The sequence below is a fragment of the Panthera uncia genome, chromosome F1 (genome assembly GCF_023721935.1).
Source record: "Panthera uncia isolate 11264 chromosome F1, Puncia_PCG_1.0, whole genome shotgun sequence".
In the NCBI taxonomy this organism is placed as follows: Eukaryota; Metazoa; Chordata; class Mammalia; order Carnivora; family Felidae; genus Panthera; species Panthera uncia.
The window spans coordinates 25,340,114-25,412,202 of record NC_064813.1 but is presented as its reverse complement, the minus strand read 5'-3'; the positions used below and the strand labels follow the sequence as shown (position 1 = coordinate 25,412,202).

General features: G+C 39.1%; 1 long non-coding RNA gene across 2 annotated transcripts; it reads right to left on the bottom strand.

The window, feature by feature from the left end:
- Window positions 1-22,574: 22,574 nt before the first annotated feature.
- On the bottom strand, window positions 22,575-34,325 carry LOC125925254 (uncharacterized). Of its 2 annotated transcripts, none has more exons than XR_007458748.1 (3): window positions 34,029-34,325; window positions 33,367-33,501; window positions 22,575-22,785 (listed from the first exon to the last, which is right to left on the bottom strand). It is a non-coding gene; the product is annotated as an uncharacterized LOC125925254 (long non-coding RNA). The 2 variants fall into 2 exon arrangements; XR_007458749.1 differs by lacking the exon at window positions 34,029-34,325 and adding an exon at window positions 33,768-33,845.
- Between the last annotated feature and the right edge of the window lie 37,764 nt (window positions 34,326-72,089).

Genomic DNA, 72,089 nt, shown 5'->3' with positions numbered 1-72,089 from the left:
AGTAATCAATTGGACTAACATGAATAAAATATAAAGCCAGGCATGACATCTCTCTACACAGATCGGAAATTAGGGAACTGCATGGTACATGAGGGAAAAATGTGTTCCTCCTCCCAGGAACTGGGGGAGGTTTGGGGTCTTGACTGTCACAGAGCATCCATCTTCGAAATGTCAAGCTGAAAACAAGCACTTGACATCAGATTCATGCTATTGTCTCATTTATTTGGGTTTTTTTTCCCCTACTGCCTAGACACAGGGGGCTATGTGGTGACCCCCCCACACACACACACACTCTGTGAAAAACCCAGAATAAAAAGAGGTCTATGTCCTAATCCCATGTGACAAATGATAAAGCAAATGTTTCCAAGCATGTCATTTCCTCCTTCGGCCTCGTCTTTCTCATCTACACAATTAATGGGTTGGGATGGCTCAGCCTTTCCCAAACTGATAACACAGCACCCTAGTGGGAATACACAACCTCGCTTATATTCCTTCTTTTTGTCTTTCACAAGGCTCAGAAGCACTTTAAAGACTTAGCATGTCCTGTAATAAAAAAACAACTTTACTAGGGCACCTGGGTGGCTCAATTGGTTAAATGTCCAACTCTTGATTTCAGGTCATGATCTCCCAGTTCATGAGATCGGGCTCTGCACTGACAGCGTGGAGCCTGCTTGGAATTCTCTCTCTCCCTGTCCCTCCCCCACTCATGCTCATGCGTGTGCATGCGCGCTCTCTCTCTCTCTAATAAGTAAACTAAAAACAGAACTGTATTGATCACATTATTTTCCAAACTACTTTGACCCTGGAACAGCCCTAGTACCTCCCTCTTCTCATGTTCCTTCTCCCCCTCCCTCAACCCTTTTAACCTCTCTCTCACTGAGCCCTAAGGAACCCATCTGGGGACGTCCTGAACTATAGGACTCTGTGGGTGACCTTGTAGGCTCCTTCCAGTTCCAGATGCAGTTCATTTCTGCCATGAGGGCCTACTTCTTGCCAAACATATGCTAGGTGCAATAGGAGATCTGAGTCCTGTCTACAATCTGCTTATAGTCATGGTTTATTTTAATCCATATGATACAGAAACAGGCTGCCTAATTAGCTGATGACATCACTTTGGAGGCTGAGCAGGATGTCCCACAAACAAAGGATTATTTATAGTTTATTGGCTGATAAACAACAAAGGAGTTAAGGCAAGCTCTAACTTGTGAGTTCAGAAAGATGTAGTTCACAATGAAATATCGACGGGAACCTACCACTGTTTTTCCAACTAATCCCCTAAACACTGGGCTAAGGGAGCTCTCTCCTGGTTCTGGGGAGAACCATGGTCAAGTGTTGTCAAATGTCATGCAGGTCTTGTTAGGAACTGCTGCATATCACAGTCATGCCTGAAATCATCTGAGAGAAATAAACTTGAATTGAGAACAGGAAGACTCTTGTTTAATGGTAGAACAGCTTAAAATCTGTTTCAGTATATTTTATCAAAACATTTCTCCGATTTGGGATTCTCTCTTCTGGGCAAGGCAACTTTAAATCTGCCTCAAGCTTTACAGCTAATGGTACCACCCACCTAGTCTCCATATGGCCCCGTGACTAAGGACATTTATTGTAACTTTAAGGTGGCCCCTGACCGTGCACTATAGGCACAATAGTGCTGGAAATCACGTTATTAGTGATACAGGTTAGAGCAGAAGCTACAAAGGGAAAAAGAGCTGGCAGAAAAGATGCTGCTTCAGGACACATGGATGACAGATGGCTCACCTATGCTTGTGGAACATTTCTTGAACAACAAACAGCTCCCCTTTAATGAGCACTAAGACAGACCATTTCTGCTTCTTCTGATACAGCGTTAACCCAGATGACATCTGGTTGGAAGAGCAGTAAATGAAAATGCAAACAAGGACACAAAGATGTGGGGAAACTGTGGGAGGGGAGGAAGGTGAGGAGGATCACTTATGAGCGATAGGCTCAGATGATAAAACTGAGCAAATGTAAACTGGAGAGAATCTCAGGAGTATCGATGTGTCAGTTTCAAGGCAAGGGAGGGAAACAAAATGCCCACACCCCTTCCCCCATATGTGTAGCAGCAGGCAAGAGAACATTGTTCTCTACAAAAGTGGGTGGGTAGAGAAGGAGAGAGAGAGAAATAGCAGTGACTGTGCCACTGGGTATCTTTTTTCATCCAAGACTGGACAATCACCTGAAGTCAAGGGTGGCAGGGAGCCCTGCTAAATCCACCTGCCCAGGGGATTCCATTTTCTACTGAGTCTTTCTCATCCATTTCTGTGAGGCAGGTGGGGTGGGCTGCTCTATGTCATGGGGAACTGGACAGGCGCTGCCCAGAGGTAGCACCAACACACTGGGTGTGTAAGTCCTAGGTCCCAGAGTGCCAGGAAGGACAACCAGCTGCTAAGTTGTAACTCCAAAGCCCCCTTTCTAACTCCCTCCCCCAGACCCACAGCCCCTCTCATCTGGGACTGTCTGTCAGCACTTTACACAACTTTGTCTTTGACTTTATGCTGTGATCGCTCTGCAAACTTCCTACCCCAAGGACCTCCAGCCATTTGTCACCTTTTTTCTGCTCGGATGGTCAATTACTAGAGAAAAAGCCAAGGATCTCTGCTTGGGCTGAGTCCTTGGGTATCCCTGGCATTCTTTTCCTGCAGAGGCTGCCTGACATTGTCACCCCCTTCCTAATCCTTTCTTACTCACACTCTCCCCCACCCAACTCCCCCTTCTGGGAGATGGCCTTACTTCCATCTGCAAAGAGGGCATATAAAAATTAAAACCAGGCAGCTGGATTTTGTCACATGTAATCAGAATGCATACCTTGTTGAACCTGGATTTACAAAGGAAGGCTTAGACCAGCACAGGGGAGTAGGGGCTGGGAACAGTTGCTTGGCAGAACAGAATGAGAAAAAACAATCAGCATTCCCAAGGGTAACACAGGAGAGTGGGAATGAAGAGGAAAGGTAAAAGAGGAAGAAAAAGGAAGGAGGCAACAAGGTAGCTAAAGTGGGCTGACATCCTTGGGTGAAGAAGCCAGTGAAAAATCCCTGTGTGCAAAACTAAAAGGCTTTTAAGAAGAGTGAGCTGTGTTCAACTGGAAGTTGTTTGTGTTGCCAGGATAAATACCCCTCCCCCTTTGCTCCCCATCAAAAGCCTCTATAAAGTCTACCACAAATACAAGTGTTTTGTAGAATTTGAGGCATAGACAGCAGAGTGCCCACAGGACACAAGAGGATCTCAATTGAACCAATTCAGTGAAAGCCAGGATAGAGGCTCAGAGGAGCCTGTGAAAATTCCAGTCCCTGAGAATCTGTAGAAATCAGTGACAGACTTTAAGACCTTCACAAAGCTTAGAATGATATTAAGCCAATCTTATCTCAGTTTAGAGGGGCAGAGAGGATCTCAGTGAATGGATGTCAAGATTAAACAGGGGGGGAAGGGGGGAGGGGGTGGTGCTTCAAGTGTAAATTTCTTCAGGTTTGCCTCCAGTCTACAAACATATCTGTGGCTCTACCTGTTTTACCTCAATCTCATTCATCTCAAAGATGTAGAGATGGTGTGATGTGGTAGAAAAATGAGGAATTTAGGTGACAGATTGGTTTTTGAATTTTGACTCTAATTTCATTGGTTGTGTGGCTTTGAACAAGTTGCTTAACCTCTCTGAGCCAAGGTCAACTTCCTCATCTGTAAACCGAGGAATAAAGACAACTCTTGTAAGGTTGCTGGGTTTACATGACCCAGTGCATATAAAAATAATGCCACATTTCCTTATTTTCTCTGAGGCTGTTTCATCAATCCTCATTTTTGGTTCTTCTTATTCTCTCCTTATCATTGAATAAATATGTTTAAAACTTACTTTCATAGGACTTGTGTTTCCTACTGCTCTATTTTTTCTTTTCCAAGGTAAACGTCTTGATATAATTATCTGAATTTTGTCCACTGCCTCAATGCCCAACCAGTCCCCAGGTCCCTTCCCACTGGCTCTGCCGCAGACCTCCATGAAAGTTCCCTTGCTTGGATCACCAAGGAGCTTCAGAATGGTCAGATCCAGAGAACTCTGTTCAGCCTCTTTTTACTCTCTCAGTGACATTTGCCACTAAGATCACTCCCTCTTCTCTTTGAGACAGGGATCACTTCCAACTCCAGCTGCTACACTACTATTCTAGAGTCTTTATTTTATGGCCTTTTAAAAAAGGTTGTGTACCCCTCTCCCACCCAGAGTTCCATTGCACCCTTTAAAAATTCATATTCCATATTATCATCCTGAGATATATTAATCACCACCCAAATGCTGATGACTTTAAAATAATTATTTTTCTGAGCAAGCACTTTCCTAAGCACTACATCCATTTTTTTCTGGCCACCTACCTCCTCAGGTCTGCAAGCATTTCTTAGAGTACTTACTATAAGCCAGGATCTTCACCAGGCATATAAAATGGAATGGAACACACCTCCCTGGGACGTCAAGGGGATATTGCATGCTTGAATTCATTCCCAGTTTCCCCAGATATTCCCCCCTCCATTAATAGGGTAAGAGAGGAAACCTCACACTTTTGAAGCAGGGCCATCTCTCCTTAAGAAGGATAAGATTTATCTCTACACTAGTACTAGGACTTTGGACGTCCTAATGGCCACAGACGAGGACCAAGATAGAACCCCAGATATTCATGCCTCCATATACCCAAATGCTCACAGACTGACATTCACAACCTCTCACCAACATCTGTCTTCAGAGATTCATACCCAAAATATATAGGGAACTCACACAACTCATAGCAGAAAACCAAATAACCCGATTTTTAAAAATAGGCAAAGGATCTGAATAGACATTTCTCAAAAGAAGACCAATGGCCAACAGTACATGAAAAGGTGCTCAACATCACCAATGGTCAGAGAAATGCAAATCAAAACCACAATGAGATATCACCTCACACACGTCAGGAGGTCTATTACCAAAAATACAAGGGTTGGTGAGAATGTGAAGAAAGGGAAACTTGTGTACTACTGGTGGGAAAATAAATTGATATGGCCATGATGGAAAAACAGTATAGAGGCTCTTCAAAATTAAAAATAGAAGTACCACATGATCCAGCAATCCCATTTCTCAGCACATATCCAAAGGAAATGAAATCCAGATCTCAAAGAGATATATGTACCCCTGTGTTCATTGCAGTATTATTCACAATAGCCAGATATGGAAACAACCTAAATGTCTACCAACAGATGAATAAAGATGTAGTACGGATGTACAATGGAATATTATTCAGCCACGAGAAAAAAAGGAGACCCCGTCATTTGTGACAACATGGACGGAATGCGCAGGCATTATACTAAATGAAATAATCAAGGCCCAGAAATACTGCATGATCTCACTTATATACGGAATCTAAAATAATTAAAATTATAGCAGCAGAGAGTAGAATACTGGTTGGCAGAGAGTGGGGGTGGGAGGAGGAGAGAAAATGAGGAGACAGTCAAAGAGTACAAAGTTTCAGTTATGCAAGTTGAATGAGTTCTGGAGAGCTACTGCACAGCGTGGGGCAGATAGTCAACAAAACTGAATTGTGTGCTTGAAATCTATTGAGAGATCTTAGATTAAGTCTTTGGACTACACACGCACACACAAAATGATAACTATGAAGAAGTGATGGGTAAGTTACTTACCTTGATCGTGGTGATCTTTTCACACGGTTTATATATGTCAAAACATTATGGGTGAGGGAAATGAGGAGACCTTGGACAAACGGTACAAACCTCCAATAATAAAACAAGTTCTGGGGATTGAATGTACAGCATGGTGACTATAGTTAATTTGAAAGTTGCTAAGAGAATAGATCTTAAATGTCCTCACTGTCAAAATGAAATGGCAATTATGGGAGGTGATGGAGGTGTTAGCTAACACGATGGTGGAAATCATTTTGCAATATATAAGTGCATCAAATCAACACATTGCTCCCCTTACACTTACAAAACTATAGGTCAATCCTATCTGAATAAAACTGGGGTAAATGTACATTTTAAATATATGGTTTTTAATATGTCAAAGATCTCACTGAAGTTTTTAAAAAAATTAAACAACTGCTTTTGGTCCACCCAAAACAGTCTCCTTATGGCTTCAATCCCCCTGGTGTCAGTCATCACAAGAAGCCTCAGACTCCCAGGTCACCTCTCATTTCCCATCTTTCATCCCTATATGATTCTGTAACTCCAGTTCTTTTCCCAGATCCCACTTTTTCCAAATTCCCCAAACTATCTGCTGTGCACTCTTAAACTCATGGCCTATCATCAGCGAAAAACCCCTATGTCCCCATCCTCTTCTCTAAGCAGTCCTATCACATGCTTCCTCTAAAGAAAGCTTGGCTCCCCCCCCCCCCACCCCGCCCAACAAGGACAAACAAGTCCAGGAAAGGAGGGGCTGTGTTTCCTCCCACAGCCCTCAGACATCTGGACTTGAATGCAGGATAAGGTCCTCCTTGTTCTTCACTGCTACTTTCAGACCATTTTCCCCCTCTCCTCCCAAAATATTCCAGCTTGGAATCACATGTCATCAGACTAGATCACCCACTACCCCTCACGATAGCTATAACTTAATGACGTTGGGCTCCTTGTCATTTTCTACAGCATTACTTTGGTCTTAATTTTTGCTGAGTTTAACACGCAAGAAAATGAAACTTCATGCATCCTGGCCACTCAGTTCACTAAATGCTTCTATTTTGATCATCTTGTCCTCCACCCTCCCTCAAGATCTCACTCCCATGTTATGTGTCAGTCACATAGCCTTGTCATAACAAATCATTGCAACAATTCCACCATACCAACCCCATGCCACCCTCTCTTTCAGCTAGCTCCCTCTAGAGCCCCAGATGCAAAAGCTCCTGTGATCCCACCTGGATCTGTAATCCGTGATTCTGCTATCTTTTAACTGCCCTCGTCCCTTCATGTCCCCACCCCCTTTCCTCCTTAGCCAGCTAGCATTCTATAGTCAATCCTTAGTAATTTCTGTGTGTGTGTGTGTGTGTGTGTGTGTGTGACTTCCTATACCCCTCATCTCATTGCACTTACTTGGCTAAACTCAAATTTGATTATTTTGAAATGCCACACTGGCCTATGAACTCAGTGCAGCTGGAAGTGGCTAGAAACACACACACAAGGGTGTTGACTTATCTACATTAGATTTGTGCCCCTAACCTCAAGGGGGTCCTTCAGGCTTCCCAGCAGCCATCCTGGACTCCCCCAGTATGTTCCCCCTCCCACCCTATGAGAGGATTCAGTTCATACCTTCCCCTTTCTCCTCACATGTCCAACACCTCTGCCCCCATACTCACTCTCAAGAGAGGACCTTGCTTCTTACTTTCCTGACAAAATTTGGAGCAAATTAGAAGAGTTTCCACAAACTCACACTACCTCATCTACCCACCTTCAACCATCTGTACCCATACATGCTGCCTTCTTCCTGTTATGAAAGATGAACTCTCTGTGCTCTTCTCTACAGCTGGCCTCTTCCTTGTGTCTTGAAGAGTATCTGACTGGGGAAGGTGTGCGGGGAGGAGCTGTGCATGGGTGGGTGTGGGTGTATTGTGGGTGGAGGCAGGGGCTATTTTCACTTTCTTGTTGTTACAAATAAGACTGTCATGCAGCTCTTAATGATTCTTAAATTTTGGATTTTTCCTGAGGATGGATTCTCAAGAAGTGTAAGATGGAGACAGACTTTATATTTTTACAGTGATATTCTATAGGGGGAAGGGAGGGAGGATGAATCAGGGAAATAAGCAGCTGATAGCTCACTGTTGGAAATGAGGAGGAAAACTAACCTGATGAAACAGGAACTTTAAAAGAACCAACAAAACATACAATAAAAACATGAGCAACACTTATGAAATATGTCTGAGGTTATACAGTCAATCCAAATAACTTTTATATCCATTTCTTTCTCCAAAAAAAAGTCCATTTTTTCATGTTTGCAGTTTCGCTTAGAGAAATAAGCAAAGAATAAAGCAATAAAAAGCTAAAATATTAATTTCTGCTTGTACTATTTGTGCCAATTTCCAGGAAACACTTCTGGAAAAAGGTTTCAGTGTAGTTTTTTTCATCAATAAATTTTTGTGAAATTGAATTACGAAACCTTAACATTCCAAGAACTGTACAAGCACCTACATAACCCTGAGATCTTGGAAGATATTGGAGGGAGAGAGGGAGTGTTGGCATTTCCCTTTCATTATTTCAGATTCTTCTGTTATAAAAGCAATATATCTCCATCTACTTAAACAAAAACTCTTCTGTCCCTTAACACAATAAAGTCATAGTGAAGGAATAAAAATATATAAATCCACAAGGAACAAGAGAACTTAGAAGGAAACTATAGATAATATGATTTGGCAGTTTTGGAAGAGAGCATTTCTCCTGAGTCCAAATACCAGATGGAGTTGCAGCGACAGACTTTGCAGAGTGGAGTAAGTGCCAGCCCACATGCCTGCAGAGCAAAAGGTAACCTGCCTAGTAGGTTCCTAGAAAGGCTTAGCATTTGGAGACCCAGGCGTTACTAAAGATGAAGGTGAGGCAGAGGACTGAAAATAAGGGGCTGGGTTGGAAGCTATAGAAGGAGCAGTTGGATCCTCCCAGGTCCCCTTTCCAAAACTAGATAGCCAGATAACCAACCTCTGAGAGAGATCAGAAGTTGATGCTCTAGCAAAACTGAATAGGAGGGATTCCAAACATGGAAACCCCAGTCACTGAAAACAGGAAAATTTGGAGAAAGTTTGCATTTGAACAACGGGAGTCTCAATTTCCTTTCCTGGTCTTGCTTATAGAACACACACATGTGTACCATCCCACTTTCCAGACAAAATACTGGAAGATACTTCTATTGGGATATTGAATAGCCCCAAAGACTTTCATATATGGACACATGTGGTTCTCTCAATGCAGAGTTAGCTCCTAATTCTATCATGGTGAAATCCAACAGCCTATAAGACCTATACATGCATATAAAACTTCTTACCAAATTTTTAGTACCTTGTTTTAATTTGTTTTTAAAATTTACATCCAAGTTAGTTAGCATATAGGGCAACAATGATTTCAGGAGTAGATTCCTTAATGCCTCTTACCCATTTAGCCCATTGCCCCTCCAGTAACCCCTCCAGCAACCCTCTGTTTGAATGGTCAAAAAATGATAAGGCATTTAAGAGAACTTCTAACATCAAAAAGAGGAACAACAAATGAGAAAAATGAGTCAGAAAAGGAAAAAACACTACAAAGAACAGAAGAATTATTTACAGTATCCTGAGAGAGGAGAAAAAAAGAGCACCCCTGCATTCATGAAACAAGACAGAGTACTGTGGGAAGGGAACTGTACTCGTTAAAATGCAGTAAGCTCTACTGTAGCAACACATGCTCAGTTTTCAAGGACTTAGGACAACCAAGTTTATCACTCACTTATTATACCAAGTCCAAAGCACTTAGAAGTTGTTGTTCTTTACCTGCAACTCAGAGATCCAGTGTCTCCCTTCATTTTATGGCACCACCATCATCGCATGTAGCTTATAAGAACACCACATCAGGAGGAGAGGGATAGACTGAGGCACAGTAGCTTTTAACTGCCTCAGTCTGGGAATGACCTATGATACCCTGCTCACACACCATTAGCCAGAACACTAGTTCAAGTCTAAGTGAAGCTGGGAAAGAGAAGCACGTGGAATATTTGTTGAGCCTAATATCCCTGCAACAGGAACTATCAAGAAAGAGCTTTTCAGAATAGGGTAGCTGAAATGAAAAATTCTAGATAATTTAGAGGATAAAGTTGAGGAACCCTATCATGAAATTATTTTTTTAAAGACCTAGATAAGCAGCACTTTCAACAATAGCCAAATTATGGAAAGAGCCTAAATGTCTATCAACGGACAAATGGATTCCATTATATATACAATGGAATACAACTTGGCAATGAGAAAGAATGAAATCTGGCCATTTGTAGCAACATGGATGGAACTGGAGAGTACTATGCTAAGTGAAATAAGTCAGGCAGAGAAAGACAGATACCATATGTTTTCACTCATATGTGGATCCTGAGAAACTTAGCAGAAGACCATGGGGGAGGGGAAGGGGGAAAAATTACAGACAGGGAAGGAGGCAAACCATAAGAGACTCTTAAATACTGAGAACAAACAGGGTTGATGGGGGTTGGGGAGAGGGGAAAGTGGGTGATGGGCATTGAGGAGGGCACCTGTTGGGATGAATTTAGAGAAAGTTGGGTGTTGTATGGAAACCAATTTGACAATAAATTATATATAATAAATTATGTACATACATAAATAAATAATAAAAGACATAGATAAAAAGTTTAAAATGTCCAAAACACTTATCCAATTATTATCCAACATACATCCAATTATTAGGAATGCCTTAAAAAGTACAAAGAAAAGCAATGGAATTTTTCTGTGAAGTAATAACAGAAATCATCCACAAACTAAAACCTGCTACTCTCCAGATTAAAAGAGCCCACTGACATGGGCATTTATCCTTTGAGAAAAAAGTTGTGGTCAGGAGTGCTGTAATATTCAACAATTTGCGGGCAAAATAAAAGCCCAAGGAGGCATGGCTGGCATTTGGTTTGACAGAAAGGAACAATATGACTGGCAAGCACCTCAAAGAGCCTGCTTGGTTCATTATGCAATAACTCTATTTCCATGACACTGGATTATCTTCACAGCTACTACACTGAATGGTTACAAATATTCTACAGAACAGATACCATATCTTACTTAACTCTTTTACTATTGACTTTAATGTTGTTTCCAATCTTGTTATAAGACTCTTGTGAATATCTTAATGTCTAAATTTTAATTTAAATTTTGGATTATTTTCATAGGATGGATGTTTCCTTAAAATTATTTCCAAAACTGTAAAAATGGGACCAAACCTTAATTTATATGTTCAGGACTCTTAGTAGATTTTACAAAAACCGACTTCCACAATTACACCAATTTATATAATGCATCCAGATGTACATGCCCATACTTGTCTAGCCATAGTTCACTAGCATTACAGATTCCCATGGGTATTTTATTTTGCTAACTTAGAGGAAGTAAATGCCTTTGTATATATCTTTCCATATATTTGTTTACAATGATTTCATTTTAGTGAATTATCACTCCAAAAACCACTTATTTATCTAATGCTTAGTTCTTAATACTTTGCAGGACTTCTCTATATTAACCCTTTGATACTTGCCTTTTAGTTTATTTTTTAATATATCAAAGTTTAAAAAATCTTTATGCAATCAAATCTATTGACCTTTTCCTTATTAATCATAAGCACATCTTGATACAGAAAGTTGATAACCACCTAACTTCATGTTATTTTACTATGATTAATTTTTAGTAAGTCCATAATAAAATATGTTCAGTATTTATTTAACTAGTGCCTGTGTTGCAGCACTGGAGGGTCAAGATGTATAGAAGAGATCCCTGCCCTCCAACAGTTTAGTTGCTAATTCATCTCAGCACCCCTACCAATTGTTAGCCCATCTCAACACCACCACTATACAGAATGTGGTCTGCATATGGTCCACCAATGTCTCATAGTTCACAAATTCTTATATGTAAATCTACCCTATCAAAATTCCAATGGAATTAGAACAATCCTAAAATTAGTATTGAACCCCAAAAGACCCCAAATAGATAAAGAAATCTTGAGAAAATAAAACAAAGCTGCAAGCATCATACTTTCTGATTTCAAGCTATATTACAAAACTACAGTAATCAAAACACTATGGTATTGTTAGCATAAAAACAGACACAGATCAATGGAATAAGGAACCCAGAAATAAACCCACACTTTCATGGTCAGTTAATTTACAACAAAGGAGCCAAGGATATACAAAGGGGTAATTAAAGACTCTTCAATAAAAGGTGATGAGAAAACTGGACAGCCACATGCACCACCATCTTACACTATACACAAAAATTAATTCAAAACAAAGACTTGAATGTAAGATCTAGAACCATAAAACTCCCAGAAGAAAACATAGGCAGTAAGTTCCTTGACCTCAGTCTTGCTGATGATTTTTTGGATTTGACACCCAAAGCAAAGGCAACAAAAGCAAAAATAGACAAGTGGGACTACGAAGTCAAAAGCTTCTGTACTGCAAAGGAAGCCATCAGCAAAATGAAAAGGCAACCTACAGAACTGGGGAAAATATTTTCAAATCACATAAACTATAAGAGGTTAATATAAAAACATGTATAAATAGTTTATATAATTCATAGCACAAGCAAAAAACAAAACTGAACAATTCAATTTTAAAAAATGGACAGAGAATATGTTTTTACTCATATGTGGATCCTGAAAAACTTAACAGAAGACCATGGGGGAGGGGAAGGGGGGAAAAGAAGTTACACAGAGGGAGGGAGGCAAACCATAAGAGACTCTTAAATACTGAGAATAAACGGAGGGTTGATGGGGGTGGGGGAGAGGGGAAAGTAGGTGATGGGCACTGAGGAGGGCACCTGTTGGGATGAGCATGGGTGTTGTATGGAAACCAATTTGACAATACATTATATTTAATTAAAAAATGGGCAGAGGATCTCAATAGACATTTTTCTCATAAGGACATATAAATGGCCAACAGGTACATAGAAAGGTGCTCAACATCACTATTCATCAGGGAAATGCAAATCAAAATCACAATGAGATACCACCTCCCATCTGTTAGAATGGCTATCATCAAAAAGACAGAAGATAACAAGTGATGTTGAGGATGTAGAGAAAAAAGAATCCTTGTATACAGCAGATAAGAATGTATACTGGTGTGGCCACTATGATAAACAACAAAAGTTTCCTCAAAAATTAAAAATAAAACACCATCTTGATTCACCAATCCCTCTTCTGGATATATATTCAAAAGAAATGAAAGCAGGATATGAAAGATATTTGTACCCATGTTCATTTCAGCATTATTCACAATAGTCAAGGTATGGAAACAACCCAAGCATCCATTGGTAGATAAATTAATAAAGAAGATTCAGTGTGTGTATATACACACAACATACATACACAATGGAATATTATTCAGCCATGAGAAAGAAGGAAATCCTGCCACTTGAAACAATTATGTTTCCAACATAAATAGAACTTGAGGGTATTATGCTAAGTGAAATAAGGCAGAGAAAATATGTCCAGTGGTATCAGTTAGGTATGGAGAAAAAAAAAAAAAAGCAAACTCACTAAAACAGAGTAGAAAAGTTGTTGCTAGAAACTGGGGGGAAATAGGGAAAGGTTGGTAAAAGGGCACAAAATTTTAGCTATAAGACAAAGTCTAAGGATCTAATGTAAAACATGGTGACTATAGTTAATACCACTCTATTGCACAATTGGAAGGTGCAATTGTTTTATCTTCTTGATGAGTTGACCCCTTTATCATTATATAATGACCTTCTTTGCTTATTAGCATTTTTTACTTAAATTCTATTTTTTCTGAAATAAGTACAGCCACCCCTTCTTTCTCTTAGTTTATACCTGCATGGAATATATTTTTCCATCACTTCACTTTGAGCCTGCCTGTGTCCTTAAATCTGAAGTGAGTCTCTTATAGTCTCTGGCTACCATTCTGACCTTATGCTTATTATAGTCACCCTGGCTTCCAACAGTTAAGGGCTGCCATCTGGCCTCTGCTTTTTCCAGAATCTGATCCCATTGCTATGAGGGAGTCCAGATATGTGACCATCAGTTCTAACCTACAAAAGACAGCTACTACTGAGATTCTCAAATTTATTGACGTCCCCCTCACCAGTATATTCCTTATTGCCTCACTAAATGGAGTGACCTCTGGTCCCTCCTGAGAATTTGGGCAGCTAGTGGGTTTTCTGATCTTATATAGCAGATCCAAATCAACATACCCACCTTCTCTGAGCTTTCCAATTTTTCCTCCATCATTTGCTACAGCAGTTCTTACATTTTTACTACCCTTTGTGGAGGTCATTGCTTTTTCCAATCTTCTGAAAGATAACGCAACAATTTGGAGTCAACTTCTAGGCTCTTGATAGGGTATTGATTTATGGCTGTGATGAAGTGCTCCCATATCCACAAACTTTCCCTTAAGCAATTTTATATTCTGTTCCCCCTCGATCAAGCATCCTCAGGGTCCTCTCTTAGACACACTCTCCCAGCTTCTGCCAATAAATTTTCATTAGGTCCTGAGGCCCTTTCAATATATAATATCATCTCTCCCTTGGCTAGCCCAGCACTTTTCTGACCAAGCTATGCTGAGATTTGATGTTTGTTAGGAGTCTGATGTCCAGGAGGGTAATTGGGAGCATATCCTGAAAAGGACCCTGCACCATTTTATAAGGCCTTATTTGAAGTCTCTTTGTAGTCTTCAAGCAAAGTGGGGGTAGGAGGCTCTATCTTTGATAATGAGAAGTAGGCCGCTTCTGCAGAATCAAAGTGTTTAGAAGAATCAAAGTTCAAAATGCATCTACGAGGACATCTCCCTCCCAAGTCTCAGGATTTCACTGTCTCCCCATTAAGTCCCCATTGTTGGCTTAAAAAACTTGCCAAGGCTGAAAACTCAGTCTTTTCAAAGTTTGCATTATTGCACTTAGGTCCTGTGCCCAATCTTCAGCTGTTTTTGCCCCAACTCCATCCCAACTACAGGAATTAAGGCCTTCTAACTCATGTTTTACTTTAAATTTTTGACCAATAAATCTGAGTCTGTAATTTCCTTTCTTCAACTACCCATCCAGTTCCAGAGACCTTATGGTCATTTTTTTCTCATGCCTCTCGAGGAGAGACATTGCACCAATTAGCACATCTCCTTCCACCTGAATCCCATCCCAGCTCATTACAGATGAAAATCTTAGCAATCACACTGTGTAGCATAACAGGGAAGATCAATTCTTCACCTACCTTCAGCTGTGGGGTGCTCATTGCCTTCCAGCCAGCAAGGGAGCCAACCCCAGAGTTCCATTCCTGGGGTTGGCTTCCTAAAACCATTTCTGATGTCAGTTGTCTTCAGTTGGGTTCCCAAGTAGCCAGGACTGAGATGAAGTTTCTTTTAAGTGACTGGGAAAGTGCTCTCAGGATAAGAGGTGTAAAAGCATAGTAGGACAGAGGTAGAAAGCTTAAACAAGAGACTGGTACCTCTTGTTTGCTGAAGACTAGTTTCAGTTTAATTCTACAGAGGGACTGAAATTGCACCACAAAGTAATCCCACCTTGAGGCAAAGAGGCCAGCCTTTTCAAGGGAATTAAAAGCAAAAGTGAATTACTGGGACCTTATGAAGATAAAAAGCTTCTGCACAGCAAAGGAAACAACCAACAAAACTAAAAGGCAACCAACGGAATGGGAAAAGATATTTGCAAATGACACATCGGACAAAGGGCTAGTATCCAAAATCTATAAAGAGCTCATCAAACTCCACACCCGAAAAACAAATAACCCAGTGAAGAAATGGGCAGAAAACATGAATAGACACTTCTCTAAAGAAGACATCCGGATGGCCAACAGGCACATGAAAAGATGTTCAACGTCGCTCCTTATCAGGGAAATACAAATCAAAACCACACTCAGATACCACCTCACGCCAGTCAGAGTGGCCAAAATGAAGAAATCAGGGGACTATAGATGCTGGAGAGGATGTGGAGAAACAGGAACCCTCTTGCACTGTTGGTGGGAATGCAAATTGGTGCAGCCGCTCTGGAAAGCGGTGTGGAGGTTCCTCAGAAAATTAAAAATAGACCTACCCTATGACCCAGCAATAGCACTGCTAGGAATTTATCCAAGGGATACAGGAGTACTGATGCATAGGGGCACTTGTACCCCAATGTTTATAGCAGCACTCTCAACAATAGCCAAATTATGGAAAGAGCCTAAATGTCCATCAACTGATGAATGGATAAAGAAATTGTGGTTTATATACACAATGGAATACTACGTGGCAATGAGAAAAAAATGAAATATGGCCTTTTGTAGCAACATGGATGGAACTGGAGAGTGTTATGCTAAGTGAAATAAGCCATACAGAGAAAGACAGATACCATATGGTTTCACTCTTATGTGGATCCTGAGAAACGTAACAGAAATCCATGGGGGAGGGGAAGGAAAAAAAAAAAAAAAGAGGTTAGAGTGGGAGAGAGCCAAAGCATAAGAGACTCTTAAAAACTGAGAACAAACTGAGGGTTGATGGGGGGTGGGAGGGAGGGCAGGGTGGGTGATGGGTATTGAGGAGGGCACCTTTTGGGATGAGCACTGGGTGTTGTATGGAAACCAATTTGACAGTAAATTTCATATATTAAAAAATAAAAAATAAAAAATAAATAAATAAATAAAAAATAAATAAATAAAATAAAATAAAAAAAATAAAAAGAAAAAGAGGCCAGCCTTTTATGCCATGAAGCCTGTTGCCATTGGCTGAGACCTGCCCTGGGCAGTAGGGGGTGTTGCCTCCTGGGCAAGAAGACTGCTGTTTGGCTGAGGAGGGCTATTTTCAGGAGTGGGGGAAGCTGTGAATTATTATCAGTCAACACAGGTGGCAGCTAGGGGGTGGGCACATTGCCTGTAAAGAGGATCCAGGTGGGGCACTAAAAGAATACATTACGCTGACATTTAATGAGTGTATATGGTATGCTAAGTCCTTTTTCATTTACAGTCTCATTTAAACTTCAGAATAACTGTAGAAAGGAGGTATTAAGATTGTCTCCATTTTACAGTTCGGAGAAATTCATCTTGAAAGGTTAAATGATTTTCTCATGGCCACAAAATGAGGGTCTGTGTTTTCAGGTGTAATAAACTTGTAGATAAAAAGGAATGCCACGGCTTACGTATTTCTAAAATGGATGCACACAGAACCCATTTATGTCCATATCTTTGGAAGTTTAAAGTAGGGTCTCTGGAGTTAGCCGATTGAATTCAAATTCTGCATTTTAAGTGCTTTGCAATACTGTTGCCTCTTGCATACAATTGTGAATCTTATTCCCTAAATATTCTAGGTCTTGTATGTTGAGTGTGTGTGTGTGTGTGTGTGTGCGCATCAACTCAGGTACTCATAATATTCAATCGCTTGAAACACCCCATTTTCCAACTCATTTGAATAATAGGTGTTAAAAATTACGAAGAAATTCTCTGTTAAGTAATGGAAAAGCCAGAAAACAGTCTAGATATGTGATTGATAATCACATATTTAGCTTTTGGCTGTATGTTAAGCACTTTATAACCAATTTCTCATTATGAAGCAAGTACTGGTATCATATCCCATAATAAAGAAAGATAAGAAAACTGAGAATCTGGGAGATTTATTAACTTGCTTCAAATTATAGAAGTAGGAAGGGGTGGGTCTAGAACTGAACCAAAACCATCATCTGACTTCAAAACCACTATTGGATGTTAATGAGAAAATGGCACATCATAGATTCACATATAGAAAGACAATCAGTGATACAGACCTCAGTATGAGTAAAGGTAATTTTCCACCTTCTCAACTCTTTCACAAGAGCCAAATCTGAAAGCTATGAAGGAGACGGAAAATTTCAAAAAGCACTCATTCACCCAGCATATCACTGAGAAGAACACTTCTGAGACAAGAAAGAATAATCATTAATAATGACCTGCTAAAATAAAAAGTATTTTTCTAGAGGCAGTGCCCCGAGCTGACACAGGATTGAGTGGCTGACTCCACAGCTTGAGTGAAATCATCAAATCAGTTTCTCTGGCCAAGAGGAGATTGAGGTTTTGTGGCAGGGTTGGTACCTGTTACCATGGAAACCATGCCAGCCACTTGCCCTGCAAAGTGGCCTCTGCAGAATGCTTCTGAAACTTTCTTTGTTTCCTCTCCCTATTCACACCTCCCACTTCCAATGAATAAATCACTTGCTGAGTCCCTCTATGCTCTGTTCCCTGGGATCACTCTAAAAACAAACAAACAAACAAACAAAAACAAAACAAAACAAAAAAAACAAGAAAAACAAAGTTGTCCCACTGTGGGCAGAAGGCCATTTCTGTGGTCCTCTCACAAGTTACTTAGCTTTTCTAAGCATCAATTTCCTCATTTGTGAGATAAGAATGACCCCCTTCCTTGGATTGTTGTGTGGGGAAATATTCATTTTATAAATAAATACATTGTATGTGCACGTGTGTGGGGATGGGGTGGGGATGTGTACCCATCAGCCTAGGATAAAAACATTTCTGAATAAGTTCAGGTACCTTCCCCACACCTCACCCTATTAAAATGATAAAGAACTGGGGTAAGTGAATATTACTTCCCTGTTCAAAACTCACACTGGCTTTCTAGGACCTGTGAGATGAAGAACAAACCCTGCCTTTTATTCAAAACCTTCCACAGTATGGCCCCAAAGTCCCTCTCAGCCACCTTTCCCATGATACTTCACCTCTCACTTGTCACTGAACATGATGTGTATTTGCTCACTTTTATGCTTTTCTCATGCTTCTGTCTCTATTCCTCCTGCTCCCTCTCAATTTTGCCAAAATCTCATCCATCACTTTAGTCTCAGAGAGCGTGCAAATTCTATGCAAAACAAATCTCAGGAAGTTACAGAAATTGTGTGTATTCCATTCCTTCAGTGTATCTTATCATTTGTTGTGGGTGGAACTCCAACTTAAAAATGTTCCTTAATGTTACAAACTATCTATTTTAAGTATACAACTTGATGGATTTTCATGAAGTACATACACCCAAGTAACTACTTCCCCAATCAAGAATTAGAGTATTCTAGGAGTACCTGGGTGCCTCAGTTGGTTAAGTGTCACTTTGTTTCAGTTCATGTCATGAGCTCATGGTTTGTGGGTTCAAGCCCCACATCAGCTTCTGCACTGAAAGTGCAGAGCCTGGTTGGGATTCTCTCTCTCTCTCTCTCTCTCTCCGCACCCCCCTCGGTCCCTCCCCTGCTCATGTGCATTCTCTCCTCTCTCTCTCAAATAAACAACAAAAAAGATCCTTAAAAAGAAAGAAATATAATATTATAAATACTTAAGTAGACTCCCTCACTCCCCCTCCTAATCTCTACCCTCTTCTTCAAAAGTAACTACTATCCTAATATCTAATATCATAAATGAACATTTTCCTTTTTCAAAACTTTATGAATGGAATCATACAGTATATATTCTTTTATATATATTCTTTTTGTATATGACTTCTGATCAATACCATGTTTGTAATGTTTATTCATATTGTCACATGCACAGTAGTTCATTCTTTGTCGTTAATAGAATTTAATCATGTATAGTTCACTATTTGTTTATCTACTCTATCCTTGATAGGTATTTGGGTAGTTTCTAGTGGGCTACACAGGATACATGCTGGAAAGGTATTCATCTGAGTCACATTCATCTCATCAATCTTTGGCCCAGACACCATGCAAGTGACTGCAGAGTTGGGTACAGCGTACTGAGATGTGGGCATATACTCGTTTTTCTCCTTCACCCCCACTTTTCAGTGTTAACACAGCACAGTATGAGAACTTTCTTGAACTTGGAGCTGCAGAATTATGAGAGTCAGTAACAAAATGTCTTATGAAGTTATGTTAATGGGCCCTTAAAATAGCCAGATGGGCCCGTTAGGTTTTTTCCCCTCTAATCTTTAATAAGATGTTCAGAAATTATGAGTGCGTCCCACAAGGAGGAGAGACCTATTTCCTTATGTTTTTCCTAAACTATTGTGATTCACAAATTACATAATTCTAGAATGTTAGACCTGAAAAGGACTTTGAGCTTATCTATTTTAATGCCCAATTTTCAAATGATTAAAAAAAAAAAGAAAAGGCAGCGAGTTATCAGTGTGTTTTCTAAGGAAAAGTATGTTAGGGTCAGAATGAGGTCTAACACCCAACTAGAAGAGTCCTGTTCTCCACAAGATACCATCCCGAGCCACTCAGAAGATTTTATAACAATAACATGCCAACCTCACTTCTCTAGAAACATGCAAATCTCCCCACTGATCAGTGGACGAGTATCTACTTTCCTTCTAGGCTGAGGCGGGAGTTCCACTTTGGGTTCACTTCACATATCCCTTCACCAAACACCAGTGCCTCTTTACAGAAAAGCCACCAATAGAAAATCTGAATGTACTATGCTCTGAAACCTCAGTAGAGGATATCTCATGGGGATGTGGGAGCAGACACCATCCACCACTTTCTTGAGAAGTGTTGACAGGAAAAGGGCCTGTGCAGTTTACCCTGAAGGAGCAGGGCAACAACAGCTAACCTAGACTGAGTGCTCATTATGTGCCAGCTACATCCTAATCTTTGTACGTCCATTAGGTCACTTAATTCTCACAGTTCTCAAGTAGGTACTCTTATCTCCCTTATACTGATGAAGAATCTATGGCTTAGGGAGGCTAAGTCACTTAGGTATGTTCCCACTAACTCTTATGAGGAAGACAACTTAATTTTCCCAGGGGAAAGTTGAGGGCACAAGAAACCTTCTGGAAGCTCACATGCTGTAGTTGTGAAGGGCAACAGCCACAGCTTCAGAAAGTATGTCCTCTCGTAGGGACAAAGGCTCTTGGCATAAACTCTGTATGTAGCTTTGCTATGTGTATATATATATAATGTATGTGTAGGTATATAATATACATATGTATATATGTATATAATATATGTAAGTGTATAATACATATAATAAATTTTATAAATATATGTATTTTCTGCATGTCAAGTAGCTTTTCCATATATATACATATATATATATATATATATATATTTTTTTTTTAGAAATATACTTTTTTTTCTTTTTTGTCTGTGTGGCAAGTCTTCCATTGCCCAGACCAACTTCCTAAGAAGTGGCACACTTATTTGGTACACCCAGAGAGAAAGTGGCATGGTGAGTAAAAGTCCATGAAGCTTATAGGTAATGTTAACATTCCTTCATATCTTTTGGTAATTGAACCAATGGTGTGGGGTGTTGCTTCTGAAATACTCTGTTTTTTCATAGTATCCTATTTTCTGTAAACTGAAAGTAGGACATATGAATGACTAAGTTCATCTTGCTATAGAACCAGGGAGAGTCCCTCATAGGTATAGATTTTAGACAAAATGTTGGCTTTCTCACCCCAGCTCCTGAATGTCAGTATAGCCAACTGAATGGCTGTGGCCAGATGAGATTCCTCAAGACTGAGCCTAGAGTGGGCATTTCCTGTGGGAGGCAAAGGGGGAAGCTGGGAGCCAAAGGGATGAACTAGAAATTCAGAGTCAAGCTAGGACCAAATTATAAGATAGGATATATATACAGACAGGCCTACAGAGATAAAATAGAGGTCAAGGTGATTAAGTTGGGGTTGGACCTGGTGAAGAGTGCCAGAGGTCAGGAAATGCAAGGGCTGAGAATTCTCAGGCAATTCTCTTGAATTCAGGCTGGAATCTGCGGCTGACCCATATAAACTGACATGTGCATACTTAGGGTATGTACTGCAGCCTTCTAAGTGTTGACAATTACTACCCCACACTGCACCTGAGCATACTTCACACATTCCTCAAGCCTTGAAAGAGCCACAGAGATCCACCCTAATTCTTTACTTTCTGTCAGTGAAGAAGAACCAGTTAGGGGAAGGAGCCTACTCCTGGGAAGTCTCTTCTGTTCCCTGTGCTTCCTTGAGTAATGTAATGGGCGATCACATAAGACATTCCAGCTCTGGTCCCCCTTCCATCAAGCAGAATAATAATAATAATAAGAGCTTGAATAGATAAAATTGTTATATGCCAGGCTCATTCTGGGTGAACAAAAACATCTTCCTAGAAGCCTTCTGGACTCAGATCTTCAAACGTACTATAACTTCTGTGCTTGGGCATTGATTGAATTGATCATTCTACATCTTAGCTTCTAAGCCCTAACTTCCTGTTCATTTATTTCAGCAGTGACTGACCCTTGGGCTTTGTATTTACCTTGCTCTGTTGGGATCTCTCTCCTAGTGGTATTTGGTATTTATGACAGCTCTCCACCCCATTGCTTGCTTCATGAAATACAGTTTCAGCCATTTCTTTCTTAAGATCTCCTTTGTCCCCCACTCTCTCTTCTCTTTTTCCTCAGAATTCTTCCTGATATTTTACCTTTGTATTTCTATCTTGGTGCCAACAGAAGTAATCAGTGCAGAAAGAGCACAATTATAGTACCTGTAAGTATTTGGCACTGTGGTGAACTCAGAAGCAAATAAAGATGCCTCAAAGAACTGGCACCTAATGGAAGACGTAAGAAATGTGAAGTATATTATATCCCTGTGGTTGAAAAAATACAATCTAAGATGAGTGGTCATTGCTGGTAATGTTCTAAAACTCCACAAGATGAGGGGCACTGGGAGGCTTAGTCAGTTGAGTATCTAATTCTTGATTTCAGCTCAGGTCATGATCCCAGGGTCATGGGATCAAGCCTGGTGTTGGGCTCCACACTGAGCATGGAGCCTGCTTAAGATTCTCTCTACTCCCTCTGCCCCTCTCCCCTGCTCATGCTCTCCTCTCTCTCTCTCTCTCTAAAATAAAAAAATAATAAATATTAACATCCACAAGATGAAAGTAGCTTCTCAGAAAGTAGTGTCTCATTCCAAATTAAATTAAATTTAGCAAGCACATTTATTGATTATTTACTACATGAAAAGTATTCTTTCATGTAATACCTTTACATCAAAGTAATGTACAGGAAGCAAATGATCAGCAATCTGTGGATTCCATCCTCCAAGAGCTGGCCAATCATGGAAGGGACAGTCATCCATTCACACGCTTCACATTCTAGACCAGTGCTTCCAGTAGGAGTTTAATGCAATCCACATATGAAACTTTAAATTTTCTAGTAGTCAGATCAAAAAAAGTAAAAAGAGGTATAAATTAATTTCAATAATGCTTTATTTATCTAATATATTTCTAATATTATCATTTCAATATGCAATCAATATGAAATTATTGAGTATTTTCCATTCCTTTTGTCATACTAAGTTTTTGAAATCTGATGTGTATTCTGCAGGTATACCACATCTCAATGCAGATGCAAAATTTTCCTCAGAAATAACTTGATCTGTGGTTGAGTTTCATAAAATTTACAATGGAAAAAGCAGATTTATATACCCAAGTTGTTCTATCCAGACATGTTGAAGAGTTTTGCAATAACTGAGTCAACTGTCAAAACATCAAATCCCTTTAATATCTCCATTCACATTTCTAAAACTGGTTCATCTTTTATAGAAGAATTTCTTTGACTTTAAAACAAATATATTTCAGGTTCAGAATCATGTTTGTCCAAGTTAAATAAACTCACTAACTCTTGTACGATTAGTATCAAATTCCAAAGGATTTTATATAAATTGAAAGTAACTCTAAATTTATAAATATTAAACTGTTATTCAAAATTTTCTTGCAGTTTATCCAGCTAATTTATGTAATACTGCCAATCATGAATAAAACCTTATACATTTTGGTCCATATTAGAGAAAGTATACAAGTTTTAGGATTGATTTATATCACAAAAATGTTCAATTTCAACATAAATGCTTGCAGATTTATAGGTCTCATATAACTTCTCTCCCCCCCTTAGAGCTTCAAATTTAGGTGTTCCTTGAGAAACATGATAGTGAGAAATCATAAGTCAGTAACACACTGACATTTTCATCTTTGATCACTAAATATTTAGCAAGCATTACTTCTGTTTCCAAAAAATTTAGTTAATCGCACAATAAATCTTTATAAAACTCTTCTACTATTCAACCAAAATGAAAAGAACACAAAGTTATTAAATTTATTGTCTCCTACTTCTTTCACCATTTCATAAACCAACAATGATTCATGTTCATTTGCACATATATACTGAAAAATTTTAACTGTATCCATGATACTTCATACTGTGCTTCTGAAAACTAGGCACAAGTATTTTCAATATATATTAAAAAGGAACAAAAAAATGAGTTTCTCATTAGGAATTTTTAAAATTTGAATCAGTTGATCTTTGATGTTGTTAGAAAGTTCTCGTATGCTATGAAAAATTATTTGGTGGCTTTAACTAGAGATATTTCGCTTTTTGTAAAATACATGTTTTAGTCTTTTCTTCATAATTTTCTAACAAGATTTCTAAAACACATAACTTTTTATACCATCTCTCCATCTAAAAGTGTTCATGTGTGCAGGTGCACACAAGAATTCAAGTTGTTTTATAGCTGAACAATGTTACAAACTCAGATCTTGCTAAAAATCATTTAAGAATGTTTTGTTGGTCATTTAATCATGGTTTTCAGGCAATTAACTTCATTGATCTTCTTTTGACTATTGATCAAATTTACTATTTATTTGTTGACCATGTCCATTTTCTTATCTTTAAAATGCTTTTTATGTGACAAATAGTTTTTTGGTTTTTTTGGGTTTTGTAACAGCAAATTGCAATTCAGTGTGAAATTTGCAGCTTTCCTTCTTTCGATCTATCTTTTTTCTTTACTTTTCTGGGCATAGCACTAGCGTTTGCATTTTCATTTGACTCTACATCAGTATTACGCCCTTGTTTTAAATTTAAAAATCCATCCATCCTTATTTTTTTAATCTGGAAAAATAATTGAATTGTATTATAATTACAATAATGTGTTTCAATTTAGTTACCAGTTATAATTTACATAGGTACCACTATAACCCAAACTGCCTGCATAAAATATTCAGATAAATGCATTACATTACATTGGTGCTTAGAAAAAATATCATTCAGGGGCGCCTGGGTGGCTCCGTCGGTTAATCATCTGACTTCGGCTCAGGTCACGATCTCGCGGTTCGTGGGTTCCAGCCTCGTGTCGGGCTCTGTGCTGACAGCTAGCTCAGAGCCTGGAACCTATCTTTGGATTCTGTGTCTCCCTCTCTCTCTCTCTCTCTGTCCCTCCTGTGCTTTCTCTCTCTCTTTCTCTCTCTCTCTCTCAAAAATAAATAAAACGTTAAAAAAAATTAGAAAAAATATCATTCAAATGGAATCAGGAGGTTGACACTGATTAGATCAGTGATGTGTTTATGTGTAATACTAGAAATGACACACAGGCCTAACACACACACTATACTATGGTAATAAAATCTGAGACAACACAGTGGTTAAAGTGAAATATGATCCTACCAAAACAATAAATCTGTGCTTAATGGAGAAATATTTTACACTACTGCAGTTTAAAATTAAAATTAAGCAAGTTTAAAAATTCAATTCCTCAGTTGTATTAGCCACATCTCAAGTGCTTAACAGCCACATAACTAGGTGGAAGGCAACCTCCATCAGATTCTCTACCTTTGTCTCCTCTCTTCTATCACTTTTTTTTTTTCCTTTCTCCCTTTCCCAGAGGAGAAAGAATTGTTAATCCAGTTGGGTTCCAAGTCATTGACTGAACCATATTTCCTAGTTGTTGTTTCTTCCATTTATTAGTGCCATGTAGATGGTTGGGTAAATTAAACCACAGTCAGCCTTCTGGTATCTCTAGTTCCTTCTTCTTTATAGCTAAGAATCTGCCTCTTCACAGCTGACTGGTCTTAACCTCTCTCTCTGTCTCTCTCTCTCCCCCTCCCTCCCTCCCACTCCTTCTATTCAACTAAGTGGACACATTGACTGAGGGCTTCCCTATTGGAAATATGTCCTGTCATGTTGCATTATCTTCTGTCTTTGTCATTCATACTGATATAGACTGAATGTTCATGCTCCCTCCCCAAATACATATGTTGAAATCTAATCCCCAATGTAAGGGTATTTGGAAGTGAGGCCATTGGAAAGATCATGAGGGTGGACCCCTCATGAATGGGATTAGTGCTCTTAGAGACAACAGATAGCTCCCTTGTGACATGGGAGGACACAGTGAAAAAAGGCCATCTATAATCCAGGAAGCAGGTCTTCACCAGACATCAGATCTGCTGGCACCTTGATATTAGAACTTCCAACCTTCCCAAACTGTGAGAAATAAGTTTCTGCTGTCATTCAGTCTAGAGTATTCTGTTATAGCAGCCCCAAAACACTAAGACAGACATATTCCTAAGTGCATATCCTTGGCTTGGTGGCTTTGTCTCCAGCAACATGCCATTGACTAGAAGTTGGCAAGTCCCAAGATTTGGATTTAGGGAAAGGACAGATCTACAGTGGCCTTTAGGCTTGGCCACAGGACCCTACCTAGGTCATTAGGGCATGGCACTGGAGATAATTTTAGTCAGGACTCTCTGATGCAAATGAGCAAATCCAGTGGAAAGTAGCTTAGGGGAAGAAAAAGAATTTATTGCCTTATACAATCAAACTATGGAAGGGCAGGAATGTAGCTATTTTATTCTTGGGGGTGACTATAACTGGATAAATATGCCTTCTGGACTGTCTTTTGCCCCTGCTTTCCTCAGCAAATTGGCTTCTTTCTCTCAGACCAGCATCTTCTGTAAGCTAGAATCTGAACACCTGCATCTTTCAGCTTTCCCTCTGGAGAAAAAAAAAGAATCTCTTTCCTTAATTTGTATTAAAAAAAATCCCAAAAGGGCCCCAATGGCCTAATTTAGATAATCTGATCCCCTGGGAGAGTTGGAAGGGGAAGTAGATCCCAAAAAAACAGTAGGAGATGCTGTTAGGAGGAGAAGTGTGCCAGAGAGACAAAGAGATGTCTATTGCCAGGAATTACAAACACTAGCCCAATTTCTAATAAGTCCATTTGTATTTCTTCCCTCTGTTTAAATACTTTAGTAACTTTAGGAGGGCAATGTGATTGGGCAAAGTCAAGATCTTTTTTCTGGAATCTTGAAATTAATATCAATATTTCATCCATGCTTCTAGTACAGCTCAATAAATGAATTCAAACTTCAGAATGCTTATTTAGAATGCTTCAGGAATGTGTATTGATGCATATGATTTTTTAAAAAACACATTTTTTAAACACAATTAAAAAAGGGGGGGGGCGCCTGGGTGGCTCAGTTGGTTAGGTGACCAACTTTGGCTCAGGTCATGATCTCGTGGTCTGTGAGTTCGAGACCCGTGTTGGACTCTGCTGACAGCTCAGAGCCTGGAGCCTGCTTTGGATTCTGTGTCTCCCCCTCTCTCTACCCCTCCCCTGCTCACACTCTGTGTCTTTCTGTCAATAATAAATAAACATTAAAAAAAATAATAAAAAAACATAAAATGAATATGATCTGATTATTAGTGATTGAAGTGATTGAAGCTCTTTGTGTTGTAAACTAAAAGACAAAAAAATAAATCTGGCTTACAAAAAAAAAAAAATTGTGAGCTCGTGTAATTGAAAAGTCCAGGAGTAGTTTTACATTAGACATGACTACCTCCAGAGGCTCAAACAATGTTCCCAGGCTTCAGTCTCCTTCTTCCATCTCATCTCTGCTTTGCTCTGTCTTGGCTCTTTTCACAGATGGATTCTACCCCCATGATGACAATAGTGCTGCCTGAAGCTCCAGACTTATATCCTATCTTCTTAGCAAGTCACAGTGGAAAGAACCTGCATCATTTCCAAAAGTTCCAATAAACTTCCTAGAATTGGCTCTAATTGCCTCTAATGACCTAATTGCCTCTAATGAGCCTGGCAGGGGTGGCATCAACCTCACTAAAACCACCTGAACTCAGAGAAGGAACTATCAATTCCCTAGGGAAAGTCAGGGCACTTTTACCAGAAAAGGGGCCAGTGGTTTCTGGGAAAACAAAAATGATCAATCTCTGATACATAGATAATTTGAAAACTAAAAATAGTAATCCTTAATTTCCCCATTCAAATATAACTATTGTTGCTATTTTGGCAAATTTACTCCCATTATTTTTCATACATACATATATATATATATATATAATTGTAATTATAATCTACTTAAAAATTTTTCTGCTTTTTCTCTCTTATTCTATAATACACATTTTCCATATCTTTCTATAATTTTCCTAACCATAATTTTAATGAATACATATAGATGAACTTGGATGTCAAGATTGCTTCCTTTGCTTCAAAAAATAAAAATAAACTTGCGATAAACATCATCATGCATATAGCTTTTTTCATGGTTGGATTATTTAGAACAGTTGAATTTCCAGAAGTTGGATTATTGGATCAAAAAGTATACATATATTTAAGTTCTTTGTAAATTTTGCCCGTTTCCCAAAAAGGAATGTAAGTATTCATAAAGCTATCAACAATGAATAAGTATTATACATATATAAAATGTTGTAAATTCAAAGTACACTCCTAAAGATGCTGAAGGTAGCAGTTCCTTCAGGGGTAATAAAAATGCTTATGAAGAGGATTTTTTAACCTTTTATTCTATGTCAGTTTTTCATAAACCAGTCATATACTACTCAATTATGCAGTTGCACATTTGTTCTTTTTGGAAAAAAAATTATGCTAATTGTACAAGAACACAAATTTAAAGGATATTATTTAAGAAAGTAATATCAGCAACATGGTATTGGATTATTAGACATTTGAACTAATTCTCATTTCACTAATACCTTCTGCACAATATAGTTAATTGAACATCTGGGCAAAAATTTGCCCACAAGAACATATATCACAATGTTGTTAATAACACCAACACAATGCAGAGTTTTAGGTGTCTTTTACGTGCCTCTTCTGAGTTTTAGGTGCCTTTCTCTACGAGTTTGCTAAACATCTCAAACCTGAATATTTTAAGGCATCTCAAACTTGTGCCCAAAATGGAAATCATTCAGGAAATATCTGTTTGGTGAGTGAATGAATGAATGTTGACCAGTAAATCTACTTCACTTCCTATCATCCATTATGCTGAATAGCTTTTCATCTACCCAGTTACCCAAACTAGAAACCCCGTCATCCTAGAGTCCATCTTCTTATGTACACTTTTACTTGATTAATCACGAAATTCTCTTGATTCTCTTCATCCTGTTGTCCCCACTCTCCAAGCCATTTCTATTGTCCTAGTTCACTCCATCATCATCTGTCACCTGGATTATTGATACAACCTCATTGGTCTCCTACCTCTAGTCTCAGCCTTTCTTCACCCTCCTAACGTAGTGAACTTTCTAGAATTCAGAGCCATCATGGTAGCCACTTTCCATGTCAAATTCCACAGTGGTGCACCATGCATACACAGGCTAAAACCTAATATCATCTGACCCTTGACTATCTGCCTTTGGCCCACCACTTGCACTTCACACTGTAGCTCAACTAAACTGATTGCATCCCTCTCAATCTGCACTAATCTTTCATATCTTTTTATTTTTGCATATGATTTGCATCTGCCTGCTCAGAATACTCTCTCTCTCTACTTTGTGAGTCTGATAGCAAATTTTTCCTTTTTCTTCAAAACTCATGTTAAGAAAAAGTCCTTTGAAAATATTGAAGGGGAGGTCGGGTGAGGACAGGATCAGCTATATAATTCTGATGAACAGCTCTGAGTAAAGGTGTTGGTTGAAGCTATCGGAGTGGAAGAATTCTCAGGAAAGCATGAAATGAGAGACAAACAGTGCGGGCCGTGTTAGAAGGCAGAGGAAGAAGAAAATCAAGAGGAGCATAGGTGGATGCAATCTTCCATAAACCAAAAGAGGGAAGAGTTTTAAGCAGAATGAGATAGTAAAAACTTTAAATGCAGCAGAAAAATGGAGTAGGATAATGGCCTCAAAGCATGCATTGGCTTTGATATTTAAGAGGCTTTCATGTAGTCTTAGAGCACCTTCAGTGGAAGATGGGGGCAAAATATGACCAATGTGGGCTAGTTGAAGAAGAAATGGAGTCGAAACTGTAGACTACACATTCCTTTTAAGGGCTGGAAGAAATAGATTGAAAGAGAGCCATTTGGTGGTGACTTGAGGAGTGGACAGAATAAAGGAAGGACTTTTTTTTTTTTAAGAATGACTATTAGTAAGCAGAGAGAAAGCAGCAGGGGAGGAGGGGGTGATTAAGATACAGATCTGAGACCCAGGAATATCCCTAAAGAGACTAAATGGGATGGGACCAATGGACCAGAGGGTGGGCCTCTCATACAGGAGAAAAGCACCTTAGTCTCTAAGAATGTAAGAGAAGAGAAAATGCTGGGTGTGTTTGTCAACTTCCAAGATACTGAACAAGGCCTTGCTAATGTTTGCCAAACAATCAAAAGATAAGGAGATCCCTGAGAGGATTTCTACATACTTCACAATATTAGTCCTGGCCAATTTAAGCAAGGAGCGACAAGGGTTTAGTGATATAAGTGAATATGGAAAATGAATCTTTGTGAAGGAAATGGGGAAAGGTAGTGTTAGTTTGGAAATAATGTCATGAAGATGGCGAGGGAAAGAGGGGAGAATAATACATGTGGCTAACATAAACTGAGGACAGTGTGGTCTTTGCAGCCTGCCAGACAGACCTGGGAGGAATGTTGACTCTGCCACATACTAGCTTTGATCTGAAACTAGTTTCTTAACCTTCTCTGAGCCTGAATTTCTTCTTCCAAAAATAGAGTTAAAAATGCTTGCCTCTTGGGATTGGAATGGGGATTGGAGATAATATATTTTAAAAGGTGCAAAATATTTACTTTTTCTCACCTTCCATTTCCTCATTTCCCGGAAATATCACCTAGAGATATTTATTAACTATATAATAAAAATCTTCATTAAGGTATGTGCTGGAGAAGCTTTTTTAAAAGACATATGCATAGATAAATTTCTTAAATGCACAAATAGATTAAGATGGTTTACTTAAACATAGTACAAAAAATTAATAGGGTGAGGCAAGAAGGGAGTGAAAAGTAGAACTTATAGCTTGTGATTATAAAAGTATTAGAAACATTCTTTTTAAAGATAGTGTTGGTAGAGAAATCAATCAGTAGATAGATGATGATGATAGATAGATAGATAGATAGATAATGACAGACAGACAGATATCATCCATAGGAAATAGTGTAGAGTGAGAAGAGAGAGCCACTTTTCTGGTGTATATCAACATTTTATGTTATATCATTTTATCATCATAAAGTAGGATCAAAAATTGATTCATCTCAGTATAAGCAAAAGAACATGGATTTGGGAAAAAGGCAACCATGGGTTTGAATATTCACTCTGTCTCAGACTATCTGGGTGATCTTGGACAAGTGAAAACTTCCTTAAAAGTCTCAGTATATTAGTTTCCTAGGCCATAAGAACATACCAAAAATTGGGTGGCATAAAAAGAACAGAAATTTATTGTCTCATAATTCTGGAGGCTAGAAGTTCAAAACTAAGATTTCAGCAGGGTCAAGCTTTCCTGAAGGCCCCAAGGAAAGATCTGTTCCAAGCCTTCTTCTAACTTCTAGTAGCCCCAGGTGTCCCTTGGCTTGTAGAAGCATCATTCCAATTGTCTGTCTTCATGTGGCATTATCCTTGTCTCTGTGTCTTCACATAGTTGTCTTCTTATAAAGACATCAGTCATGTTGCATTAGGAGCCCACTCTACTCCAGTATGGCTTCAGCTTAACTTAAATCATTACAGCTGCAATAACCCTATTCCCAAATATAAAATTATATTCTAAGGTAACAAGGGTTAAGACTTCAACATATCATTGGGGGGGGGGGAGCATAATGCAAAGCATAGCATTTATTATCTTCATTCTTTAGGTGGGAATAAAAGTACCCTCCTTTCAAGGTTGTTATGATAATCCTGTGTGAATATATATATTAAAAAAACCTAGCACAATATCTGACACACAGTATATGAGAAAAATAAAGAAGAATAAAAGCCAGATATCAAAATGATAACTTTGGTTGTTACCATTTGATTCCTTGTTATTTGCCAAGAGCTTTTGGTGGAGAGGTCTTACCAGGTTCTGTGATTCTTTAATATTGCATTCGCAGGTGACCTTGATTCAATATTTACTAGACACTTACTATATATTTGGCATTGTACCAGGCACAAAGATACTTAGGGGGAGGGGACTTGAGGCCACTTCTGTGATTTTCTAAGGTTGTTTGTACTACAAAGCCAACTCCTTATCCCAAAGCAGCACTCAAATCTACAAATTATGATGTAGAAAAGGGGTCAGCAAACTATGAGCCATGGGCCCCAAATTTGAGCCCATGTGTTTGTAAATAAAGTTTTATTGAAAGACAGCCATGTCTATTTGTTTATGTATGGTCAATGGCTACTTTTGTGTTACTTTAGAGAGTTGAGTAGCTGTGACAGAGTTAGGCCCACAAAGCCTAAAATATTTAGTAATCTAATCCTTTATGTAAATGGTATATTTCTCAAAGTTCAGGCCTTGGCTGATACTCTTCTTGGTCCACAAGCCTATTAATTTTCAGAGCTTCAAGTTCATCTATAGTTTGGGCCCTGGCAACTTTGATTTTTCTGGTTTTGAGGCTCAAAACATTGAGTTCATTCATTCATTTGATCATTCAAATGGATCCTTTGTGATGCAGTCTAAGCAAAAGAAAACCTGAAAAAGATGGTGTCCATATCCTCAAGGAATTTATAATCTGGGAAGGCAATCAAGTCTCTACACAAATGAGAATCACTAAAGGGAGTAGATAATAGCTATAGATAATGGCTTTAAAAGTGGTGAAGGCATGGAGAAGAGAGAAAGAGATAACTTTTATGATCACTATCCATCTAGTTGCTGATGCCAGAAATCAGTCATCCTGGACTCTTCATCTTCAATTACCTGCCACTCCATCCAAGTTTTGTTAATTCTATGTCCAAAGTATCTCTCAAATCCATCTGTATCTCTTCATCCCCACTGCTACCATCCTAGTTCACATTACTGGATCAACACCAACCTACCAACTGATTTCCTTCCTTTAGTCTTGCCTTTCAATACATTCTCCACACCATCATCAGAGTGATCTTGGTAAATTTTAGATCTAATCATGACACTTTGCTACTTCAAAAACCTCTGATAGCTTTTTGTTAGGATAAAGTGTAGTCCGTGTCTTATAGAGTTCTCCAGAAACTGATTTCTGGTTTCCTGTCCACCTCCATTTTTTTCTTGCTGGACTATCCCATGTTCCACCCAAACTGGTGTTTGAGTGTTTGGAACTTATTGTGATCTCTCTCAACAGAAGCATTCCCTCATACTGTTTCTCTTACTGGAGCTCTGTCCCCTCTTCTCTCTCCTCAGTTCCTTACCTCCTTTTGCCCAGCCAGCTTCTTCATTCTTCAGGTCTCACATCAAATGATGGTTCCTACAGGAACCTTCCCTAACTTACTAGTCTAGCAAGATTGTAGTAGTCCCTCCTTATCTCTGCAGGATACGTTCCAAAACTCCTGGTGGATTCCTGAAGCCATAGGTAGTACTGGACCCTGTATATACTGTTTCCCACCCCCCCATACATGCATACCTATTGTAAAGTTCAATTTATAAATTAGTCACAGTAAGAATTTAACAACTCATAATAAATTAGAATAATTATAATAATACACCGTAATAAAATATATGAATATTATTCTCACTCTCAAAATATTTTTTTGCGCTCTACTCACCCTTCTTCCTGTGGTGATGCACAAAGTGAGGTGAATGAGGTAGGCATTGTGACCTAGCATTAAGCTACTATGCCCTTCTGATGATAGGTCAGAAAATGGATCATCTGCCTCTGGACTGTGGTTGAGAGCAGGTAACTGAAACCAAAAGTAAGGGGGGGACTATTGTACTTGATATTTACTGAGAGCCTCCAGCACTTTCCTTATGTAACAGCTACTCCCTTGTTTACTTCTCTCCTCTTGTGCTAAGTACTGAAGTTGGGAAAAACATGTTCCCTCTACTCCTCACCCCATCTCCCCACACCCAACTCACACCCAACCCCCTCCCCTCTCAGACTTGGCATCAACAGGCGCTCAATAAATGTTCCTTGGATGAAAGGGCAGGTAACTTTCCACTAGCTCACTTTTCTCTGTTGCAGACTGTAGGTGGGTCTCAGTGCTGGGGCAAGAAGGGGAACGAGAGAGTGGGCGTGCCTTAGAGGAAGAAGATTCGAAGCCTGGTTGGCTGGGAGGCTTATCTGTCAGGACCAGGGGCGGGGCCAAGAACACTGTCTATTGGCTCCGTGGGGATGGGTGGAGTAGAAATGGCTGTCCTTGCTGGGCAGAGAGAGCCAGTGAGCTGGAATGAGAGAGGCACGGCCTGCAGGGGTGGGCAGGGGCTGCACCTGGAGCGTAGCTAAGTGACATCCTCCTTGGGTGGCTCAGGTGTCAGGTGCAGAATAAGTTGTTAATTGGGAAGCCGAATTCGTGGAGTCAATGCAGGGACAGGAGGGAAGATAATTCTTCATGAGCAGGGAGAAAGAAACCTTTCAGAAGCCAGGACTCCATTATTACACTTAACTTTTCTTTCTCTGTTCCCTCATCCCACCCTGCCACATCATCTAGTCCTTGATTTATTCAGGAAACCTCCTAAACAACTTAGAAGCAGTCCACTGATGCCAAAGAATGATACACCACAGCTTGGATGGTAATGCTACCAGTTAGAGATGTATAGTTGATTATAATTTCTTCAAGTATTAGTTCGAACTAGGGTGATTTTTTTCACCCTTGCAGATGCACGAATACTGTTATTAATAAATACAAAGTATATAGAAGCAAACGTTGTGGAAGAGGAAGAATTAGATGAGTATCTAACAATTACCCAGCATTTTATTTTCTTTGAAAGAACTAATGATACCTGCCTCCTCTTGCATTAGTTAGGTTGCTGTTTAAGATGCTTTTAAAATTGTCAAAATACATCTGAGATGAGGTCTCCACATCCTCAGTTGAAAATTGGGGAAACTAGAATAGTGTACCTTTGAAAAAAAGCACACCTAAGCAAGATAATAAAATATGTAGGTGGATAGAAAGCCAGCAGCTTTCTTCATAAGATTCTAAACCAGAACTGAAGAAAGACCATCTGCCATCTCATCTGTGTCCACCTTTTTAGAGTCATCTCTGATTTATTCATTCTGCATTCTAGCCAGGCCAAACTATACAGTTTCTCCAGACTCATCTCATTTTCTTCTATTTCCTATACTGCTTCTTCACTATTTTTGCCTCAAAATTCAGCAAATATATCACCTCACCTAGAAAATTCCAGTATCTCTTTTCTCCAAGTACAGGAGTTTCCTCTACCACCATAATGCTCTGTGATACTTATCTCTGATGGTGCTTGTCACATTGTGATGTAATTTTTCTTACCAGTTTCTGTACCGGATTGCTAGGGCAGTATCTTTATCTTGGTATTCCTATGTCTGGCTCAGTATCAGTGGATATTGTGTAGATATTGGATGGACGAATGGATGGACAGATGATGGATGGACGTACAGGTGAAGGGATAGCTAGAAGGATGGACATACATGTGGGAGTGAAGGGATAGATAAACAAATGAATAGATTGATGTTTGTACTAAGAGATATATAGGTGAGTAGATAGAAATAAAACTGGTTTAGAGACTGAATCTTGATGGATGCTCTGGTTGGGAAAGACTGAAAGGATCTTGATACCAGCTCAAGTAGATTGATGAAAAGGAAAGGGGAGGTAGTTGAGAATGGTTCAGTGAAATCATTCTTTCTATTGGAAAAAATATTGATAAAACATGTACTAAAGTTAATAAATGCCACATTGTAAGGAGCAGATAATACCAGTTTGATATCCTTAGTGTTTAAAATGCAAAATTCTAACATTTCCCTTCCCCTTTCATCTCCATTTCTTTTTTAATCTCTAGTGTAAATATTATTAAACAGTCAATTGGAATATCCAGTAAGGAAACCCACATTAGTGTGATTATTTTTGAAAGATATCTAAAGTCTTTTTTTTGTTGTTGCTGTTGTTAACTAAACCAATTGACTTCTGTGCCTCTAATCCCTGAAAGCAATCATTTTAATAGCAACAACCCTTTTTCTCTAATAATGCCTGACATGCATAGAGCTTTATAAAATTTAGAAATATTTGTATGTACAATGTCATATCAATAACTCTGTGTGGTTACTTGAAATTGTTCATATTTTATAGATGAAGAAACTGAGACTCAAAGAAATTAGGTCTTATAGCCACATGGGCTAGTGTAATAGATGGAACTAATGTTCACAATTCTTTACTCCCTTCTGATTTTCCACTACAAAGTAACTTTGCAGTGTCTCCCAGAAAAATCAGTACAGTATTCATCTCTGACATACTGGCTTTGGTCTTGGCCATGTATTTGTTAGCCAATGGATTGTTAATGATCATGACATGAGCAGAGACCTTAAGTCTGTGTGGCTTACCTTGACCTCTTATGTTTCCGCTGTTGCCATAATAACATATTCTGGATAGCTGTTAATCCCAGAAAAAGATATCTGGAGGGGACCAATCCTATCCTAGCTTGGACCCAAACCTAACTGGACCCAGGTGAGTCCAGCTTGGCCCAACCACATACATGTAAGATCAACTAACCCCAAGCCAACCTGCAGATTTATGAGAAAAGAAAATAAATACTTAAACACAATCTTACCATATGATCCAGCGATCATTCTCATAGGTATTTACCCAAATGAGTTGAAAACTCATGTCTACAGAAATGTTTATAGCAGATTTATTCATAATTACCCCCAAACCAGCATCAAGCAAAATGTTCTTCAGTAAGTTAATTGATTAACAAACTCTGGTAATCAATACAATGGAATATTATTCAGTGATAAAAGGAAATGAGCTATCAAGCCAAGAAAAGACATGGAGGAGCCTTAAAGACATACTGCTAGGGGCGCCTGGGTGGCTAGGTCGGTTAAGTGTCCGACTTCAGCTCAGGTCATGATGTCGAGGCTTCTGAGTTCCAGCCCCGCCTTGGGCTCTGTGCTGACAGCTCAGAGCCTGGAGCCGGATTCGGATTCTGTGTCTCCGTCTCTCTCTCTGTCCCTCCCCAGTTCGTGCTCTGTCTCTTTCTCTCTCTCAAAAATAAACAAACATTTAAAAAAATAAAAAAATGCATATTAATAAGTGGAATAAGCCAATTTGAAAAAGCTACATACATACTGTATGATTCCAACTGTATGATGTCTAGAAAAGGCAAAACTATAGAGACAGTAAAAATATTAGTGGTTGCCAGAGATTCAGGGGGAGGCGTCAGGGATGAATATATTGAGCCTGAGATTTTCAAGTCAATGAAACTATTCTGTATGATACTAAAGCCCTGGATATACTATGACATTATGCATTTGTTAAAACCCATGAGACTGTACAACACAAAAAAATGAATGCTAATGTAACTATGGACCTCAGTTAATAATAATGTATCAATATTAGCTCAACACTTGTAACCAATGTGCCATGCTAGAATGCAAGATGATAATAATAATAAAGCATGTACTCCAGGCCCTGCTATCTTAGTCATTTACATTTTTTTCCTGGACCCTATAGAATAATTTGTGATTCTTTCATAAATTTTGAAAGACACAATACAGAAAAATTCATTCCTCAGCAAACATTTTTTGAACATGTTTCCTTAATTATAGAAGTGCTAGCACACAGAAGTTCAATAAATTTCTGATGAAACTTTAAACTTACATTACTTTGCAATAGACTGTATTTTTGCTCAAAATATTCATTGCCTCTTCCATGGGCCCCTGCCTATGGGAGGATGAAATGTCTGTGCTCATTGTAGCAGGTATGGCCATGTGACTTTCTTTGATCATTGAAATATAACTGGAAATGATAGTCCTGCTTCTGAATGGAAACTTTAATAGCCATTCCATAGTCAGTCACCACCAGTTTCTTTTTCCTTCTGACATGAGACTATTATGTTTCAAATGAGGGCTGCTTTTTCATCATGGGTTCTACATTGAAGAAGATATTGAATCAATCCTGACCCCACTATAGATGAAAAACAAACCTTTGTTATAAGCCACTAAGATTTTGAGATCATTATTGCCACATAGTCCGAACCAAGGGAAGAACCACTAATTATAGTTTCTTCACATTTTTTAGATTAAAAAACACTTAAAAGTTATTTTTCCTTTTTTTAATGTTTTTTATTTTTGAGACAGAGAGATAGAGTGTGAGCAGGGGAGGGGAAGAGGGAGAGGGAGACAATCTGAAGCAGGCTCCAGGCTCTGAGCTGTCAGCACAGAGCCCGATGTGGGGCTCGAACCCGCGAACCGCGAGATCATGACCTGAGCCAAAGTTGGACGCTCAACCAACTGAGCCACCCAGGCACCTCTTAAAAGTTATTTTTCTAACTTTAATATTATGGGCAGCATTTTACAAGTTAAAAGATAATCAAAATAGGGTCTATAAATAAACGTCATTTGTGCACTAAACAGTAAAGAAGTGTCCAAACTTCTAGTTGACAACTTAATATGTATTGTGTGGTTAATAAAATACTATTTGATTTAAACTGATGTGTACTATATGTTTTAACATTTTACAATACTTGCTTTTTAAAATTTTTTTAAATGTTTATTTTTGAGAAAGAGAGAGAGAGACAGAGCATGAGCAAGGGGAAGGAGAGGCAGAAAGAGAGGAATACACAGAATCTGAAGTAGCTACAGGCTCTGAACTGTCAGCACAGAGCTTGACACAGGGCTCAAACCTACAGACTGTGAGATCATGACCTGAGCCGAAGTCGGACACTCAACCTATGAGCCACCCAGACACCCCTACAATACTTGCTTTATTCATATATCTTAACCATGTATTCACCCAACAATCCACATGACTTTTTAAAGTATTTTAAAGTAAGCGGCAGGCATCAGTGCACTTCACCCCTAAACACTGCAGCATGTATATCACTAACTGGGGTTATATCTTCTTAAGATTTTTTTCTTTTGAAGTAAAATTTATATGTAATGTATAAATTGAAGTGTATCACTCAGTGATTTTTGTGAAACACATATTCCTATGCAATCCAAATATCAATCAAGACATAGAGCATGGCCATCACCCAACAAAGGTTTCACTGTTTATTTTCAGCCCACAGATTTGGTGTGTGTATGTGCTTTTGAATGTTGCATATATTTTTATTCTCAAGTATATGAACTTTATATATTTCAGGAGAGATTTAAACATATTCCTAGAACTCAAACCGATACGTCATGTTTACATAGCTCTTTAGGTCTTAGGAATGATATACTTTAAAAGGAACTGGGTTCTGAAACATAAAACTTTAAGCATCTGATAACTTGAGGATTTTTTTCTGGGCCCTTATTATTCTTTCTCTGCCTTTGCTTTCTGGATAATTTTGTTTCTGTAATGATCATCCGTCAGAGGGAATGTCCCTATCACATCAAGTAGTATCATCATCATTTGTACACAATTGAAACTTTGGCAATCTATGTTCTACAAAAGACATTGGTGGTGCTGGGATATATTTTTCTGATGCTAATCACAACACAGTTAGGTGGGTTTAGAGTGGCCGGGACTGAGACTGGTTAGTAAAAGAAGGATAACCACAAATAAGAGAGAAATATAATGGTTTATACTACATGCTTTGTGGGTGTACACACGTGACAGACTAAAATAATGAGCAGAAACAGCATCAGTAGATAAGCTGAGCCAGCATCAAAAGACAAGGGAAATATAAGAAAAAATATAGGGTTATTTTTTTATTAAAAAAATTATTCTGGGGGGGGGAGGAGCATAGGGAGAGAGAGAATCCTTTTTTTTTTTATTAAAAAAAGTTTTTAATGTTTATTTATTTTTGAGAGACAGAGAGATAGAGCACGAGCAGGTGAGGAGCAGAGAGGGAGACACAGAATCCGAAGCAGGCTCCAGGCCCCGAGCTGTCAGCACAGAGCCTGACGTGGGGCTCGAACTCACGGACTGCGAGATCATGACCCAAGCTGAAGTCGGACGCTTAACCAACTGAGCCATCCAGGCATCCCAGATAATCTTTCTTTTTTCTTTTTTTAATGTTTACTTATTTTTGAGAGAGAGGGAGCACAGAGCTCAAACTCATGAACCATGAGATCATGACCTGAGCTGAAGTCAGATGCTTAACCCCCTGAGCCACCCAGGCACCCCAAGAGAGAAAAATCTTAGGCAGGCTCCACACTCAGCAGCGAGCCCAACTTGGAGCTTTATCCCATGACTCTGGATCATGACCTGAGCCAAAACCAAGAGTTGGTCACTAAACTGATTGAGCCACCCAGGCATCCCAAATATAGGGTTATTTTTTTTCTTTTTTTTTTTTTTTTTAATTTTTTTTTTTCAACGTTTTTTATTCATTCCTGGGACAGAGAGAGACAGAGCATGAACGGGGTAGGGGCAGAGAGAGAGGGAGACACAGAATCGGAAACAGGCTCCAGGCTCCGAGCCATCAGCCCAGAGCCTGACGCGGGGCTCGAACCCACGGACTGTGAGATCGTGACCTGGCTGAAGCCGGACGCTTAACCGACTGCGCCACCGGGTTATTTTTATGTGACCTGAAATGTGGCCTTAATTTCCTTCTACTGTTTCCCTGTCCCCATCCTTTATGTGGCCTTAGTAGCCTAAGATAACATATGCCCATGATGCAAAAATAAACATAGTGGAATAGTAGTCTGGTTATATCTTTATTATATAATATGGATGTAAAATGTTCATTCCTAAAATCTGGAGATTTGAGAGATTAGTAATACTGTGTGCATACAAAGAGAGGTTGCTATTAATGGAAATTAGAACAGTGAAAAATGATTTCTACTTATTAAATTCACATAGAAATATCATTCCAGTTATCATTGTCAAGGCATTTATCTTTCAGGAATAGGCACCAAAATTTAAAATATTGAAATATTATTTTATAGAAATTATTAATTAATTGAACTAATACACATCCTTTTATCCAGGGGATTCTTTTAAAAGAATTTTTTCTTAATGTTTTTATTTATTTTTGAAACAGAGAGAGACAGAGCATGAGCAGGGGAGGGGCAGAGAGAGAGGGAGACACAGAATCTGAAGCAGGCTCCAGGCTCTGAGCCATCAGCACAGAGCCCGATGCGGGGCTCGAACTCACAGAGTGTGAGATCATGACCTGAGCCAAAGTCGGACGCTCAACCGACTGAGCCACCCAGGCACCCCATCCAGGGGATTCTTAATAAAACCAAGTTTGGGTAGAATGGAATTGATAGGCAATGTATAAATCCTGCTTACCACAGAGAGAAGGAATTCATGACTGAATGAAGGTATCTCACCACATTTTATTCTTAATTACTTAATAACGATCTTCCTTACCTATAATTTAAAAGGTCAGAAATAGAAGAATTATGAACGAGGTTACAGGCAACATGGACAATTTATAAAATCATCTAATGGAGATTTAATGTATAGCATAGTGAATATAGTTAATACTGTATTGTATGCTTGAAAGTTGCTAAGAGAACAAATGTTAAAAGTTCTTACCACACACACCAAAAAAGGTAACTATTTGAGGTAATAGGTGGGTTAATTAACCTTATTGTGGTAATAATTTGGCAATATATACATATATCAAATCATCACATCGTACACCGTAAACTTACTCAAAGTTATATGTCAACTATTTCTCAAATCTTGAAAATAATATGAAGAAGAATAAAAAAACAGAATCTGGGAAAACAAAGAAACAAATTATCTAAGACCTTTTTACTATATGTTCTCTGAAGCTTCCTTTCATCCCAACTGACTCTCTGTGTGCCTTGTTGCTGAAATATTCCTTGGACTTGGCATGTGAAGCTTAGCTTAGACACAAGTTACTAGAGGTTATAACTATAATAAAATTATTCTCTCCAGCCCCTACTTATCTCCAACCCCATCACTGAAAATTAACTGTATCCCTGGCATTTATTGAAATATAGAAGTATGTTTGTTTTATAATTAGAAATAGATTTAGTGGAAACATTGTTCTCTTTAGATATCTGAAGAGTTGTCATTTCTAAGATGAATTTCTTATATCTCCTTGAGACAAAATTAAGAGTAGACATAACTGTAGGCCAATTTGGGGCTCACTCTAGGGAAAGCATTTCTAATAACTAGAACAATCAGATGGTAGGATAGACTAATGAATATGTGATATTTCTATCACTCAAACCATTTGAAATGTCTAGGAAGAAATTAGGTGAGCATGTATATGAGTTTCCTTCATTAAGTTGATTAAAGATGACTTCCAAGAGTTTTTTCTTTCATTTCTAAGAATCTATAAACTAAAAAACAGTAGAATGACCCTTCATTAAAATTTTGACTTGAAAATACTTAAACCTAAGTACTTTAAGTCATATTTCATTGATCTAGCCAATTATCTACATATCTATTATATCAGCTTGGGTATCATCATCAAGAGTTTGCAGATGGTAGGTATATTTCTTACTGTGAATAAGCTTGCTCTGGGTTTATGAGATCAGATAATGATGGAATGAAATTACACTGTTTATCTCATTTATCAGGTGAATATCCATCAATGTATATCCCAGACACTGATCTGAACATATGAGACAAGAGCCTCAAAATACTCACAATATCAGAGCAGGGTGCTTTTGAGAATTAGAGAGACCACCACATTGCTAACAAGAAAACTTGTGTATGTGATGGCAAAATTCTACAAGTGGCCTTTAAGAAGTTCTCTCTTGGGCCATATTCATATTCTATGCTTTATTCAGTTTCATATTTCCTCTCTAGCAGGGTACTATAAAGAGCTTATAGGAAGACATTGTTATCCTTGCTGATATTATCTTAGGACAGCCAAGGGCATACGTTATCACACCCCTCTCTTTCCAATAATAAATAACTTCAAAAATAACATGGCTTAAGATCTCTGTTAAGAAAATTAAACTTTAAACTTTGAATTTCAGGAAAGTTTAATATACCTGCACTATATTTGTAATTCATGATGTTCCTAAGTTGAATTTGTGATTATTCCACTGAGTCTATATTACAATAATTCCCTGGTTGAATCTATTACGCTCATGAGATTTGGTGGCTTGTTATTAAACCTGTTAGAGTTAATTATATTTATTGCACTGATCTTCCCTGAAGGAAACTTGAGAATTGTCTTTCTCATCCTTAATTAGGAAATCGTAAAATGCAATTCTGAGGACAGGGGAATTGTTTTCTTTGGCTCAATGAGACTGACCTACCAAAATCTCTCTTGATATCAGGTAAAAAAATTAACTTTACTACTAAGCTACAAAAGGATATTCTATTAAATAAAAGATTAGTTTGTTCATTTTACCTTTTTAAGGGAAGAAAGGTTTTCATCCTCTGCTTAAATCATACCTTTCATTTTAAATAACAAAATTGCCTTGTAAGTTATAATGTTCCATTAGTTTGCTAGGGCTGCCATAAGAAAATACCACAAATTGAGTGACTTAAATAACAGAAATTTATTTACCTAAAGTTCTGGAAGCTAGAAATCTATGATCAAAGTATCTGCAAGTTTCGTCCTTCTGAGAAATGTGAAAGAGAATCTGTTCCAGGTCTCTCTCAGTGGCTTGTAGATGGCCACCTTCTCCCTATACATGTATGACTCTGTGTTCAGATTTCCCCTTTTTATAAGGACAAATTTGTGCCCAAATTTCCCCTTTTTATAAGGACAGCAATAGTATTGGATTAGGACCCATCCTAATAACTTCATTTTAACTTGGTTGACTATGTAAAGACCCTATCTCCAAGTAAGTTTATATTCTGCAGTACAGGGGATAGGAATCCAACATCATCTCTTTTGGGGAGACAAAACACAACCCACAATAAATGTCAGCAAGGAAAATGTCCTACAATGTGAATTATTTTTCCAGCAACATTTCTGATTTATTAAAAAGAACTGGAGTTACCTTTGCAGCAATTTTTCTTCTTTTATCCCCCCACCACATTTTAACTGGAGAAGATAATGTGGTCTAAAAATATATAAAGTAAAAATGGTCAAAACCACAGAGAGGTAGACAAGTTCATAATTGTAGTGAGAGCTTTTTATATATACCTCTTGTAGTAATTTATAGAATAAGCAAACAAAAACTTAATGAGGATATAATACCAGAAAAGTATACTCAAGATATTTGGCCAAATGAATAAATATAGGACACTCTACTCAAGCACTTAAGAATATACTTTCTTTTCAAGCACACATAAAATATCTACAAAAATTGACTACAAGCTGGACCAACAAAGCAATTCTCATCAAAGTTCAAATGAATGAAATTATACAGACTAGATAGAATACATTATTGACCCCAATATAGTTAAGCTATAAATCAGTAATAAAAGATAACCAGAAAATTCTCATATATTTGTAAATTTACTATATATCCTCATAACCCATAAACAAAGAAGAAATCCTAACAGAGTTAGAATATATTTGGAGTTGAACCATATGAAAATGTTAATTTCAAAATTTATACAATTTAGCCAAAGAAATCCTTACAATTTATAGCCTTGAAGGCATACAGTAGAAAAGAAGAAAGACCAAATATTAAATGAGAAAGCATTCCATTCATCTAGAGAAATTAGAAAAGGACTAGAAAATACAAGAAAAGTAGAAGAAATAAAATAACAAAAATAAGAGCAGAAACTAGTGAGAAAACACAAATCAACCAAACAAAAAAAATTAAGGACTAGTAAAACTGAGAAGACACTAGTGAGAGTTTTTAAGGAAAAAAAAGAGAGAGAGAGAGAAAACAAATGTCCAGTATAAGAAATGAAAAAAGAGACAACACTACAGATCCAGCATGCATTAAAAATATGGTAAAAGGAGAACCTAAGCAACTCCTTCAGATAGAAATTCTTAATGCCTTATTCTCTCTACACTCCAGCTTTTAGAGACTGCCAAAATTACTGCTTAAAATAAGTGGATCATTGGGTAGACCTTGGACACTTTTATCCTACAGGCTTTTTGGCAGTAATAATATGGTAGCTATCTCCTTATTATTAATGCAGATGAAGGCCACAGGAAGTTCCTACAATTAAATTTGGGGGGTAACCTCAAGTGCCTTTTAAATCAAAAGTGCTAGAGGCGCCTGGGTGGCTCAGTCAATTAGGCATCTGACTTTGGCTCAGGTCATGATCTCGCTGGTGGGTTTGAGCCCCGCATCAGGCTCTGTGCTGACAGCTCAGAGCCTGGAGCCTGCTTTGGATTCTGTGTCTCCTCCTCTCTCTGCCCCTCCCATGCTCATGCTTTGTCTCTCTCTGTCTCTTAATAATAAACGTTAAAAAAGATTTTAAAAATAAAAAAATTTAAATCAATAGTGCCAGTTTTTTTCTCACTCAAATATAACTAATGACCCAGACAAATAGTAAAATTTAAGACCAATTTTAAGCTTTATCATCTTTCTCTCTAGTGAAGGTGGAGTAGCATACAAAGTGCAAAACAAAAATGCCATTAGGAAGCCAAATGTTAGAGAAATCTGAATCAGTAAGTTCCTGAATAATTAAAGTTCTTTTATTATCTAACACAACTTAAAATATTAAACTAAGGGAGCCATTAGCAAGAACTTGGTAATTTTATGTAGAAGTTGTAATGGACTTTAACGCATGTAACTCGGCAATATGCAAATTTTGTGTTGTTAAAACACTTTTTAAACTTTGAGAGAATCTTCAGTTTTATCTCTGCATAAATCAAGATAATAACCGATGACTTATCACTGCAGAATATTTGGGTTCAAGAAGACATCACTTGTAGTTCTACATGCTCCTTACCATACTGACATTTCCATAAAATTAAGAGCATATATTATGAAAATAGGAAACATGAGTTTTCCATTGAGAAGTATTTCATTTAAGGGGCTCCAATTTAGAGTTGCTTTGGCATGAGTTGAAGAAATGAGTCTCATCTGTCAAAATCTTCATGTATGGGAATTGTAATCCACCAGAAAAATTAAAAACTTCAGGTTTGTTTTGCTTCTTTGAAAAAAACAAAAGATACAGAAAAGTTTAAAGAATAATAGACCAAAGACCTATGTATCTGCCACACAGAATTAACCAATATTAACAGTAATATTTTCTTTAGATTTCTTTATCTCATCTCTATGGGGGGGTGGGAGATAAAGAAATAAAACTTTACAAATTACATTTTAACTCCATATAATCTCTTTTCTGATGCTGATGTCCTCTATTCTTTATTCCTCCCCAGAGGTAAGCGCTCCCTGAATTTGTTGTCTGGTCAGTGCTTTTGTTTTTCAAGGATAGATTTAAATACCTACGAACAGTACATAGTGTTTACAGTGTTACTTCCTTATTGCTCTGCAACTTGCTATTTTCACCCAACATTTTCTAAGCTTATCCATGTTAATATTTAAAACTCTAGGGGCGCCTGGGTGGCTCAGTCGGTTAAGCGTCCGACTTCGGCTCAGGTCATGATCTCTCAGTCTGTGAGTTCGAGCCCCGCGTCAGGCTCTGTGCTGACAGCTCAGAGCCTGGAGCCTGTTTCAGATTCTGTGTCTCCCTCTCTCTGACCCTCCCCCGTTCATGCTCTGTCTCTCTCTGTCTCAAAAATAAATAAACGTTAAAAAAAATAATAAATTTAAAAAAATAAAAATAAAAAAAACTCTTTCATTTATTTTTATCTGCTATTTAGTATCCTATCATATTATTAAACACAATTCATCTATCTTTTTTCTTACTGATGGGTATTTAGGATGTTTCCATATTTTTGCTATTACAAATCATGTAGCAGTTAATATTCTTTTTTAAAAAATATAGTTTTTTGTTTTTATTTTAGAGAGAGTGAGAGCAGGGAAGAGGGGCAGAGAGAGAGAAAGAAAATCTAAAGCAGGCTCTATGCTCAGTGCAGAGCCCAACCTGGGGCTGAATCCCATGACCCTGGGCTCATGACCTGAGCAGAAATCAACAGTCAGACACTCAACCAACTGAGCCACGCAGGTGCCCCAATATTCATACATATACACATATATATGTATATACGTACACACACATATATATGTGTGTATATACATGTGTATATATACATATGTATGTATATATGTGTGTGTGTGTGTGTGTATGCATGTATATCCTCATTTATGTTAGGATTTCTTGAATGCAGTGGTCTCCCACTTTGCTGACCAGACTGCCCTACCAATAAGAATTTAACTGCCTAACCCCAGTATTTCTATATTATTTATAAATTATATAAATGCTCTATTACACAAATATATAACATCCATTATCAAATGTAAAATTTTTCTTAAAAGATGAAATGAATAAATACAAACTTCTATTATTTGCTTCCCACATTCCATTTGAAATGCTAGATTATAGGATATAGATATGTATAGTTTACTTACACTACTATCATATTATCATATTATATTATCATATATCAATATAATGCCACATTATTATTGGTAGTAGTAGTATCCCAACAACTATACTAATTTGCATTTCTTCAGAATATGAAAATTTCCATTTTCCTACATCCTTACTAACACTTGATATAAACATATGTGTCAAACATTTTATTTTGATAAGATTTCAAACCAGCAGATAAGTTGCTAGAATGGTTTAACGACCTCCTATGTAAATTCCACATAGATTCACCAACTATTAATACTTTTGCTACATTTGCTTTCTTTCTCCATCCTTCTCTGCTTTCCTCTTTCCTTTCCTTTCCTTCGTATATATTTGTATTTTATTTACATATTTTTTTCCTGAATCATTTGAATATTGTAGATATTATGACTTGTCAGTCTTAAGTATTCCCATATGTAACTCCCCAAAACAAAGGCATTTTCTTTTGTAACCATGGTACAATTATCAAATTCAGGAAACTTAACATTGGTATAGAATTATAAAATTTCACCAATTTTCCCATCAAATCCTTTCTAACAATTTTTTCTGATCCAGGACACGTGTTGAATTTAGTTGTCTTGTCTAAGTCTCCTTTAATCTGAAAAAGCTTCTGAGACGTTTTTTTCTTTTTCATGACATTGACGAATTTGAAGAGTATAGGCCAGTTATTTTGTTTCCTGTTCTAAATTTAGATTTGCCTAATGGTTTGTGCATGATGAGATTCGGTTATACATTTTTGGCGAGAATATGACATAAGTGAAGCTTTGTCCTCAGTGAATCACATCAGGAGATTGTCAATTCTTTTAAGTTTTCCAATCTAATGGACATGAAATGGAATTGCATTTTATTTTGCATTTTCTTGTTGGATCATGACACTGAGCATCTTTTCCTATGTTTACTGGCCATTTGAGTTTCTTCTTTTAGAATTGGTTTTTCATAATCTTTTGTCTATTTTTCTTTGATTCAGATGTTATTTAAGAGTAATGTGTCATAGATGTCCTTCCAAACTGTCATTTGTCTTTTATATTTAGTTATGCTTTGCTTTGCAGATCTTTAAAATTTTAATGTAGTCTAATTCTACCATGTTTTCCTTTACGATTCCTTTGGTGTCTTGTTAAAATAAATTCTCTCCTATTTTGTAAAGATCTCTTATGGTTACTTCTTATAGTTTTTAACATTTTATTAACATTTATGTCAAATATAATACAATATAATATAATAAATATATAATGACTTTATTACTCCAAAATTACTTATTGTATCACATGTCTTACTAACTAGTTAGGCTGCCCCTTTCTGTTTTTTTGTCCACCCCCCCAAAATTATTTTGATTGTTTGTGGGCCTTTAAAGTCTATAACATTCATATTGGGGTTTTAACTGGGAACCCATTGACTTTGTGAATTAAGTTACAGAGAATGCAATCTTTATGATATTGAGTTCTTCCAACTATGAACATGAATCTGATATATCTTGTTTTCAGTCAGGTTCTACATTATGTTGCTTGATAACATTTTATAATTTTCCCCATGAGTCCTGCTAATCTTTCATTGGATTTTATTCCTAGAGATCACAGTGGTTTTATTGCTAATGTGAATGTTACCTATTTTTTGTTACATTTTAAATTGATTATTGCTTGTGTATAAAAATCTATTGATTTTGGAGGCGCCTGAGTGGTGCAATTGGGTAAGTGCCCCAACTTCAGCTCAGGTTATGATCTCACAGTTTATGAATTCAAACCCCTCCTTTGGGCTCTCTGCTCTCAGTGCAGATCCCATTTTGAATTTTCTGTCTCCCTTTCTCTCTGCCCCTCCCCCACTCATTCACACACACTCTGTCTCTAAAATAAATAAGCATTTAAAAAAAATTATTGATTTTTATAGGTTAATCTTGTGTTTAGTTCCAATGGTTTGTCAATTTTTTAGACTTTTTTGTAGACAGATATATCATCTGCAAATAAAGACAATTTGTCCCTTCTTTTCAAATTTTTGTACTTCTTTTTTTCTTTTTCTTTGACAGGATCAGATAGGGTCTTTGAAAGGATCAGATAGGTCCCAAGTACAGTGTTAAATAGTAGTAGTCATAGGAAGAGGCCTCCTTGTCTTGTTCCTGACTTTAGAGAGTTTCACCATTGTGATGTCAGTTGCAGGTTTTTGTTAGGTAGCTGTAGCAGACATTTTTGGTCTAGTATCACATCCCCTCTATCTCTAATTTTAGCTGCATCTATAATGAACATAGTTGACTTATTCTAACAGCATCTCACTTCAAGTGTACGCTGTGTGTCTCTGGTGACTTTTTTCCCCTTTATGGCCTCTCTGCAGGCCTTTCCAGAAACCACAGGAGCCCACTCAGTCCTTGTGGGCTGTACATTCTAGAAGTGCTGGGCTAGGAGTGTTAATGCTCCTAGGGTCGCCCCTCAATCAATTGTGAATGGGAGCTCATAGATAGATGCCCCAGCTCCTAGCCTTTCCTTTGTCTGATGGACCACTCCTTTCATGCTCCTCAGGGCCTCAGTGATATAAATATTGAGACCTTGCTGCTTATAACAGCAGTCTTTAAAACACACCCTTATATTGACTTACTTTCCTTGCTTGTGTCATTCTCCTGAAACCCCACCGCTGCTTCCTGGGGTCATCTCCCAAATAAAGCACTTAGTACTATGGTCCTTGTGTTAAGCTATTTTCAGGGAATTTCAAAGTATCTTTTTATTTCATAGTTTCTAAGAGCTTCTATCGTGAATTTCTAGTGTATTTTATTGAATATGCTTTCCATCATATCTGTTAAGATGATCCTACATTTCTTTCAGTTTAATCAGTTAATGTGGCTAATTACTTCAATAAAATGTCTTGATGTTGAAACATCTTTTTTGGGGGAGGGGTGGGTTAAGCCCTTCTCGGTCATGATGTGTTTTTTATTTTTTGGGTTTGGTTTCTGTGTGTGTGCGTGTGTGATTTTGTTGTATTTTTTTAAGTTTTATTTTAATTCCAGTTAGTTAACATACAGTGTTATACTAGTTTCGGGTGCACAATATAGTGATGTCACACTTCCATTCAACACTCTGAGCTGGTCACAACAAGTGCATCATCACTTGCCATCAGGGAAATACAAATCAAAACTACAATGAGATACCACCTAATACCTGTCAGAATGGCTAAAATCAAAAACACAAGAAACAACAGGCGTTGGCAAGGATGTGGAGAAAAAGGAAACGTGAATTATTGGTGGAAATGCAAACTGGTGCAGTCATTCTGGAAAACAGTGTGGAGATTCCTCAAAAAGCTAGAAATAGAACTACCCTGTGACCTAGCAATTGCACTATTTGGCATTTACCTAGAGAATACAAAAACACTCATTCAAAGGGATAAGTTCACCCCTATGTATATAGCAGCATTATTTACAATAGCCACGATACAGAAGCATCTCAGGTGTCCATCAACTGATGAATGGATAAAGAAGATATATAGATAGATAGATAGATAGATATAATGAAATATTTTCAGCCATAAAAAAATAATGAAGTCATGCCACTTGCATGATGTATTTGGTTTTGATTGTTCATTTGTTGACTTTTGGATTTTCATTTTTCATGCTGGATTTGATATGCTAATATTTACTTGGGATTTTTGTATTTACATTTATAAGTGAGATATGGCCATAATTTTCTTTTTGTTGTCCTAATCCAGTCTTGTTATAAAGTTCCCTTCTCTCTTTGTTCTTCTCTAGGGTGGCTTATATTAGAAAAGGATTGTGTTCTTTGAAGATTCAGTGAATTTTGTTTATTTTTTAAATTTTTTAAAATATAATTTATTGTCAAGCTGGCTAACCTACAGTGTATACAGTGTGCTCTTGGTTTTGGGGGTAGATTCCCGTGATTCATCGCTTACATACAACACCCAGTGCTCATCCCAAGTGCCCTCCTTAATGCCCATCAGTGAATTTAGTTTAAAACCACATAAGCCTAAGGTTTGTGGTTTTTTGGTTTTTGGTTTTTTTTAGGTTTAGAGGAAAAGAAGATTTTCAACAATAGATTTTTCTTTTTTACTGGTTATTGCCTTATTTAAATTTTTAGCTTTTTGATGCCACTTTGATGATGTATATATAGTCTTATGGAAAGTTTTCCATTTCATTTAAGTTTTTAAATTTGTGGGCAAATTTAATTTATTGAAATGTTTATCCTATTCTAGTTTTCAAGTTTTCTACTGTAAATACAATTTTGTCCTTTTAATTTCTAGTATTTTTGTGTTCTCCCTCCTTTTCCCTTTATCAGTTACTAGTGTTTTCTTTTTTTGATTAGTGTATTCAAAGGACCAGCTTCTGGTTGTGATTCTTTAGTCGTTTGTTTTCTATATTATTTATTTATTTCTATCTTGACTACATCCTTGTTGAGAGGCTGTATCTGGTTCTATCTGCTATTCTAGGTACGAAGCTTTAGATAAGCCATCTCACAGGTTGGGATCACATTTTCTTCCAGCCCGGCTCCACTATTTACTTCACTTACACATAAGTTGAGAATTAGACTCCCAGCCACATCAGCCAATTCTCTGACCCAGAACCCAACAAGTGTACATTATTAGCCCCAATTTCTGCATTGTTTCTATTCAGTTATGGTCCATGCGGATTTTAATCTAGCTTCTGAGCACAGCTGTATTTTAATTGTTCTTCCTTTCTTATATTTTATTTATCATTGCGTTGCCATGTATTTTGGGAGTGGTGGTTAAATTGTAAATTCACAGAACCATCTTGACTGAAAGTCAGGCAATCATTTTTCTAATTCTTTGTAGAATTAGAAACTATTTTAACTGTTTAGAAAAACAGTAATAATTTTATAGTTCCAAGAGTAAATTTTAACTATTTCTGTGAATAAAAGTTATCCTTTTTTGCCTTAGAATTTTTAAAAGATAAAATGAAGCTCTATCAAATCTGTTCAGAAAGTATGTAAGACCAGAGGACCAGAATTTCAATAAAAAGCCAAGAATAGCTGCCCAGTGGCCCCAGGATGGGTATGGAGGTAGCATGGCAGTTAAGAGATGCCCAGGACACAGAGAAATCATATTCAGAGGAATACATCCTGAGCCAGCAGAAGATGCACCAGAAATCCAGCCTCCATCTGGAAGTTCAAGCAGAGTCTTTGCCACTTTCCAAGATTGGCTGTCTCTCTGTGGATCCCTCAGGTAGGCAAGGGCTTCTGGTGGAACTCAGGAAACTGATGAAACTGACTACCGCTCACAAAGGGAAACCACTGTAGGAGCCTCTGTCACTTCTAGTTCCCAGTCTGACTTATAGCATGGGACGTAGAACCACCATCCTCTGGGCACTCGGAAGAACTTCAGAAAATCCTGCGGAGGATGAAAATATTATCCATATTGATTCATCTGATGAAAACCTAGAACCAATCTCTGGAAAATATTGCTCTTAGCAACATAAGAACTGCGGGAAATCTTTTCAGGACTTTGGGAGCACATAAAGAATCATGTAGTAGGACATTCCTATTGCTGCCCCCTCTTGTAGCCAGGAACCCTCACGGGCTGCCAACCTACACCTGCACAAGTTGATTCATTCTAGGGACCAGCCTATAAGTGCCCTGAATGTGATAAAGGTTTCATCTTCACAGCAGATGTGTGGAGGCAATGGTGTAATGTACACAACATGGCGTGTGCTAATATGGCTGTGGGAAATGGTGTCTTGAAAAAGTCCTGCTACACTGCATCAGAACCATCACAGTTCAGATGGGTGAAATACAGGAAAAGAGCACTCCAAATTATACATTTGTCCTGTTTGTTGCTGTGATTTTGCAAACCAAACCCTCTATCTAAACATATCTAAACCCTCTATCCAAACATGATCCATCGACAGGTCAAGCCATACAAGTGCCAAGAATGGCCTTTGTTCATTTGGTCAGGTTGAAAAGTCACCAACAGGAGCACCTGGGCAGCTCAGTCAGTTAAGTGTCCAACTCTTGATTTTGGTTCAGGTCATAATCTGAAAGTTGAGATCAAGCCCCACGTCAGGCTCTGCACCGACAGTGTGGAGTCTGCTTGGGATTCTCTCTCTCCCTCTCTCTCTCTCTCCAAAAATCAATGAATAAACATTAAAAAAAAAAAAAGGACACCAGCAAACACACTCTGGAGAGCACTCCCTCTACTGTGATGAGTGTGGAGGGACCTTCACGAGGCTGGCATACCTTCGGCCCCATCAGTGGATTCCTACTGGAGAGAAACCATATTCCTGTGCTTGTTGTGGCCGTTCTTTCACTGAGTCAGTGCTCTGAGGAGGCAGGAACAGCTTCCTAAGGTGGAGGAATCCTGGTGGCAGGGACAGATAAGTTTATTATCACCTTTTGTTTTTATCTCCATTAAGATCTATTAACTAAATCAAGGTTTCTAATATGGTCGCTAACTTAGGCCAGATTTTTTCCCCAGACTCTGTCCCTTCATGGATGGCTCAAAATAAATCTAAGAATGTGGTTTATTTTCCCCTTGGAAATGCTATGGTCATTTCTAGCAGGAGTAAAGTAGGTATTTTCAGGTGCAGAGAACACTGTTATTAATGACTGAGAATTGAGTTTTTACAGTTAGCAGACTCCTTATCAAGAAGCCTGGCCCTTTTCATAATTTGGTGTCTTGCTTGGTACTTTCAGGACTAGTCTTTATTGGAGTTTTCCATTATAGTAATCTCTCTGCTGTTTGCATGCTGTTTGGGATGCAAATGTAGTCTCTTTCCTTGAGTATCTTGGTAATTTGGTTTATTTTTGCCATTAATTGTTGCATTTTTTTTCCAAAATAAAATATTTTCTTAAAATTTTTGACAGCATTTATTTGGATGAACTTCAAACTACAGGTACAAATTTTATGTATTCCGGGAGTAATGTTACCTTTTGAGAGAGAATATGACCCATATTAGTAGTGAACTTCCCATATTAGTAAGTAGTGAATTCACTTATGTATTTTAAGAAATCCATTCACCCTTTAGGAGTATGTGTTGTCTTAAGTCATCTTCTGGTTTTTTTTTTTTTCCTTTTTAAAAATCATCAAAAAAGAGAATATTTGGTTGAGCTTACTTTGTAAGTCTGTTATGGTCCTTTCCTATTGTAACTGACTTAAGCTCCTGGGTTAGGGTGCTGGGCACACATTTGGAAATGGAATCAATCTAATAAAGATTCTTAAATTCAAGCCAATTGTTGGGCTTTACAAAGTCTATGGTCTCCTGAAGTCCAAAGGAAAACATCAGTGATATGGATTATTTTGATAGGATTCATATCTTATTGGATTCTCAAGGAGCCTGTGATTCAAGAAAAGGTTCAGAACTACTTTACAAAATTTATGGAGTGACTTTCAGCCTCATTCACTCTGATTTCATCGTTGTCTTTTGTTCTTTATGAATTCTCTCAGAACTAATGTATCATTACGAAAGCACCATCTTTAATATTCCTCTAATGAATGTCTTCTTTTACATTTATGATTGTATTGACATTAACTTCTTTTGCATGATGTATGTTTTAAGATTTTTTGAAATTTTGATGAAACTTGCATGCTAAAATTGCAAACTTGTTTTTGCTTTACATCTTTACGCAGTTAATAACTGGTGATGGTAGAAAACAAGCTAAAATAAGCAATATGGTGATGGAACAACTTGAAAGCATAGGTAAATAGTTTCATTGAAATGGAAAGGGGAATTATGAATGGCTCTTAGAAGACAGAAATGGCTCTGAGTTGAGAATTTTAAATGTACTCTTAAAGCCATTTTATCAGGATAAAAAGAAAATATAAACATTTCCATTGTAATATCTGTTCTAAGCATTGTTTAAGTCTACCATAATTTCTGAAATTAATAGATCCCATTAAAGTGATGATCTTTAGTAAGTGTAACAGATAGAAATCAAATCACATAAAAATGAAAAAGAAGATCTAGTAGAATGGAAAGAGCTCTGGGCTGCCATTAGGGGCTGTGCAATTTCCAGCTTCCTCGCTTGCAAAATAGTGATTTCTAAGGTCCAGTGCAGTTCCAAAATTTCTTTGCTTAAGTCACAGGATGAATTCTATTTCCACTGTGCTTTCAGCTACCTGAAGTGACATAAGTGATTATCATTTAATATTCATGGTTGCAAGAGGGTCCAGATACTATTTGTTTCGCAGTAGTACGGTAAACTGAACAACAGCCACCAGCAGTGTCTGGAGATTGTACTCGCCGATGCTAATCCTTGGAACCTGTAAATGTTACCTCTTAAAAAAGGGGGCAGGTGGGTTGACAGATGCAATAAAGGATTTTGAGATGGAGAGATTTCCCGGATTGTGTGGGTGAACTCTAAATGCCATCATAGTGTCCTTACAGGAGACAGGCACAGAGAGATTTGACACAGACAGAAAAGAAGACAGTACGAACATGGAGACAAGAGACTGGAGTGATACAGCCACAAGACAAGGGATGCTGGCAGCCACCAGAAGCCGGAAGAGAGAAGGAACCGAGTCTCCCCTAGAGCTTCTGGAGGGAGCTTGGCCCTGCCCACATCTTGATTTTAGCCCAGTGATACTGATTGCAGACTTCTGGCTTCCAAAACACTGAGAAAATAAATTTCTGTTGTTGTGAGATACTTAGGTTGTGGTACTTTGTTACATGGCCAGAGGAAACTAATACAAGTGGCTCACACACACATATGCAGACATCCAGGCGTTATGATTGTGGACCTAATTATATGGGGGAAGATAGATGCATACCGACTGCATTTCTGTGTTGTCTGTTTAGAGTTATACAAATCCCAGGCTGATGGAGAATTATTAAACATATGTCTCCAGATGTACGTCTTATGATTGCAGAAGTATCAGGGACGCGCCTCTCCCAACTATCCCCCTCCATTGATGCCTAAAGTCCCTTTTTTAGGATACACCTTTTGCAGTCTCAAAATGGAAAAACTAGGTATCTATGTATTTATTTCCTACCACTTTCCTTTCAGGAACGTGAATTGAGGAGGACCAAATAGGGGCTTCAGTTGCCTCACATATGCATCTACATTACCCTCTCATTCAACTCCTCTCCCTCATTGGCCCCCTTGGTCCTTAAAGACAGGAATTCAAAGGTGAGAGTCAAAAGGAGAAATGGGGAACTGCCAACTGCAGAAGGCTGAGGGCAGGGCGGTGGGAACAAACGGGGTTTAGGCGAAGAGACAGTATTTATAGCAGAAGGAGCACTAACTTCCCAGTGAGCCAAGGGAGGAAGCTGGGTTTGGCCTTAGTTCCACACTCTGCCCCCACTTTGAGGTGGAGGCATTACAGCTAGGCAGATCTGAACAGATGTTCTGCTTCTATGCTTACTAGCTAGGGAATCTTGGATACATTGCTTATGCTTTCCACAACTTTGTTTTCTTATCTGAAAAGTGGGGATAACAACACTACTTTCCTAGGACTGTGTTGTAGATGCTACAGAATTAGAGATTTCTCCACTTACTAGGGAAGACCATGTTTTAGTTCATTTTTCTCCATGGATTAGGAATTGCAGTATTCCCCCAAAAAAGGTAATCAAAAGGGTTTCATTGTTTTGTGTGTCTCGCATCCATGAAATACAGCCAGACCAACACTAAACCATCCTACACACCTAGAAAACTGATTGGAGGATTAACACAACAATCTGCACAACCTGAACCACAGAATTCAGCAGGTAAGCGATGCGGAGAAGTGAACTTGGGGAATGAAAAGGAGCAGGAAGGGAGGTGTTTTTGCGAGCGGAGAGAGGACAGAGACTGGGGGCGGGGGAGAATACGGGAAAAACGCCCCTCCCCAAAAGCAACTGGAGAGAAAGTGGAAAATTGGAAACAGCCGCAGGGACTAAGCTAAAAAGGGAGAAAGGAGAAAGGAGAGGGTTTAAATTCCAATAAGACTGTAAACAAGGGGAGCACAAAGTCTGCAGCTCGATACCTGGCGGTGCTCTGGTGGGAAGGGCGAATCCCCAGAAGCAGAGTGGGGTCCGGGAGGTTCTCAGGCCACACGGGGAAAAGCAGTTCCACTGCTGGAAGGACATTTGGTAGAGACTGTTGAAGCCACCTGGTCCCAGCAGACCCCAGAAAATGGCCACTTTCGTTGGTGCTGGAACAAGGTCATTAAGAGTGAACTCTGATGCCAGATGTGTGTTGTGATTTTCCATAATCCCTGAAACGCTGCTGCTACACTATCTTGTGAACGTTTTCTGGGGCGGGTGGCACCCGGCCGCAGTCTTGAGGCAGCAGCAGCAGCAGGGTCCAGCAAGTGTTCCTGGGTGCAGCCAGCATTTGGCCATTGCTCCGTGAGACCTTCCCACAGAGGGGCGGAACGGGTCAAAGCCACAGTCCTTCAGAAGTAAGGGGCCGGGGAAAACAGCCGCATCTGAGACAGAATTCGGCAGAGAGGTGCTGCCTGGGGCCTAGTCACGGAGAGTGAAGAAACGGGGAGTGGACGAGAGCTGAAGACCCAGGACGGGTGCGTGACTGCTGATCCGGGAGAACAGACTGGGTAACTGGCTGGTGCCATTTTCACCTCTCCTGCACAGGCGCATGTGCACTTACGAGTGCCACAACGATCCACCCCAGTAGGCTAGTAGTGCCATCTAGTGGGGAGCTGAGCTGTTACACTGAGCCCAGCCCAACTGGGCCAACCTCGTTCTTCAAAAACACAAGTCTCACCGCCTGCTTAGTTTATGGACCAAAAAGCCCTTCATAGTCTGACTTCTAGGGGAAAATGAAGTAATTTCAGTCCTACTTCAATCTGTTAGCAGGTCCATCTATTCAATTTTCTTTATTTTTTTCCTTTTACACTTCTTTTCTTTTTCTTGAATACAGAAGGAGAAAAAATTCATTTTTATTTTCAATTTTTATTAAAAATATTTTCTTTAATTTGTATTACTGTATTCTTTACTTTTGTGTAATTTTTTTCAAATTCTATTTTACTTCCATCATTTTATTTTAGCCTACTTCAGCGTATTCCCCTTTTCAAATTTTCAAACGATTTCCTTTTTTTCTTTTTCTTTTTCTCTCTTTTTTGTTTCTTTTCTTTTTCTTGAATGCAGAAAGAGAAAAACTTCACTTTTACTTTCAACTATTAAAAACATTTTTCTTTATTTTTTTAGTATTTTTTTTGCTTTTATGTAAATTTTTTCAAATTCTATTTTACTTCCATCATTTTATTTTAGTCTACTACAGTGTATTCACTTTTTAAAATTTTCAACCGATTTCCTTTTTTTCTTTTTTCTTTTTCTTTTTTCTCTTTTTCATTTCTTTTTTTCTTGAATACATAAAGAGAAAAAATTCATTTTTATTTTTAATTTTTATTAAAGATATTTTTCTTTAATTTTTTTCTACTATATTCTTTACTTTTGTGTATATTTTTTCAAATTCTATTTTACTCCCATCATCTCATTTTAGTCTGCTTCAGTGTATTCATTTTTTCAAATTCTCAAATGATTTCCTTTTTTTTTCTTTTCTCCCCCCCCCCCCCTTTTTTTTCTCTAATCTGTCAAACCACTTTCAACGCCCAGACCAAAACACAGCTAGGATTTAGCATCATTTATTTGATTTGTGTGTGTGTGTGTGTGTGTGTGTTTAATTTTTTTATTTTAATATTTTTTAATTTTATTTTTTTAATTTTAATTTTTCTGCCTCATTAATTCCTTTTCTCCCTTCAAAATGACAAAATGAAGGAATTCACCCCAAAAGAAAGAGCACGAAGAAACGACAGCCAGGGATTTAACCGACACAGATACAGCAAGATGTCTGAACCAGAATTTAGAACCACGATAATAAGAATACTAGCTGGAGTCAAAAATAGATTAGAATCCCTTTCTGCAGAGACAAAAGAAGTAAAAAATAGAATAAAATTAAAAATGCCATAACTAAGCTGCAATCACGGATGGATGCAGCAGGGGCAAGGATGGATGAGGCAGAACAGAGAATCAGCGATATAGAGGACAAACTTATAGAGAATAATGAAGCAGGAAAAAAGAGGGAGATTAAGGCAAAAGAGTACAATTTAAGAATTAGAGAAATCAGTGACTCATTAAAAAGGAAGAACATCAGAATCATAGGAGTCCCATAAGAGGAAGAGAGAGAAATAGGGGTAGAAGGGTTATGTGAGCAAATCATAGCGGAAAACTTTCCTAACCTGGGAAAGACACAGACATCAAAATCCAAGAAGCACAGAGGACCCCCATTTGATTCAACAAAAACCGACCGTCAACAAGGCATATCATAGTCAAATTCACAAAATACTCAGGCAAGGAGAGAATCATGAAAGCAGCAAGGGAAAAAAAGTCCCTAACTTACAAGGGAAGACAGATCAGGTTTGCAGCAGTTCTATCCACAGAAACTTGGCAGGCCAGAAAGGAGTGGCAGGATATATTCAGTGTGCTGAATCAGAAAAATATGCAGCCAAGAATTCTTTATCTAGCAAGGCTGTCATTCAAAATAGAAGGAGAGATAAAAAGTTTCCCAGACAAACAAAAGTTAAAGGAGTTTGTGACCACTAAACCAGCCCTGCAAGAAATTTTAGGGGGGACTCTCTGAGGGGAGAAAAGATGGAAAAATATATATATATATTAAATATATATATTATATAAATTATATATATATTATATAAATTATATATATAAATTATATATTATAAATGATATATATATCAAAAGCAACAAAGATTAGAAAGGACCAGAGAACACCACCAGAAACTCCAACTCTACAAGCATCATAATGGCAATAAATTCATATCTTTCAGTACTCACTCTAAATGTCAATGGATTCAATGCTCCAATCAAAAGACATAGGGTAACTGAATGGATAAGAAAACAAGATCCATCTATATGCTGTTTACAAGAGACCCACTTTAGACCTAAAGACACCTTCAGATTGAAAATAAGGGGATGGGGAACCATCTATCATGCTAATGGTCAGCAAAAGAAAGCCGGAGTAGCCATACTTATATCAGACAATTTAGACTTTAAAATAAAGACTGTATCAAGAGATGCAGAAGGGCATTATATCATAGTCAAGGGGTCTATCCACCAAGAAGACCTAACAATTGTAAACATTCATGCACCAAATGTGACAGCACCCAAATATATAAATCAATTAATCACAAACATAAAGAAACTCATCGATAGTAATACCATAATAGTAGGAGACTTCAACACCCCGCTCACAGCAATGGACAGATCATCTAATCAAAAAATCAACAAGGAAACAATGGCTCTGAATGACACACTGGACCAGATGGACTTAAGAGATATATTCAGAACATTTTATCCTAAAGCAGCAGAATATACATTCTTCTCCAGTGCACATGGAACGTTCTCCAGAATAGACCATATACTGGGACACAAATCAGCCCTAAGTAAGTACAAAAGGATTGAGATCATACCATGCATATTTTCAGACCACAATGCCATGAAACTCAAATCAACCACAAGAAAAAATTTGGAAAGGTAACAAACACTTGGAGACTGAAGAACATCCTACCAAAGAATGAATGGGATAACCAAGCAGTTAAAGAGGAAATTAAAAAGTGTATGGAAATCAGTGAAAATGATAACACCACAACCCAAAATCTCTGGGACGCAGCAAAGGCGGTCATAAGAGGAAAGTATATAGCAATCCAGGCCTTCCTAAAGAAGGAAGAAAAATCTCAGATACACAACCTAACCTCATGCCTTAAGGAGCTGGAAAAAGAACAGCAAATAAAACCCCAAACCAGCAGAAGAAAGGAAATAATAAAGATTAGAGCAGAAATTAATGCTATCAAAACCAAAAAAAAGTAGAACAGATCAATGAAACCAGAAGCTGGTTCTTTGAAATAATTAACAAAATTGATAAACCACTAGCCAGTTTGATCAAAAAGAAAAAGTAAAGGACCCACCTAAATAAAATCAAGAATGAAAGAGGAGAGATCACAGCCAACACAGCAGAAATAAAAACAACAATAAGAGATTATTATGAGCAATTAGCAATTATATGCCAATAAAATGGGCAATCTGGAAGAAATGGACAAATTCCTAGAAACATATACACTACCAAAACTGAAACAGGAAGGAATAGAAAGTTTGAACAGACCAATAACCAGTAAGGAAAACAAATTAGTAATCAAAAATCTGCCAAAAAAACAAGAGTCCAGAGCTAGATGGCTTTCCAGGGGAATTCTACCAAACATTTAAGGAAGAGTTAACACCTATTCTCTTGAAGCTGTCCCAAAAAATAGAAATGGAAGGAAAACTTCCAAACTGTTTCTATGAAGCCAGCATTACCTTGATTCCAAAACCAGACAGAGACCACATTAAAAGGAGAACTATAGACCAATTTCCCTGATGAACATGGATGCAAAAATCCTCAACAAGATATTAGCCAACTGGCTCTAACAATACATTAAAAAATTTATTCACCACGACCAAGTGGGATTTATACCTGGGATGCAGAGCTGGTTCAATATCCGCCAAACAATTAACATGATCCATCACATCAATAAAAGAAAGGACAAGAACCATATGATCCTCTCAATAGATGCAGAGAAAGCATTTGACAAAATACAGCATCCTTTCTTAATAAAAACCCTCAAGGAAGTAGGGATAGAAGGAGCATACCTTGAGATCATAAAAGCCATATATGAACGACCCAACGCTAATATCATCCTCAACGACAAAAAACTGAGAGCTTTCCCTCTAGGGTCAGGAAAAAGACAGGGATGTCCACTCTCGCCACTGTTATTCAGAATAGTATTGGAAGTCTTAGCCTCTGCAATCAGACAACACAAAAAAATAAAAGGCATCCAAATCAGCCAGGAGGAGGTCAAACGTTCACTCCTCACAGATGACATGATACTCTATATGGAAAACCCAAAAGATTCCACCAAAAAAACTTCTAGAATTGATTCATGAATTCAGCAAAGTTGCAGGATATAAAATCAACGCACAGAAATCGGTCGCCTTCCTATACACCGACAATGAAGCAACAAAAAGAGAAATCAAGGAATCGATCCCATTTACAGTTGCACAAAAAAACATAAAATACCTAGGAATAAATCTAACCAAAGATGGGAAAATCTATATGCTGAAAACTATAGAAAGCTTATGAAAGAAATTGAAGAAGACACAAAAAAATAGAAAAAGATTCCATGCTGCTGGATAGGAAGAACAAATATTGTTAAAATGTTTACCCAAAGCAATCTACATATTCAATGCAATCCCTATCAAAATAACACCAGGGTTCTTCACAGAGCTAGAACAATAATCTGAAAATTTGTATGGAATCAGAAAAGACCCTGAATAGCCAAAGCAATCTTGAAAATGAAAACCAAAGCAGGAGGCATCACAATCCCAGACTTCAAGTTATACTACAAAGCTATAATCATCAAGACAGTATGGTACCGGCACAAGAACAGACACTCAGATCAATGCAACAGAATAGAGAACCCAGAAATGGACCCAAAAATGTATGGCCAACTAATCTTTGACAAAGCAGGAAAGATATCCAATGGAATAAAGACAGTCTTTTCAGCAAGTGGTGCTGGGGAAACTGGACAGCGACTTGGAGAAGAATGAACCTGGACCACTTTCTTACACCATACACAAAAATAAACTCAAAATGGATGAAAGACCTCAATGTAAGACAGGAAGCCATCAAAATCCTCGAGGAGAAAGCAGGCAAAAGCCTCTTTGATCTTGGCCGCAGCAACTTCTTACTCAACACGTCTCCAGAGGCAAGGGAAACAAAAGCAAAAATGAACTACTGGGACCTCATCAAAATAAAAAGCTTCTGCACAGCGAAGGAAACAATCAGCAAAACTAAAAGGCAACCGACAGAATGGGAGAAGATATTTGCAAATGACATATTAGATAAAGGGTTAGTACCCAAAATCTATAAAGAACTTATCAAACTCAACACCCAAAAAACAAATAATCCAGTGAAGACATGAGCAAAAGACATGAATAGACACTTCTCCAAAGAAGATATCCAGATGGCCAACCGACACATGAAAAAATGCTCCACATCGCTCGTCATCAGGGAAATCCAAATCAAAACCACAATGAGATACCACCTTACACCTGTCAGAATGGCTAACATTAACAACTCAGGCAACAACAGATGTTGGCGAGGATGTGGAGAAAGAGGAAGTGGAGAAAGAAGCATTGTTGGTAGGAATGCAAGCTAGTGTAGCCACTCTGGGAAACAGTATGGTGGTTCCTCCAAAAACTAAAAATAGAACTAAAAACACCTACAACCCAGCAATTGCACTACTAGGCATTTATCCATGGGATACAAGGGTACTGTTTCAAAGGGACACATGCACCCCCATGTTTATAGCAGCACTATCAACAGTAGCCAAAATATGGAAAGAGCCCAAATGTCCATCAATGGATGAATGGATAAAGAAGATGTGGTATATATATACAATGGAGTATTACTCAGCAATCCAAAAGAATGAAATCTTGCCATTTGCAATTACGTGGTTGGAACTGGAGGGTATTATGCTAAGTGAAATTAGTCAGTCAGAGAAAGACAAAAATCATATGACTTCACTCATATGAGGACTTTAAGAAACAAAACAGATGAACATAAGGGAAGGGAAACAAAAATAATATAAAAACAGGGAGGGGGACAAAACAGAAGAGACTCATAAATATGGAGAACAAACTGAGGGTTACTGGAGGGGCTGTGAGAGGGGAGATGGGCTAAATGGATAAGGGGCACTAAGGAATCTACTCCTGAAATCATTGTTGCAGTATATGCTAAGTAATTTGGATGTAAATTTTAAAAAATAAGAAATAATTTTTAAAAAAGGGTTTGATTCTTATCATTCCATATCAAATGTGGTGCTGGTGTCTAGATATTACCCGCAGTGTTTCTGCCCATTTCCCAGAGGTTCCCTTTTGCTGGGTCCTAGAGTTAGGATGGCTCATTTGGCAATGGGGCAAATGACACAGGGGTTTCCTGAATACCAGCTGGGCCTCTGCCAGCCTCAATAGTAACCACCGACTAGGGGTGGGCATGGGGAATGTGGTGACAGGAAGTGGAGAAGTGTTCCAACCCATCTGTCAATTTTCCTAGGGCAGAAATCAGGGCTCATGATGACATCTAGTGACTGCTCTCCTACTCATTAGGAGTGAATTATTCTCTGTATTATGGTTTGTTAGTTATTGCTGCATTAACAAATTACCAACCAAACTTAGCAGCTTAAAATAACAAGCACTTATTATTTCACAGTGTTTCCAAGGGTCAGGAATTTGGGAGCCGCTTAGATAAATAGTTCTGGCTTCAGGTCTCTTAGGAGGTCTTAGTCAAGTAGTCAGCCAGGTCTGTAGTCATCTGAACTCTTGACTGGGGCTAAACAGTCCCCTCTAGGCTCACTAATGTGGCTGCTCCAGATGTCTTCACCACCAAGCCCTCTTTATAAGGCTGCTCATGACATGGTAGCTGGCTTCCCTCGGAGCAAGTAATAGTGGGGGCGGAGGGCAAGGCGGGGGGAGAGAGAGAGAGAGAGAGAGAGAGAGAGAGAGAGCTATGGAAGCCACAATGCTTTTTATGATCTAGCCTCAGAAGTTGTGCACCAACACTTCCACCTTATTCCATTGATTAGAACCAAGTCACTGAGTTCAGCCCACACAAAAAAGAAGAGAGATTAAGCTCACTGCTTAAAAGGAAGGGTATCAAAGAATCTGTGGGTATATTTTTTATTTTTATTTAATTTTTTAATTATTTGGGTTTTATTTCAGCTTTATTGAGGTATGTTGACATATAAAACTCTACGATAAAGTATGCCTTGTGGTGATTTGATATACATATACACTGTGAAAGGGTTCTCTCTTTCTAGTTAACACATCCATCATGTCACATATTCATCTTTTCTTATTTTTGGTGAAAATACTTAAGTTCTACTCTCTTAAAATATTTCAGTTATATGGTACAATGTTATCAACTACAGTCACCATGTTTTACATTAGGTCCTCACGCCTCGTTCATCTTATAGCTGAAAGCATGTACCCTTTGACCAACATCTCCTCAATTCCCCCACCCCCAGCATCTGGCAACCACTATTCTATCTGCTTCTATATGTTTGACTTTTTTAGATTCCACATATAAGTGATATCATATAGCATTTGTCTTTCTCTCTGACTTATCTCACTTACCATATATAATGTCCATGTCTACCTGTATTGTCACAAATGGGAGACGTCCTTCTTTCTCATGGCTAAATAGTTTTCCATTGTGTGTATGTATGTGTCCACCATATCTTCTTTACCCAATCATTCCGTGATGGACACTTATGTGGGTACATTTTTTAAGCCACCACAATGGTAGAAAATAAAAATGTAAGCAAGCATGTTTCTAAACCAAAAATGGGGGATTTGCAGCACATTCTCCTGGTGGCAGATATGCAACCTATTTCTGAGAAGGAGCACATAAACCTTAGTGACCCTTGCTTAACCATACTGATAGACAATAGCCAAGACCTATCAGTCTTACCTGCTTTCCTAGAAAAGAACACTGTTATTTACCTCATGTGGGAATATTTTTCAAGGCTCTCACATAACAGATTGTTGTAAGGGCTAATTGGGATAATGGATGTAGTGTCAGACCCCTAAAAAGTGTCACTGAATGGTAGCTGTTATTTTCCTGTCACCAAACCTTATTGATTCCATATCTGAAATCTTGGGCATCTCTTCATCTTATTTACTAGCCCCCACTTGTCCTAACTTCACCTAAACTACCACAGAAGATCCTTGCTTCCCTCCTTGTCCTCAGCCTCCTCTACATCCTCTTTACTTTACAGAAGAAATGTTTTACTTTACATCTTAATTATAGCTTGGGTTTTACAGAGGCTCCATTTATTCACTGAACCATTCTACTGAGTGCCTGACACTCCTAAGACATTGAAACTGTGAGCCAACTCTGACTGAGGATGCGGGAATTGGCTAAGAAGAAAACATAAGAAATTATTATTGTACCATGGTGGAAAATTTTTAACTGTTCTGGCAAAATTTTATGCAAAATGGAGAGAGGGCAACTTATGTTAAAGATGAGCTTCCCTCTCAACTTTAAAAAGATACCATTTTTCTGGCTTGATGAAACATTGCTGTTCCATCTTTGGCAATATTTTCATGGATCCTTGAATTTGTGGTTCACAGCCTATTTCTGGGTTTAACAGTGACATCTGCTCAAGTATTCTATCAATTAAACAATGATTTTCTTCCCTGCAAGAATTGTCAAGGCCTAGCTGGAACTCCCGTGTGATTTGTTGGCTTCATATCAGAGATAATATAGCTTTTTGATGTGTATGTATTTAGGTTATAAAATTTTGAGTAAATGCTGTGTCAAGATTCATTGCTGGTGTATTTTTCTGTGAATGGCATAGACACAGAATGTTTTGTTAGTCAGTGAGGTAAAACATTGGTGGGCCTTCCAGGAACCATCACTCCTTTAACTCAAATTCCTTTCTCCTGGCCAGGTTATTGACACCTTTTCTAAGGAAATAATGATTACTAGCTGCCAACCCAGGTTCTCCCAAATCCATTCTTAAGTAAACCATAGGTCTTCCTTCTTCCAACTGCCTCCACTTTGGAAGGACAGACTCTAGTGGGAAGAATTTGTGCCAAGCCACTTTGCATCTGGTTGGCCTCTCTTCTGTACTGGCTTCTCCACTGCCTGTATCGCTGCCTTCCACTTGTGTGCCACTGCCCAGCCCAGTGACCTGTGGCTACAGTAGTGGGCCTGCTTTCCCCTGCAATCCCTATTCAGCATGACCCTTGCAGCTGGTGCGAGAAAACACTGGTTGGGAGACTTTTCCTTAAATTGTGACTTGATTATATGATAGCACTGAAGGATTAGTGAACTTCTCTTCAGTCTGTTCAGTATATTATATTCCCTTATATTCCAGAAACACAGGATGTAGCTCTAAAGATACCCAGCACAAGCTAATCTAGCTTTTCTCTGCATATTAACAAAAAAAAAGGATGTTCACCATCTCCCCAAAGATGTGCCCATCCAGAAGCCTATACCTAGATACTGCCTCTCATCTGCAGAAATGAGATTAGGGGACCATATCAAAACCTGCTTGCTAATTTGAGTTTTCCATATCCAAGTCAGGAGGAGTTCTAGCAGTTGGAACCTATTTTTAGTTTCATTCTGTTGTGATCTCATCCTGATTGCCTGTTTATTTTCATATTGTCTGCTTACTAGATGATAAACTTTAATTATTACCAACACATTAATTATACCAGTGGTCCCAACTTGGCTGTGCATCAGGACACACAGGAAGCTTAAAAGATTAGAATCCGAGATGCGCTACAGACCTGTTCCAATATTCCAAGCTAGGATTTAGGAAGTTCTATGGTTAACAAACAGCCCAGGTGATTTCTATACAGCCATTCTATGAACTGGTCTGGGGAACAATGCCTTAAAAATTTATAGAAGCAAACTAAAACTTTTAACTATTAAAACTGTACTGACAATTATCTTTAAAAAAATACAAAGAAAAGCAATACCTTCAACCTTCAAAGATTTCATTGATTACCCAGGAAAAATATACTAGCCTTTACTTTGTTCATAATCACGAGGTTATGGTTGATTTTTATGACTTATCTACCAATTTAATACCTGTGACTTCAACCTAATTTCCTTTCCTGGCAGGATAACTCCAACTTTCATTACCCCACTATTGTCCTTCCTAATTAGCCAGATACAGAAGTTGAAGCCAAGGTCATATCACTGGTAAATAATGGGAATGGACTAATAACCACTGGCTGTCATGTCAGCCCCAGAACCAGGCCAACTCTGTTGTTTGAACATGCAGATGTATCTAAGGGAATTGAGACACAAAACCTCCAGACATGCAGTCAGAACTCTTATACCAAGGTTACCTTTGTCAAACAAGGCATGACAACATGTACCCCTTCTCTTTGGCTCCCATGTGTCAAGATGGAATCCAAGAGAAATTCAGATTTGGCACCCTTTGGTGGCAATTAAAAAAAAATGCTAATGATAGCTACAAAAGGAATATACTATACATTCTTATGGAATAGCTTATTTAACTTTGGTAAGATTAGAAGCGCTCTTTTCCCATAGGCATCAAGGGAACTCTGTGAGGTCATGGATTCTTCACAGTTGAGGTCCAGAACTAAGAACCACTGACCTTAAACTATAGAAAATTGGGCACCTGGGTGGCTCAGTTGGTTAAGCCTCTGACTTCAGCTCAGGTCATGATCTTGCAGGTTGTGGGTTTGAGCCCCACATCGGGCTCTGTGCTGACAGCTCAGAGCCCGAAGTCTGCTTCAGATTCTGTGTCTCCTCCTCCCTCTGTCCCTCCCTCACTCTCTCTCTCTCCCAAAAATAAATCATACATTTTAAAATGTTTTAAAAATAAAAATAAACTACAGAAAATCAATACATTATGGAGAACGGCTGTTCGTAATACAAATTGCAAATAACCTCATTACAGAGTAATTGTGAGTCATGTTGATTTCCAAACCTGGTCTTAATGACTTTGAAACAGACACTTGGCACTTGGGCAAGAGGTATTTTATTTTTTTACTTCAAATTGGAGCTAATGATACTCAAAGATTTCAATGAATCTAAAAGGTTTCTTGAATTATGGTCAGGCCCATATGGAGAAATTTTATATATCTGTCTGTAAATGGGCATATTACTCTCTATTACATAGGAGGTAAGGTCCCAGGGTGGGAACAGGAAAAGAGGTGGCCAGACAGGAGGCACATGTGAATTTTGTGGGTGAGACTCAGGTTGAATCCAGTTACTGAGTTTGACCGAAAAGAGGAATGGACGTTTTTCAGATGCTAAGGTTGTTCTGGAACCAGAATAACTGGTTCCAAAACACAGAACATAAGCTCCCCTCTCTTTAAGATAGAGACCTTCTCTACTTCAAAGCCAAGACTCATTGCCCAAGGGTAAAGTAATTTGGGAGGAAAGTGAAATAATGTGCCGTCTGGCTGGGTCTGAGCTAGCCCCAGGGAGGCTTTGCTGCTTGAGAAGAGTTGCTCACAGAGACCACATCTGGGGATTCCTTTATTCATGTAAAAACTGAAAAGTACCTTTTTCCCCAAGAGGCCCAGACCCTCATGCCTTCTTAGTATTTGCATATGGCTTCCAGGGCAGGACACGACAGTCTTTTTCTTTACTTATCTCTGGAGCCTTGCACAGTGCCCACGATTGAATTCTATAATTCCCAATCCATCGAGATCCCTCAGCCAAGGAACTCAACTCTTGACCAGCTCTTGCCACTTTTTCTTATCCTTTTCCAATGGAATATGACCTCTGAGATTCAGAAGACTGACATGAAGCCACACACAGGGATGCCAGCCCTCCTGTTCGTTTTTACACAAAGAGACCAAACATACAAATCAAATGGATCACCCCATGGCCGGCGACGCGCTGGGAGAAAAGGCTGACCAGTGGGGCGAGGTGACAATACCATGTGAACGGGCTTGCCCACGGAGGAGGGTTCAAGGTAATGAGGTCGACAGTGTCTTCACCGTCCTGAGAGTTAGCTGACAGAGCCCTCACTCATCAGAGGAGGAGGGGATGGGCTCCTTCTTGCCGGCACTGTGCTTAGCTCGGTGCCGCTGGAGATGATTGGACCTGGTGAAGGCCTGGCCGCAGTCCTCACACTGATAGGGCCTCTCCCCGTTGTGCACCCGAATGTGCTGGGCCAGCTCGGAGGCAATGCGGAAGGCCCTGCCGCACTCGGCGCAGAGGAAGCCCTTCTCCCCAGAGTGAATCTGCTGGTGCCGCTTCAGGGTGGAGGAGCGGGCAAAGGCCTGGCCACACTGGGCGCAAGGAAAGGGCCTCTCGCCGGTGTGGATGCGCTGGTGGCGCACGAGGCGCGAAGGCTGCGCGAAGGCCACGCCGCAATCCGCGCACTTGAAGGGCCTCTGGCCGGTGTGCAGGGTCTGGTGCTCGATCAGGTTGGAGGATTTGGTGAAGCACTTGCCGCAGGTGGGGCAGGGGAAGGGCCGCTCGCCCGAATGCACGCGCTGGTGCTCCATCATTCGGCTGGCCACCGCAAACTCCCTGTCGCAAGCCGGGCAGCGGAAGGGCTTCTCGCCCAGGTGCGTGCGTTGGTGGCGCAGCAGCGACAGCGGCTTGTTGAAGGTCAGGCCGCACTCCGCGCACGGGAAGGGCTTGTTGTTGCTGTGCATGTTGCGCTGGTGTTTGCGCAGGTCGGAGGAGCGCACGAAGGCCTTCCCGCAGTCCGGGCAGGGGTAGGGTTTCTCGCCTGTGTGGGTGCGGATGTGCTTGCGGTGGTCCGAGGACCAGGTGTAGGCCTTGTCGCAGAAGGGGCACCGGTAGGGTCGCTCGCCCGTGTGCAGGCGCCGGTGCTGCTGGAGCGTGCCCCGGTGGGAGTAGGCCTTCCCGCACAGCTCACAGGCGTAAGGCTTCGTGCCTCGGGGCTGCGATGGGCTCAGCAGGCTGCCAGACTTCTGGAAGGCCCTTCCTCCTCCTCGCAGACACTTGTAGGGGTGCGCCTCCCTTTGCCCGCCCTCACACGTGCCCTCGGGATTCTGGCCCTTCCTGCCCATCCGCGCTTTGGCCTTCAGCGCTGCTGCCAGGCCGGCTGGGGAGGCTGATCCCCGCGCTGGTGTGCGAGTCTCCTGCGTGGGTAGGTCCCAGCTGCCACCGGGCTTGGGGAAACGCATGAGGGAGGAGTGGTCTGGGGTATCTACACCCCTCTGTGCACAGAAATACCTTCCAGTATCAGGGAAGCTGGATGGGACACCCAAGGCAGTGTCCAGGTTTTCCGTGGAGTCTCCGTCAGCACCTGAAGGTAGTGAGTCCCTAAGCGGTTGCGCTGGACCTAACAACTTGTGTGAGGGGTCACTGGGGACGGTCCCCGGAGCTATGCCTGCCCCAGAGGAGTCCTGGGTCCGGGTGATCTTTGACTCATCTCTCCCCCAGCTGGCCTTCTTCCGAGGCACCCCCATCGGTTCCTTCCCCGGGCTCCCAGAACTAAAGGAGCCAGAGAATCTCTCTTCCTCACTGGATGGATGATCCCATGGCAAGTCAGGATTGTCTTGAGTCACTTGGGGGCTGCTTCTTGGACAGGCCTGGTGATCATGGCCCCTAGGGCTCCCTTTGTCTCCTGCCTCCCCACCGTCCTCATCCTCACTCTCTAAGCTCATGCTCAGCATCCGGGGGTCATGAGCCTCCTCCGGCAGGCTACAAAGAGGAGACACCTTGCCCCACCTGTCCTGGGGGTCCAACTGTGTCATGATGTTCAGGCACTTCTATTCCTGCTCCTCCTAGACAGAACCTTTGCTTGGCTCAGGATACCTGCAAAAAAGGGAGGTATGAAGAGAAATCACAAAGAATGTACTTCATCACCTTCATGGCCACGGGGACTGAGGTTCTCCCTACAGGTCTCTTTCCAGCTGGTAGCTGTGCTTGGCACATTGTTGCTCCTCACTGGCAAGGGGGAGCTGGGCCCTCCCGAAAAACCCACACGGCCATCCTTAATCACTTTAATGGTCCACTTGCCAGAAGCCCCAGGAGAGCATGTTGTCAGGGGTGGCAAGGGCAGGATATTTGCCCAGTGTCAGCTGGGCCCTGCCCTGTCCAGGGGGCTCAAACCCCAGCTGCTGGCCAGGTGGCTTCTCTATGAGCATGGGGGAAGACTAGAAGACAGGGCAGGACGCAAGGTCTTGGCCTCCTCAGGCTTCTTAAACTGTTGGCCCACCCGGGAAGCTGAAAACCAGGCTGGCTCCTGATGTCCCTGCCACGTGTCCAAGTCTGCCATTTCTCGGTGGCGTCAGCTGGGACTACCTCCCAGGCTCCGGGGTGTGAGGCCATGTCCTCCAAAGATAAGGAGCAGCCACTGGGAGAATGCAGGTGGGTCAGGAAGGTGGGTCAGGACGTACCCAAGAAGACACCCAGCCTCCCCTCCCTGCTTAAACAGAGCTTCTCAGGCCTTTGCAATAAAGAGCCCCTAGCTGCTGGGGAGGCAGTGAACATATGCACCCTGGGTGGGGGGTTGCTTGTAGAAACTTGAACTATCCTTAAAATGTCTTAGCCCTGAGTGTTGTATGTAAGCGACGAACC